The sequence below is a fragment of the Schistosoma haematobium genome, chromosome 1 (genome assembly GCF_000699445.3).
Source record: "Schistosoma haematobium chromosome 1, whole genome shotgun sequence".
Taxonomy (NCBI): Eukaryota; Metazoa; Platyhelminthes; class Trematoda; order Strigeidida; family Schistosomatidae; genus Schistosoma; species Schistosoma haematobium.
The window spans coordinates 8884735-8956823 of NC_067196.1; the positions used below are offsets into that span (position 1 = coordinate 8884735).

At 35.0% G+C, this 72089-nt stretch overlaps 1 protein-coding gene across 1 annotated transcript; it reads left to right on the top strand.

Annotated features, from left to right (window-relative positions):
* The first annotated feature begins 2180 nt into the window (after positions 1–2180).
* On the top strand, positions 2181–47655 carry MS3_00001896 (uncharacterized protein). The gene is made up of 19 exons (XM_051209399.1): positions 2181–2275; positions 11413–11550; positions 11595–11618; positions 11682–11887; positions 11938–12079; positions 12114–12294; positions 13905–14118; positions 15458–15943; positions 18848–19066; positions 25562–25967; positions 27755–27967; positions 30134–30342; positions 31188–31467; positions 33385–33617; positions 35338–35569; positions 36606–36928; positions 39723–39948; positions 43233–43382; positions 47162–47655. Exons 2-19 carry the CDS (start codon positions 11517–11519, stop codon positions 47350–47352), a joined length of 3969 nt encoding a protein of 1322 aa, XP_051073064.1. The 5' UTR covers positions 2181–2275; positions 11413–11516; the 3' UTR covers positions 47353–47655.
* Positions 47656–72089: the final 24434 nt, after the last annotated feature.

Below are 72089 nucleotides of genomic sequence, written 5' to 3' on the forward strand. Positions count from 1 at the left end.
AGTGCCTACATGGGATGGCAGCAACTGTCGGTATAACCCATTGGGACGCGGCAGCCTAACAGATTTCTGTTATGACTTTGTCCCCTGTCGACTATCATGTAACAAAGCAACCAACCAGGATACTAACTTGCATGACCTCGTTCTTGTGCTAAGCCAATGACACACCGACCAGCCCTAGCAGCCTTGCGTCAACTATGAATCTTTAGTGGTTCCCAAAATAGTAACTTCTCGTCCAGCACTACCCGTTGAGTCCAGAACACAATCTCAGCCTCCACTGCATGAATCGTATATTTCAGAAGTACATGGTTTATAAAGAAGCGCATCAGACCTCATTACACAATAAAATAAAAAACAATAGTTATAAAAGATCAAGCCAAAAGTGGCTGTGAGTGTGAAAGATTGTAACTAGTAGATTGGGAATAACTTGAGAATGGTAAATCGTACAACAGTAGTAGGTCAAATGAAAGCTTTTGATAAGATGAATATGAATATATATATAATATGATTACTTAATAGTTGTCAAATAGGAATATGTGTGATAAAAATCCATAAATAAACCCTAGCAATTACCATTTATTTATTCTTTTTTTGGATGTAAAATGTCTGGGTTGATAAGTAAATAGGAAATAGCTTTCCAATCATATTTATTGGTTCTATAACTCGTATCTCAACAGTGAGCCTATAGAAAGTATTAATAACAATAATCGCAGAGTAGACCTGGCCGAAATAGTTCGATAAACATTTCAGCTCTGACTGTATCTGCTTTATTTAATATGTCTGAATTCTCATGTAAGTGATGAAAAATTGTTGCAATAAGACAGTCTCTGACTGCCGCAATGTTAGCCCTTTAACAATTGGGACGGGGTGGAGCAAATACATACCGCATATCGTGTGCCCAAGACCTAAAGTACAGGGCAATGTGGTTATCGCTCGCTAATCATCACAGTGGTATCTAATGACAAGGTTCAGTAATGATATTAACGTCTGTTTAACGATACATTTTACGAGAGCGCAGTGTGACTTGGCTTCATAAACATCCAACATAGAACAGAGTATCGAATCAAGGACGAAGACATGAAGAAAAAGATTACCCAAAGTACCGGAAGTTATGCATAATATCTAACAAGGTAGAGACAGAGTGGGGAGTTTTGGTGCTCTTAGCCCCAGGATTAGTGTTTCACATCCCTTAATAATGCACTCTCAGCCCCTAGTTATCTCGAAGATATAAAACTGTGTACAAGGCTCTGATGTCGCAGGAAGGGTGAACGAGAAATACTGGCCTAATATTCGCCATCCAGAAAAACGAATATATGTTCCCATGCGCTCTTGTGAAGTAAACAAATAGCTATATTTTCTGCAATGATTTCCTTTTCCGAACAAAAACAGACTGAAAAACGTCCCCGGTTGACAGCAAACACAAGCAATAATGAAATTACACACTTTACGACTGAGAGTACTTAATTTTTTTCTTGCTTCCTTAGATGGCATGATCTTGGTCCCCTCGGGAGATAGATTTGGAAGGCTGGACAGTTAAATCAACATCTGTAAACAATTCCGTTCCAGACAGAAAAATGTGTGAATAACTCCATAAATTTCACTCAACTAACAGAAATCCTCGATTTTTATTCCCCTAGTTTACTTTTTTGTTATTATCATTATTTGTTATTTATAGGTTTACGTATATTCTGTTTTCAGTTCTTTTCAACCCCTGACTAGGCCGCATCTTTTTTATTTTTACTCAACCAGATAACATTTGGTGACATAACAATGGCTTCCTCACATAATCCCCTTGTCCTTCGACAAACGCTACCAACAACAATCATAGCAACTCGTCTTACACATTTCAGTCAGGTTCACTAGGAGATTTTTAGACAAGTGACCAGATCAAGAGCACTAGATGCATAAAAATATCCTGAGTTGTGATCTGGCGTCAGGATGCAGGAGCGAAGAAATCTATTATTTTATACCAATTGGTTAAAAATAACTTATACTTACGCACCTCATGTTATTTTATTAAACATTTTCCTTTTCACGCAAGTATTTGGCGATGATTCACTACTTCTCGATTCAAAAAATTGCTAAGTTGAATCGCTTTTCAATTCTATGTTCGATCATTTAAAACTACATACATCAGAAGAGTGTTAGAACGTGCTTGTTTTCAAGGTAGCAATAGGTTTTGTGTTTACTCCGCTAATTCAAATAAATCGTTTCCGTGAGATGAATAGTTATTTATGTTTACTCAGCATTTTATTGTCTGTACATCATATTCTTACACGTAAGTTGTTGTTCATGATACAAATAGTTTTCTTGGTCTTACTGATTTAACATCAAACCTGTAAAAGAAATTATTTTTCAGCAATGGGACACAAAACTACTTGTTAAGGAGAATTATTTTATTTGAGCGTTTTGGCTAGTAAAGGCAACAAAATTGTCACTTAGTTTATTTCGAATGGTGCATATTCAGAGTACTCTGAATAGTTTCAGTTTGGAAAGGACAGGAGGCTTGATGGCCTGTGTTAGTCTTGGCAGTGGTGGTCTCTCAGTTGATCCAACTTTCTTATGAAAAATTCGACGGATGGAGCCTCAATCACGTGCTGAGGTAATGAGTTCCACTCGTTGATGATTCGATGGGAAAGTCAGTAGTCAACTGACAAGTAATTTGTCCTGGGCTTGTGAACTTTTTTGGAGTGTCCTCGTAAATTCTCTGTTTTGGAAGACAAAAAAATGAGGGTATATCAGGTGCAAATTTATCACTAAGCAATTTGAAAACTGTAATCAAGTCGCCTCTAGTTCTACGATATGACAACGGGAATAGGTTTGGCTTGGCCAGTCGAACATCACACGAGAGCTTCGCTATTCCGGGAATCAGCTTAGTTGTTGTTCTTTGAACCTTTTCCAAAAGCCCACTGTCTTTTTTTAAACAGAGGCTAGCCACGTGTATATAATGCTCAAGTTTAGGACGTACGAACACTGTATACAAAGTCAAAAAACGTTTTAGCGTCGACATGACTAAAAGCCCTACGTATTGACCATAAGGTTCTAAAACCTTTGGCGGCTATTGCACGGCAGTGTGCATTAGTCTTTAAGTCTTGGCTAACGATGACTCGTAAGTCATTATGTGTCTGGACGACAGGTAGCTCAGTGTTATTCATCGTGTATGTATCTGTACCTTGATGACCGATAGGCATCACAACACACTTGGAAGTATTTGTCGGTAACTGCCAGGTTTGAGACCATTCAGATAATTTATTCAGGTCATTTTGGATTTCTAAGCTATCATCTTTACATCGTATCGTTCTCCACACCTTGACATCATCAGCATATAGCAAGACCGATAATGATATTAGGCGAGGAAGGTCATTTACATACGAGAGGAATAGCACTGGCCCCAAAACTTTACCCTGGGGCACTCCACTAAGCACAGTTCCCCAGCTACATAACTTTGAGTTCATCCGTACTCTCTGTTGACGCCCAACTAAGAAGTCTTTTATCCACATCAATAAATTGCTTCCAATTCCGACATTTCTTAACTTATATAACAGCCGGTTGTGCGGAACTTTGTCAAAAGCTTTACTGAAATCAATGAAGGCTACGTCTACAGGTAGCTTTTGGTCCTTAAGTGCGCACCGGCTTTCATGAGCCACTAATAAGTTAGCGAGACAAGAGTAACCTATTCTGAAGCCGTGCTGCTTCTCCGAAAGGATCCTGTTTTTATCGAGATACTTAAACAGCTCCTTCCAAATAATCTTTTATAAGATTTTAACAACCACACTAGTTAGGCTAACGGGGCAGTAATTCTCAGGTTTGTGTTTTGTACCTGTTTTGAAGACAGGACTTACTATGACGTTCTTCCAGTCTTTTGGTAAACGACCCTGCGTTACGGATAGATTAAAGCATATGCTTAAAGGGTTCGCAACAAAGCCAGATAATTCCTTCATTAGCCTAGGATGCAATTCATCAGGCCCCGTGGATTTACCTATGTCAAGCTTGTTTAGCAGACCAAAGACATCGAGTTCTTTAATGGTCACGCTATCCAGTGTATGTGTGGGGGGATTTGTATGGACTGACGGGAAGGGTGCTTCTGTGGTATATACATTGCTAAAGTAGTTCGAGAACACTTGAGCCTTACCAAAATCGTCCTCCACTAATGATGCGGTAGTACTGTCTCCCCATATTGCAGAAATATTTCCTCTTTTTTTCCTTTGGTTTACGTAGGAATACAAGCGTTTAGGACATTCTATGGATTCCTTAACAATTTTTTCTCCGCACAACTTTCTAGACTTACGGAGGGTCGAGGCACAGGTATTCCGAGCTTTTCGATACTGAGATTTTGTCTCATCAGTCCCCAGTAACCTGAATCTAACCCACACTTTTCTTCTCTTACGGAGAAAGATGCGGACCTCCCTACTGAACCATGGTGGAGAGTTTCTCGACCCCCTTGGTGTAGTCCAAGAGATGTGGGGTGCGATAACTTTTAAGTATAAATTTCGAAATGCATCCGAAGCCGTTTCAATTGAGGACTCTGGGTCTGTTGTCCAATCTACTAACGATGCTGAGTGCATCACACCTGGTATATTTTCTTTTCAGATGTTAGGTCTGGATTGAGCTAATGCGTGCTCGTGATTGACAGCTATATGGAAATCGAAAGTAAAAACTGCGTGATCACTTTTACCTAGTGGTGGCATGTAATGGAGGTTCGCAACGCCATCCTCATAGTGAGTCAATATAAGATCTAGGAAGGATGATTCAGTGTCCGGATCGTACCTAGTCGCTTCTTTCACATGTTGCACTATGGCACATGTGATAACCGCATCAACTAGTTCCTGCTCGAAAGAATTTTCTGGCGATTCAGTTCGCAGATTTTCCCAGTCTACCATTGGTGCATTAAAGTCCCCTAGGATTAGACATCGACCACTTTGTGACCAAGTATTGAGACTGTTTAGCAGGATCTCATTTACCTCACAGCTTGGAGTGCGATAGACCAAACCAATCAGCAGCTCTTATCCCTTACATTTCAAGTGGTAACTAACTAATTCACACGTCCCACTCTCATGAGATACACTGTCGATAATGGCAAACGGGATAGCATTCCTAATAAATAGAACTACTCCCCCTCCTTTACGTTTTTTTATTCTGTCGGCTCTTACTAACGTAAAACCCTCGAAATCAAGTTCTATACTATCTATAGACTGTGTCAGCCAGGTTTCTGTGACTGCGGTTATGTATGGCTTTGTAGAGCCAATCTGTACACCTAGTTCCGATCGCTTATTGAGTAAGCTTTGGGCTTTAGTGTAACAGATCCAAAGTCTATTTAAGTGGCTTCGTGCTTCACCCAGAGTGACTTCGGCATCATTCTCTGTCAAAACCTTACAACCCGAAAATTTACAACTATTACGTCTTTTTCTCCAGCGTCTAACCTAAGTTGTAGTTCTTTTTCGGCCTCCCATCTTTTTTACACGGTCTGCCAACGGCAAGTCCTTACGGATAAAAACTCCTGAACCCTTTAATTTATGTCCATTCTGTAAAATTAAGTCGCGTTCATTCGAAGATTTGAATACTACTTTAAGTAGTCGTGATTGATTAGGCATCAAGTTTGCTAGACTACCTAGTCTGTACACCTTTAGCAAGGTGACTCCGGAGATATTTTGAGGCATGAGTTGATTAAGTAGCTGTTTTTTCAGAACAATGTCATGCTCGAAACGAGTTTTTGGTTCAAAGTTTTCACTCTCCTTGATTCTATGAAAAATAACTGATCTGTCACTGTGATCAGCCTTCCACTTCTCGACTACAGGATTCCCTTTTGTATCGTTATGCTGTTTCTTCCTTACAACCTGTACCCATTCGTCAACTATTTCGGTGTCATAGTGACCACTTTTAGGTAAGGTTATATCTGGCTAGCTTTAGTACTAAATATATTCGCTGTATGAATGTAAGAGCTTCTAATAGGGAAATTAATACCCTTCAGTGGTAGGAATATATCAGCACTCAAGAATCACAATGATAGCAATCTCGATTTGATTCATATATTATCAGGCTGAAACTACCGTTTTTACCAGACATTTCATTTCTGCTTGAATCCACTACTAAAAACCAAACTTTAGTTAGATTTGTGTTGTGTTAGTTAACTTTACGATCCATGATCGAGGAAAAATTAACCCAGTAAAAAATGGAACGCAAATGTTCTTACGTACATTTCAGTAATTGAATTCACTGGCATATACAGTAGTAATAAACAATGAAAGTATAAGTAGACTGAGTAGACTGGGATAACAGTAGTATTAGATTGATAGTAGAATTAGATCTCTTTGTAATTAAATCGGATTTATATTAACATTGGCACTTAGAGTCACCAGCAATTGTATTAGAATAGAAATAACATTAGCAATAGACTGTTCAGCAACTGTATTTCAGTGAAACAAATGCAAGACTGACCTAATGTGCACTGCATTGTAATGAATTAAAACTGTCCAGAGTGTCCTTTAGTCGGTCTGTCCTAAGTATTTAATAATAAAGCACAATCAGCATATAGACATACAACCAATTAAAGCAATTTTAGAAGGATTCACATATAAGGAATTCGAATTGATCGCACAACTGAACACAAGGTAACCAACAGAAATGAACTGATGCATCTGACAGTCGTATGATCAGTTAGGTATAGTATCCCAACATGTCTGTATGAAATACCACACTTTTGTACAACATCCTGAACACAGCTGTCTCAATATTTTAAAGCTATGCATACCAACTGTTTCACCGGGGAAATTTTGGTTTCATTTTCATTATAGTATGTTATCTTTTTGTTCGCGGTCTATAATTATACCTAAGTTTTTCGGTTCTAGAAATTATGATAATAACGTCAGATTTACAAAATAGAGGTGACGTTTTCTGAAACGCCTATTCACCATTTTACTGAATGATACATGATTTATATGCAGAGAGTTTTGAATGAAACTTAAGGTCACCCATTTTTCTCTCACTTCTGTCACAGGGTACTTATGGAGATAACCAGCCTTACCTCAATAATCTCCTGACATAGTTAGTGTGATATGATCAGGATCTTTTGGTCATATATCTTTTGTTCATTAATCAAGAACACATAATCTTTTAAGTGAATAGCACTATCCTTGAAGTCCTACAAGATTCGGTACTGTTTTTAACTAATTTAGCAAACGTGACAACCTTAAAACATGCACTTCAAGGCAAGTTTCCAAAAAGAGGCTTTTGAGTAGATAATTTAATGGACTTTAAATTCTGGGCGTTAAATTATATTGACCGTACATCTTGTTTGAATATTCTTGGATAATGTACTTACGCCTGAAGTTTTTCCAATAAGGTCTTTGGTCCCTATTGAAATGATTCTGTCGTACTTTCCATGGCTTTGTTTCTACAACTAGCTATTTAGCCTGTATATAAAATTTGTCATATTCTTAATCACTGATCTGTTCACAGTTGTCTTCCAATCCTCATTTCAACTGCCTAATTGTTTGTACAAAGGGATGTGTTCGTTGAGCATTATCATGACTTGTTAAAAACTAATTTGGATCTAGTACGCCTTTTTAGATGCTTAATATGAGTTGGCATTTTGACATGCTCTAACATATTGTTAACAAAAACGACAACTGTCAGGGCCATAAGAGGGATAAAACCTTCAGTGATTTGATAGCATCAGTAAAACCCTTTTTATCTAAAGTCGGCTCTACCATATGAGATTCACGGTGTTTGTCTTGGAGCAAATGCAGACTAATTGAGGTTGTCATATTGGATGGAAATTTGAAATCCCCATCAAAATGGTTACTAGCTATGACTTTTAAGAATCCCACCTGATCATGTAGTGAAAATAGTAGTTTAAAAATAATCATTGTTAGAAGTGAAAGGATTTTAAGTTGATCGATTAGGACTATGCGATTACTATATCATATTCTGTTAAACCTTGGTACCTGTCTGATAATTCTCCAATTTATTTAGCAGAGCAAATTTGATTGATGGCTTATGAATTTAATCTAATTTTTACAAGGTTCTTGTAAATAATTTGTGAAGGTTTGGCAGACAAGTTTCAAAACCAAACTTGAATATAGCCTTACTATTAAGATTGCACCATGAGAGGTGTATTTTCCACATTTATTCATCTCGCCTATTCACTGTGTTAGATTCTGTTAGTTGATGTGTAGGTAGCTAAACCTTACAAAATAATAGCCCATCGCTAAAAGCAAGTGATTTTAGTTCTGGAAACTATTCATATGAAATCACTGCTCCTACAACACTTGTTCAACGAAAAAGATTACTTGAATTGAAAACCAACCAAGTTAGTGGAAGAGTTATCACTGCTCAAATCAAAAGAAGCTATACCTAGACTACCTATTTTATCTTCCACTGATAAATTTGAAGACATTATTAAGTGAACTAAACAACGTGACTTTTTAATATGAGAAACACCAGATAACTTCTATTGACAGCCACTTTTGTCTTGCTTGTTACCTAGAAATTTTATAGCAGATTAAACCCAAACATTTAATCTAAGTTATTATTCCCCTTAGAATACTTCTAATATTATTTTAGCTAGAACTGTACGAATTCGAGTGAACAAGGATAATTTCTTTTTTCCGTGACGTTTCACGAAATTTATGCTTGCTTTAGCCAGTGGAATGTACCTTAACGGGGGTTTAATTTGAATGTAGTAGTTTTTGCTTAAGAACTAACTGACGTTAACCCGTGCTGTAAACTATGAAATTCAACGATCACTACAAACCCCTTATACCAATCATAACCATGTACTCACTAGTAAGTAATTTCAGGAGACTAATTCTAGGAGTTCTAGTGAGATGTAGTGACTGGTGGAGATCAGCTATTTCGGGTGTAAGGCAGTTACCCAATAGAAGCATCGTAGCGTGATTGCATAATAATACGAATTGCCTGCAGTTATCCATGTAAACCATTTTATGCCAACATATTACTCTAAAGGTTAATGAATGATCACATGAAACATCTTGGATTCGATCTTCTTTGGGATCCTTGATGTACATAGCTAAAGAGCCTCATACTACGGCAAAGTAGTTACCCAATATATCTTGGTTTTTGGCATTTATTTAGTTAAGATCAGTTTACGATGTTTTGCTATAAAATTCAACAATCTCCACAAACGCTCCATACCAAACAGAATTAAATTTTTGCAAAAACCTTAAAAGACTTATTTTCCTTGAGAATTTACTGGCCAAACAATCAACATTGTTCAAGTAAAGCATATAACTCATACTAAATTGACATTCTTTCAAACAGTATAGAATCAAAAATCTTTTTTCTTTAAACAAGTAACAATTTTAATTTATATTACATCTTCATCGTTACATACAGTCTCCACAAATCCCCATTCTGATAATAATCATCTGCTCACTAATGAGTGACTTCAAGAGGCATTTCCTGGAGTTCTAGTGAGAAGCCGTCACCAGTGGAGTTCAACCAGGTCTGTTGTGAGATATCAACTCACTGAAGACAGTGGTGTACGGTGGCGCAACTTCGTGGATTGGTTGAAGTTCGAAATTAACACTGTTGGATAACGTTCGGCTCATTGGTCTAATGGTTAAGTGCTTGCGCTCGAGACCGATAGGCCCTGTGTTCGAATCTCGCGGGGGGCGGGGTCGTGGATGCGCCCTGCTGAGGAGTCTCATGCTGAGACGTAACGGTCGACCAGTGCTTCCAGGTTTTCTATGGTGGTCTTGCTTCAATTGACTCATGGTTTCAACTATTTAGAATTTCTAAAAATCTCCACTAAGCCCCTTCTGATAGTGTAGAATTAGTTGTACAATAATGACGGTTTTTTTTAACTAGTTGGTTTATGATAAGTTATTGACATAAGTTAAAAAACTGTTGTATCATTACATTAATGATTGATAACTTGTTAAGAGCTCAAGTCTGCAATATCAGTCAATCGTAAATAAATTGGTTTAGGCTATCATATATATTTTATCATTGCTAAATTACCACATTACTAATGAGTAACATAGTTTTCAAATGTGAATAAAGCCAGAACAACTAAGGCAGAATAACAGGAGTTGATCTCATCTCATGGCTGCTTCTCAGATGCATACAACTGTATTTGTGTAACATAATATTACATGGTAGACATTGGTGATTAAGAAAGTGAAAGTGAAACGGTTAACAGTATTATATATATGTATATGAATAAGCGCATGTCAATTCACTTGAAGATACGTATCGAAAAAATAAAGAGGATGGAGGAGTAATCATTTGGGAATCTAAAATCAGTAAGATAGATCGCGTAACTGTTATAGAAGGTTTGTAAAGCTTACATTTAGTTAAAGACATGGACTAGTGAAACGATAATTTTAAAGGCGATAACATAGCATTCAGACACGTCAAGATTGGTTAAAAAAGATACAAACAATAACCACAATATGGGTATTTTTAAACAGAGGTGGATAGTGGTTAGCGGTAGAATGCAGGAAGTGCGTCTCATATTATTTGGGACTCGTATGCTGGATATACATACCTACATCCCAGAGTTGATCTTCCGGGACTTGAACCCAATACCGTTTGCTTCAAACGTCATCGCGTTATCCACTTAGCAATTGAGTCTATATGACTACTCGTTTGTCCAATAGGGTGAATTATAATAATAGCAATAGTAGTAAAATTCGTAATAATGATGATAATAAGCATTAGAAACAATTTTAATCAAAATTATGAATTTACCATGGTAATGATAAACTGATATCTAACTCTTTCTGAACATATAAATTCCTTTTGAGTTTTTATACTGGGAACCATTTCGTCGAAATGTAAATGAGTTACATTTCGTCTGTCAGTAATTTGAAATCCTTTTCGAAGGTGCTTGATTTGCCCATTATCGATTAGATGTTGGGGTATCATATAGTGTTCAAGGCTATAGACAACGTTTAATCTCAACTTCTTTAGAACGTGATTAGAAATACAAACGGTTACTCTTCTTTATGTTCTTTCTATGTATTTGCTTTGTTACATACAAATGAATTAATCAATGCAACTGGACGTACTAAGAAAAGAGAAGTTCTTAATTTTTGTTTACTTCAAAATGTAGTTCTTTTCACACCATTGGATAAACAATCTTCAGTTCAATATTCATCCTCTTTGAAGTCAAGGTATAAGAAGCAAGTTTTCTTTTCGACTGAATCATACATGACGTATTCTTTTGTTCGAGTATTTGTATCGATTAATTTATTGGAGGTTGTAGAATTTTGCTTAGAAATCGTCTTAATGAATACAAGTTCTTGTTGTAAACTTTCACTGGCAAAGAGATTATGACTAAAATTAAAGTGATTTTGTACAAGACTTCTTTTAAACATTCAGTTTTTCTATGAACTTTATTAATTATCCTATTTTTTCCACTCTTTCCCCCCCAAAAAAAAATCTATATAGAAGAATGTGACTATTTTCCGTATGTTCCACTTGGAATGACAGATCGATATAATGGAATTACAGACAATCAAATTACAGCATCATCTTCATTTTCAGATCAAACAATGCCATATTATGGAAGACTTCATATATCGGATGGTAACATATTATTTATTTTTTTTTCATTATTTATTATTGTTTAGCTTATCTATTCAATCAAGACTTACGTAATTTATATTTTCATTACATTTCATTTATATAATGAAATTATATTAATATATATATAATAGAAGGTGCTGGTGCATGGATTGCATTAGATCAAGATGATAAACAATGGATTCAAATTGATTTATTAAAACGTAAAGTTATACAAAGTGTTGCTACACAAGGAAGACAAGGTGCTAGACAATGGATACAAGATTATTATATATATTATACTGATTCCAATGAACCAATTCATTGGTCTGTCATTAAAGATGATTTAGGTCAACCATTAGTAAATTGAATATAAATCAATAATCAATCATATTGATTTTTTATTATTAGTTATTTGATGGAAATATTGATGATAATACAGTAAAATTTAATAATTTCTCATATCCAATTGTTGCACGTTATATACGTTTAAATCCTCAAAGATGGAATAATTTAATATCCATGAGAATGGAATTATTTGGTTGTGATTATAGTAAGTTATATAAATGATATAAATTATTTATTAGGACCATTTGTGGCATATTTAGATGGTACAAGTTGGATTGATTTAAGATTAGATTTACCAGGACGTGCTACACAAACTTATATAGATGAAATAAGTTTTAGATTTCGTACAAAAGAAATTAATGGTTTAATATTATATGGTGATTCAAGTCAAGGTGATTATTTTTGTGTTGAACTTTATAGGTAAGTAATTTTTAATTGAACAGTTAATTGATTTTTTCATATTGAAATCATGAATCAGTTGTGGTTAAACCACCATGGAAAACCTGGAAGCACTGGACGTCCTAGTATGGGACTCCTCAGCAGTGCGCACCCCCGAGCCCGCACACCGCGAGATTCGAACCCATATCTTAGATTTCTTGAACATGTTCCAAAAAGTCTTAGAACAAGGGAAAGAAAGACTCTGAACAGTGCAATCACCAAACATCTTCTTGATACAGGACATCAGGTAAATACCTTACAGTCCTTTAGGGTGATTAGTAAGCAGCCAAACTCCAGTCTTCTGAAGTTTGCTGAAGCCATTGCCATCAGGCGTCAAAAACCTGACCTATGTACTCAAAAGGAGACGGTGGTTAATCTTTCCTTGCCCTGGTGACAAATATTCCTTCACTGCACCTTAGAAACTTTTTTTCCTTTTTTTCTTTCTTTGGCATTTATTGCATCATTGATGTTATTTTATTTTTTCAACTATCTTTTAAATGAATAATCTTTCAACTGAACTCTACTCACTATATTCCTATCAATGTTTATTCATTATGTAATCAATTGTTTCTAACCGCCTTCTGAACTGTTTTCACAATTAATGCTGTAGAATATTCTTTCATATTGGGTATATATTAACAATATTCAGTCTATTTATTTCATTTACACCCTTGCTATACTATTCGAATATGTCTTCAATATAACTTCCAAACAAACCCTCTCATGTAAGCAATTTAAACCCATTTTGTAATTATGATTTTTAAATATCACAGGTTGTAAGCAGCTGACGAGAACCTACGAAATAAAATGAATTCATGCTATTCTGCTAGAATCTTTGTTCTTGCTCTTTTCAAAACGTAATTTGACATTCTAGATATAAAAAAACACAAATATCGTTATAAAGTTAGGGCTTAAAATGAATTTTTAATAAATATTATACCTTGATATTTAGCAGTCATTGGGAAAACAAAGTGAAAAATGGTTGTAAATACCGGGTATGATAAACACAAAAACCCATTTCTGATACTAATCAGCATATCCTCACTAGTGACTGACTTCAAGATATATTTCCTGGAGTTCTAGTGAGAACCTATGACCGGTGGATTTCGACCTGGTCTATTGTGAGATAATAACTCAATACAGACAATGGTTGAAGATGACAGTTTCGTGGATTGCTTGAAATCAGACATTAACACTGTGCGGCGGGATCGTGGATGCGCGCTGTTGAAGAGTCCCACAATAAGACGAAACGGCCGGCCAGTGCTTCCAGGTTTTCCATGGTGATCTGGCTTCAATTGACTCATGATCTCAACGATTGAATTACTATAATATCCACAAAAATCCCTTTCTGATATTAAATATTATTTATTTACCATAATTGGATCGAATTTTGTTTTTTATTTTCAGTAGACTACTACCAGGTATTAGTTAGTAGTATGATTTCTTAAGGATATTTATTCAGAATTTTTGAAAATAGTAGTCGTTGTTTTTTAAGAAACTTAGTATTCACCTACATTAAAACAATGTTTACAGAAGAAATCGTATGTAATACTTTCTTCTATCTAATACTCATTCATATATTTTGTTTCCAGGGGAAGATTACGTGTTCGTGTAAACCTAGGCACAGTACCATTATCCGATGAACCTACAGACAATATTGTCGATGCAGGTAGTCTATTAGATGATGATCAATGGCATGATGTACAAATTATAAGAGAAGAGAAAAATTTAAATATATCCGTTGATAGAATTAAAGTATGGCGAAATATTTCAGCTATATTTGTACATATGAACATGAATCGAAATGTAAGTTTAAGTACAGTAAAAGTAAAATAGATTGATGTCTTTTTAACAAAACTTACTTATATCCATGAAATAATGCTAATTGTTCTTATTCTCTTACAATCTATATTAAGCCATGTATTGAAGTTATTAAGTCGAAAGACTTGACTTTATTATACAATTCCAAATGGTTCCATGTAATCACAAATGAGTAATGATTACATTTCCCTATTGATTATTGGAGTAACCTTGATTAACATCTCTAGAAAACAATGTGTATCCTGGGGAGGCGAAGGTAGCGTGAATGGTTATGCAAACTTCTTTTGGATGCAAAGGTTTGGTTTGTGAACATCAATTGCAATGACTTCAATAATGTGTAAAAGATGAACTTGTATACCATGCGGCAAATTTGATGGAATATGGTGGATAACCTTAAAAGCTTTATTCAGTTCAACTTGATTACTTGTGTCCATCAAGTGAGAAGAATAGAACTCTTAATCGCTTTTACGACGGATGGTGTTCTGTTATACGATGACGAACTATTAACAGAGTTAATGTTCGTGATGTTGTATGAAGTGAATGAAAACCTCATTATTAAATTGCTCAATTTATAGAACTCAACACTGTTTACACTTTGATTAAGGCAAGAAATAATGCTTTAATTCAGTAACAAACTTGAGCAAATAAAGGATGACAAGTGCGTAGTAATAGGTAGTTGGAATGACTCAGAAAGTGAAAACATGGGTGATGACGTTTAGTTTATTGAAGAAGGCAAGTAACCGTTAAAGTTTCTCAACATGTGCGACTGACTTACCAGACAACCTAGGTACATTATGTAACTTAGTATACAATGGACAGTCCTCTCACTATTTTTATTTTGGTTATTATTTGAACACATAAATATTGTTAAAAAGGGTCACCGAATACATATGTGCCACACAAATCACTTGATTTATGTATGGTCCGTGATACTACCCGGGTGGCCAAACCGAAACTGGTGGTTTTCTTAGGAGGCCACTCTCGGAGCCCTCGACCTAAGGGGTTTAATCCACAAAGCAGTGGAGCAACGTAAGGAGGTGAAGTCACATGGTAGCCGGTGACCAACAATAGGTTCATACGCCATTTATTTCTTTTAGGATCCTGGAGCCTATGTACACCATTAGTTTGGAGTCAGGGTTTTCCAACTCACCTAGGTGGACCTTCCGTCTCCAACAACCCGATTATAGCACTGAATATTCACTTTTCTTCCTCTCAATTTCATAAACAACAGTAATACCACGAGAAGGTAGTGAGTAGAACTTCCCTGAATAGATTAAACATAAAACTCTTCTTTTATTTTTTTTTAATAAAATTACAATTTTAGCTTTCAATTGGTGGTTTACCAGATTATTCAAATCGTCGTGGTTTAAGTGTTAGTCAAAATTTTATTGGATGTATAGAAGAGTTTATTTTTAATGGTGTACATATTATTAGAGATGCTCAAAGATCATTAATGAAAATACCTCAATTATTAATAAATAATGAATTAGAAGAATTACCATGGGAAGAATCACTTGGTTATCCAAAACGTAATTCATTTATATGGTGGGGTCCACCTATGACACAAGATAAATTAAATATTACTGGATTAGCTATTAGTGGATCTGGTCGATTTGGTATTGAATGTCCATCTGGTGTTATTGATAATACTGTATTAACATTTCCTGATGTTCAACAATATATTGTATTTTTAAAAATTGAACGTGATGGTGGAACAAATGTTTTACAATTTGAATTTGGTTTTCGTACTCTTAATAGAGGTGGAATTCTATTTTATCATACTGTTGATAAAGATAATAATTATATATCTGTAAGTTAAAGTAATTAGTCCTATTTGATACATTTTAATAGGGTAATAATAAGAAGATGAAGATTATTAGAACTATGTGATGATATATTAGATCAATACATTTCGAACAATCTGATCAAACACATATACTTGTTAAGAGACTGATAGGTCCTGGGTTCGAATCCCGTGGGGCGGGATCGTGGATGCTCACTGATGAGGAGCCCCCACAATAGAACGAAACGGCCATCAAGTGCTTACAGGTTTTCTATGGTGGTCTAGCATCAATTGACTCATGATCTCAACTATTGAAATTACTACAATCTCCACAAAATCCCTTCTGATATTAAAAATAAATAGTCAAATAGACTAGAAATGGAGGGTGAGAGTGTGATAAAGATAATAAACAAAATAATGTGAACACAATTTGAAACCTAATCACTATGGTTAATAAACCAATATTACCAGGGTAGGTTTAAGGTGAGAACAAACTGTTTCTGAATACACAAAAGGGATTTGAATTTTCGTATGGTTAAGGTTTCAATAAACCCTTTTGCACTTTTGTACAACACCACAAAAGCCGAGTTGAGATGAATCTTATGACCCATTTCAATTATGTGTATTGGCAATAGAGGATGATGGACGTTTATCCTCTACTCTTATTGGGTCATTTGATTCTACTTATTTCTATAACCATTTAGGTACATGTTCACATATCCTAATATTAGCTCATTATCCAGAATGATAAGGTTTCATATTATTTTCTTTATTATCCTTGTCACCCTCTTACCCTCCATTTCTAGTCTAGTTGACCATTTATTTTTATATATAAATGTTCTTAACAAGTACATTATGTGTGTGATCAGATAGTCCGAAATGTATTGCGTTAATATATCATCACATAATACTACCGATAATCTTCGTCTTCTTCTTATTACACTATCGAAATATCTGTAAGTGTTTAATCATGATAACTTTTAATTTGTATTAATGAACTTAATTCTTTGACATTGAATTATCCCATCTTTAAAAAAGACGCATTGAGATCTAATATCTAAGGAATCAATTAAATGTTATCATAGATACTCGTAAATGTTGAGTATCTTGTTTGTTATTATAGACAAACTAACTATTAATAAAGTTCGACGTTACCGAACATAAAACACAAATCGTCAATAACACTGGATGAATGACTGATTGATTAAAGTTGGAAAATTCAATTATTTGGTACCAATTCAATGATTTGAAGATTAATTGCTTGCAGCAAATCTTGAAAGTTTTGTGCTTGATTCTTTACGCAATCATGACCAGACATTACAGAGATATTCTTTATTAGGACAAAAAAGACTATCAAATCTTGTCTAGTTTTCAACAGTTCTCTGACTGAATTCATTTTATGGTGTAAACTATTTATTAATTGATGGTTAGAAAGTGTGTGTTTGCGTAATTGAATCTTATCATGGACCTACAATTGAAATCTCTAGAAAAGAAATCAACAAAAGACAATTAAGACAAACCTTGTTAAGTATGATTATACTCTTATCCATTTCATTAGAGAAAATGTCCATTAACTCTGTTTTTACTTTCTCAAACCTCAAATCATAGTGCTTGAAAGACGGATGAATAATTACAGTTATATAAACTTACAAGCCATGTAATTATATTAAGTAAAATACTAGAACATAACAGATTACAGACAGTAGATCTCAACAGATAGTGAGACTATATTTTATGGACTATCCATTCAGAAGCGTTTGAGGGATTTCGAGGTCATGGTGCCGATTTCAGTACCTAATGCTCACGTACAATCGGTTCGCAGCGGATTTTAGAGAAAACGTGATGATTGAGCGGCTACAACAAATGGGACTACTAAGAAGTTCCTTTATTTGTGATTGTGGTAACCAAATGACTTGTAAACCTTGTTCAGACTATCGTAATAATGTTGTCTTTCGATGTAATGTGTTGGAGGACAAAGTCTGATAGAGTAGGATTTTTTTTCACTCGATCCAGATTGAGACTAAGGCAAATTATGACAATTGTTGCGAACTGGTCGCATCCGGGTACTACAATATTTGCGGATGATTGGAGACCACACAGATGCCTACATAGACTTGGTTATATGCATCGTGTCGTTATCCACAAGCGGCACTTTGAGGACTCAACAACCGGAGCTATATGGTCGTAGCTAAAAGAGTTTTTGAGACCTTATTATGGTTCCAGAGGCCTACTATTATGGAGCCATATGGATGATTTCCTCTAACATATGCATTACGATTTTAGAACCTCTGAACCTCTTTCTAACCTTCACAGGTTTTTGAACCATGTAAAAGCAGTGTATCCACTTTAATTCTTTGGTTTTGTATAGTATTTACTTACTCTATACTAACTGTTTTCTTTTTAGCTAATATTTCTCAAGGCCACCTGCGATTCGTCCAAAGGTCGTCCATAAATTATAGTCTCGTCCTTGAAGTATACTCATAAGAAGTATATAAACTAATCCATCAAGTAAATGGTTACTCAAATCTTCATATTTTTCGGTGAGACCATAATTTATGGACGATATTTGAGCGAAGCTGAAATGACCTGGAGAATGGGACACCTAATGACTAAGGCTAAATGAGGGTTGTAAACTAGTTAGAATTATGATTTACTGTTGATGGTTAGTGTTAAAAATTAGATTTAGGGTTTTCATCACAATCTGACATCATCTATAATGCCGAAAAGTTATTTAGCCAAATGGATGAATGAATTTTGCGCCAAAATTCAAGACCTGTTATCCTAAACCTGGTTGGTTCGTCCATAAATTACATTCTCACCGTTCTCAATAAACTGATGTTATTTCAAGACTAAGCATTATTTTCATGTTTCATTCATACTATCAACTACTTAATACATACATTTCCCCCCAAATCATCTTTTATTTCATAGTTTGGCATGGAAGATGAAAGTGGACATTTAACATTAGAAATTGTATTACCTGGTGTGTACATCATTAAATATACTGTAAGAAATAAAGATTCCGCTGCAATCAATGGTACATTTGCTGATGGTTTATGGCATTCAGTTAAATTTAGTATGTCACAAAATTTGGTCACACTTATTATTGATAATATTGTATATACTACTGTACAAAATATGACTTTACCAGTAAGTACAATTATCAATAATCAATTTATTGTGCTTTTTATTCGATTATGGAATTTTGTTTGTTAGTTTAATGCCCTGGTACGGCCGAGGGTGGGGAGAGTCAGCTTGCCATCTTCAAATACTCTCGTATACCCACTGTCGGGGAATTCCTACTCACTGCCTTCTTGAGGCATTACTGTTATTTACGAAATTCAGAGGACGAAAAGCAAATGTCCAGAGCTTTAACCAGGTTGGTAGAGACGGAGGGTCCACATAGGGGAGTCGAAAAACCGTGATTCCAAACCAGTGGTGCACATGGACTGGCTCCAGGATCCTGAGGAAACAAATGGTGTATGAACCGATTATTGGTTACCAGCTACCATGTGACTGCATCTTCTGACGTTGCTCCACCGCCTTGTGGATGAGACCTTTAGGTCAAAGTTTCAGGGTGTAACCCCCCAAGAAAACCACTTGTTCCGGTTTGAGCATCCGGGCAATATCACAGCCCACACATAAATCAAGTGATTTGTGTGGCATATATGTATTCAGTGTCCCTTTGTGCCAGTACTTATGTGTTCAAATAATTAAAATACATAAATAAATAATGTAATTTAGGCATTTTTTGTGAAAAAAGTTCGTTCCTGTTAAATAGAAAATTTCTCTAAAGGAGTTTAGTAATATCCAATTTGAAATGACTTGGATGTTATCACATTCTTAGTAAGTTTGCCTGAAATTTGATCAGTCTTGGTTAGTAAACAAGTTTTCTATGCCAATTCCCTCGATATAGGTATTATGACACAAGTTAATATCGAATAGATGAAATGTAGCTACGAGTGGAATTCAGGACACGCCTATATACCAACCAAGTTCAACCAAATTTCAGTTAAAATATCAACAACGGGATAATCCAAGCCATTTTAAATAGGATTAAAACTCATACTCGTTGCACAAGTGGGTGACTATTTGAACTAAGAAGCTAAGTGGATAAGGCAATATCCTTTGAAGCGAATGGTACTAGGTTCGAGTCCTGGAGTCAAAATCAATTCAGATGCTGGTGCATCCAGCTGTTCTGAATAGGATGAAACGTGCGTCCTGATATGTCTTGTCGTTTGAATGCTACTTGTTATATCTGGTCGTCGCTGATTGTTGTGTCGGAAACTCTTATCACTTATACTTGGAATGAGGGACCTCTGCAATTCCTACAACGCGAAAGTATGAACACGAAGACTGGTATAAGTGAAGATTTATTAACCACCAAAACAACGATGACGACGAGGGTTGTCTAGTGCTAGCTAAATTCTATCTATTCTATAATAATATCAATTTGTCACAAGCCAGTATAATTGAATAGGCATCGTTCTTAAAAAATCAGCATGATACTTTATCAGTAAAACTATTATACTGATAAGCCGATCAGGAACAATCCAGAGGTTTCATTTATTTTTCTGTAAGTGTTTTAAAGCGCTCGAGTATTTATTAGTTCTAATATGAAGTAAAAGCTTCAAGATTATTTTTCACATCAAATCTTTATCGTTTTACCACAATGATCTCCCGACCGAAGCTGCTACCTTGACGCGGTGGTCGGCCTTCCCTATCGTGATGACCCAACCGAGCTATATTGGCTGAAACATATGTTCCTGTAGGTCCTACCATGCCAGGCAGGTCGATTGGTGAACGGTAAGACTAAAAGCAGCAACTCAAGGTCTGAGAGCGAAGTCGTACTGCTGACTGTAGAGAGGTGTGACAGCAGTAAGGTGTTTCCCTCGGACAACCAGCATGACAGCGATGCTGCCTTCCCACAAGGAGGGGTGGGGTTAGAAAAGGTCGACCCTAAAAATGTCACACCTCACCTTACCTCACGGATTTCCGTCTCCGGCGGTAAGGCCCTTTGAAGAACGGAGCTAACACGTCAAAAACCTTCCACAAAAAGGCCGTGCGCGACCGGCCGCAAGCAGTTGTCCCTTGGGCTCTGCGGTCACGCTCCCAGGTCGTCAAGACCAACACTAATCCAATTTCCTTTTCAGGTTCCTCAAGAAATACCCTTCCACGGTGTGGGCAGCCGGGAAGTGACATCAGCCCTCATACCCGTAACAGCACAAGAGACCAAGTTGGTCACATTCAAATCCTTCATACACCTCCTAATACCTCTCTTATCTCCATGACTAACCCTCCTCATGTCTCTTTATCACCTCTCACCGCTAGGGCAAACGATTTGAGTACGTGGAACGCTATTCCTGGTCTCCTGAAACCACGCTCTAAACTACACGTAGGAGCCTTTAACGTACGAACACTTTGCCAAATAGGACAGCAGGCTTCCTTAGCTAAAACTTTAGAATCTCGCGCCATCGATGTGTGCTGCGTCTCCGAAACGCGCATACAAGATCCAAGTAGCGTCATTCATTTGACCTCACCATGCCAAAATAAAGAACCGACTCGATTTACGCTTCGTGTATCTGGAAGCCCTGATTCTGCTTCCCGTGGCCTCGCCGGCGTAGGTATAGCATTGAGTCCTAGGGCAGAACTAGCTCTCTTAGAGTGGATCCCAGTAGACAGTCGTTTGTGCGCTGTCCGACTGAACGGAACAGTAAGAATCCGGAAAGATAGGGACATTCGTCGTTGCCTCTTCGTCGTCTCTGCCTATTCTCCCACTGACTGCAGCTCAGATGATGTAAAAGATGAGTTTTACAGAAAGCTTTCGGACCTTCTCCGAAAAGCTAGGCGCTCTGATGTAGTAATAGTGGCCGGTGACTTTAATGCTCAAGTAGGTAAACTAAGCGATAGGGAAAGACACCTAGGTGGATCTTATGGTGTCGTGGCTCAAAGAACAGATAATGGCGACCGTCTGTTGCAGTTATGCTCAGATAACCGCCTGTTCCTTGCAAATACTAACTTTAAGCATGAGGAAAAACATCTTTTAACATGGCGACCCCCTAATTCGTCCCAACGTTGGACCCAACTAGATCACATCGCTATCAGCCACCGATGGAGGGGCTCGATAGAAGACTGTCGCTCATTCTGGAGCACATGCCTAGATTCAGATCATGCTCTAGCGCGAGCGCGTATTTGCTTGCGTCTTACTGGACGTAGGAAAGACGCTGCAGGGAAACCTCTTAGGGGCCTACTGAATGATAGTCAAGCTAAGAGTATATTTCAGGAACACCTAGGAAAACAGTTAGGCAGCCATGTATGTGATGCCCACCCCGATGCAGCATGGAATGATATCCGAAAAGCTGTGGAAACAGCAGTGATATCTGCTAGTAAGGTAAACCAGAAGGTTAGGGAGCAACACTGGATCTCAGCAGCATCTATCGCACTGATAGATGCTCGGAAACTCATTCCACCTGGCTCTGAACATAATGAAGAGCGGAGTCAGCTTAAGCACAAGCTGACAAGAAGTCTATGCAATGATCGCGAACAGTGGTGGGTAGCGAAAGCAAGAGAGATGGAAAAGGCAGCGGCAATAGGTAATAGCAGACAATTGTTCAGACTCGTTAAGGAAACCGGAATTAGGAACCCGACCGTTAGCGAAACGATCTCAGAGAAAGATGGACATATTATTCATTCTCAATCCAGGAGATTGGATCGATGGGCAGAACACTTTAGGGATCAGTTCAACTGGCCTTCAGCCACACTTCGGTTTCCCACGATCTCCAGTCAACCTGAATGGCAAGTTAATGTAGGTCCTCCGTCTCTTTACGAAGTTGAAAAAGCCATAGGAAATCTGAAGCGAGGGAGAGCAGCAGGCCCTGACAGGGTTACTCCTGAGATTTTTAAGGATGGTGGTCCAGTATTAGCAATGAGATTAACCGAGGTCTTAGGTAGAATTTGGGAACTGGACACAATCCCATCTGACTGGTCTCAATCACTGATTGTGCCAGTCTATAAGAAAGGACAAAAGTCCTCTTGTGACAATCACAGAGGAATCAGTTTGACTAATATAGTGTCTAAAATATTAGCCTCAATAATACTTCGACGCCTAACCGAAGCTCGTGAAGAGCAGACTAGAGAAAATCAGGCTGGTTTTCGACCTGGACGTGGTTGTATAGATCAGATATTCACACTACGTCAGGTTCTAGAACACAGACACTCGTTCAGACGCCTCACAATCGTAGTATTTCTCGACCTTAAGGCGGCATTCGACTCTGTTGATCGTGAGGTTCTATGGCAGTGTTTGTCACTGAAAGGAGTACCAAAGAAGTACATTAACCTTATAAAGGCTCTCTACTCGAACACAACAGGTCGAATGAGAGCTTATGGCGAACTGTCATCAGAATTGATTACCTCAAGTGGTGTTCGTCAGGGCTGTCCACTCTCCCCATTCTTGTTCAACTTTGTGGTCGACGTACTTTTAGAGATAACACTCTCCTCATCTAAATTTTCAGGGGTTGAACTTCTACCGGGAGGTTCACTTGTTGACTTAGAATATGCTGATGACATAGTTTTATTTGGCGAAGACTCTGACAAAATGCAGAGTCTTCTGACCACTCTAAGCAACAATGCAAGCATGTTCGGGATGCGATTCTCTCCCTCGAAATGCAAAATGTTGCTTCAGGATTGGGTTACATCGACACCCGAACTAGTGATAGGGAGTGAAGTAGTTGAGTGTGTCGACCGCTTCACTTATCTTGGAAGTCTCATCAGCCCTTGTGGTCTGGTGTGTGACGAAATCTCAGCACGGATACAGAAGGCTCGACTAGCTTTTGCCAACTTGCGTCATTTATGGCGTAGGCGAGATATCCGTCTATCGACCAAAGGATGTGTTTACTGCGCAGCAGTTCGTCCCGTCCTACTATATATGGCAGTGAAACATGGCCGGTAAGAGTAGAGGATATCCGTAGGTTACTAGTATTCGATCATAGGTGTCTTCGAAACATTGCTCGTATATCATGGGGCCATCGAGTAAGTAACACAGTTGTTAGGAAACGGGTACTAGGTAAGGATGGCAAATCAATTGATGAAGTAGTGAAACTTCATCAGTTGAGATGGCTGGGACACATGTTACGTATGCCCAACTACCGACTACCTCGACGTGCTATGTTCAGTGGTATAGGAGTAGGTTGGAAGAAAGCTAGAGGCGGCCAAACCAAAACATGGCACAAGTCCATGAAGTCACTAACAAGTGGACTGAGCCATGTTGGTAGGTGTAGACTACCTGGTCGGGGACCACGAGATGATAGCAACCGATGGTTAGAGACTCTGAATGACACGGCTCAAAATCGTTTCCAATGGCGCAGGTGCATACACTCTTTGTGTTCTCCCAGATTCTAATCTTCTGAATTCTCCATGTCCCTTTTTTCCTCTTTCCAAATTTATTTCACTGGATTATACTCTTTAAATAACATCTCCAAACCCTAATCTTTCCGATTACTGCTTATACTCTTGCTACCTCTACCACTACGGGATTTGAATCGACAACTGCATCTCTGTGCTAAGGTGGTGTGGCAACTCGAACTGATGTACGTACGTACAAAGTTCTACGTTGTTACTGACTGACTGACTGACAATGATCTGGTGAACATGCAACAATCGAGATAAATATTAGATTATCAATACCATCCAATGGATATTATTCATTTTAAGTTGAAACTATTTAATTCAACTTCATTTGCACTATTCACAATATCACTGAACTTCCTTTCACTTATTCTCATCTTACACATCAAACAGTTAAACTTACTCTTGAGTTCTTCAGTTATCATTACTAAAACAAACTGTCTTAATATTTTGGTAAAAATTTATCTCGTCATTGACTGTGTATGAATTATTATCCAGTATGAACATCCTCAATAATTATTAAACCGACTATCTTACATAATAAGTTGATTTCATTCTAATGACAATTTCATATATTTTTGATTGAGATCATGAACCGATTGATGTTGGGTCATCATTGAAAACCTGGGAGCACTGGATGGCCATTTCGTCCTATTATAGGGCTCTTCAACAGTACGCATCCACGATCCCGCTCTCGAGATTAGAATCCAGAGCCTTAGGTTTCGCGCGTGAACGCTTAATCTCTAGACCACGGAGCCGGCATCCAACCATGTTAATGTCTAACCTCAACCAATCCACGAAATTGCGCGAACATCTTCCATTGTAATGAGGTAGATACCTGTCTCTACTTGACAAGGATTAGCTCCACTGATCACAGCTTCTCACTAGAACTCCAAGAATTCCCTCAACTACTAGTGAGTACATAGTAATTATCAGTATGGGGTTGTGAAGACTGTTAAGTTTTTGATTGCGATCACCAATATAGGATGATGATTGGAGGTAATGAATAGGAAACTGTATACCTAGTTTTTGAGCTATTTGACACTCGTTAGTAATGTATACCTGTAATCTTGAGGCGAATGATATTCCTTAGCCCATGTCACTCAGTTTCCCAGACAATGACAATTTAAGAACTTGGTTTCATAATAAATTTATCAAGTCATGATCAATTATGTATAGATTCTACGTGTATAAAATATTCAACCATTTTATAATTCTGATCATTTTACTGTTCTCGTTTAGTTATATTTCGATAAAGTTTCATATATTGGTGGAGGACGACCACAACGTTATTCATTTCAAGGTTGTCTACGTCAAATACGTATCAATGGAATTGATGTAGAATGGGATAAATTAGATCCAACTACACGACATCGTAGTATTATCAATGGTAGTTGTATGATACAAGATCGTTGTAATCCTAATCCATGTAAACATGAAGCACCATGTTCACAAACAGGTTCAACATTTTACTGTGACTGTACAAATACTGGTTATGCTGGAGCTGTATGTCATCAGAGTGAATATTTTACATCATGTTCAGAAGCTGGCTTATTTTATGCACTACAACAGTCCACAATAAATATTACTATTGATATGGATGGATCTGGTGTATTGGAGCCAATTGAAGTAACGTGTGATTTTACAGGTAAGATGTGATTGTTTTATATTACAAAATATACTAAATATATGCACTAAATATGCACGAGATGTCGGTTCATAGCTGCCTGTGGGGAATCTTCAGAAACATCGAACATTTCAAAATAACTTAGTCAATAGCATTCATTCATCTCTAAGGCCTCAGCAAACATGATGCTGGTCACTGAATGATACCAATGTAAATATTCGTCTTACAGTAAGTCAATCACAGCCCTAATGGTTTAGTGATAATATCACAAGCTGTAAAGCTGAGAGATCCTGTTTCAAATCTACCTGTAAGTCTTGTTGACCAGAACTAATTGTCATGAAAACCAGGTTCAGAGCTTTCAGGAGATTTTCTCATACCACCTAGAACACTAAATGTGTACGTCCTTGAAATTGTTACAGTTAATATTTTCTTTGCACAGATGATTTGTTCAGGTTGGGATAAATTATTATTACTATGCCGAAGTACACAGTTCCGAACTTCATTATTATTTACAAGGTTTTCTTGTCAGATCTAAACAATTCGTCGAAGACGAAAATAATCGAACACAAAAGGTTATCAGACAGCCTCGGCCGCAGAATACCATATAATTCCTGTAGAACTGTTTCCAGGTCAATAGATTGTAATCTTTTCATCAAGTGTTTGTTAAAATACTTCAAGGAGATAGTTTTACTAATTAATTGCATAAACTTTTGGACTAGAATTTTGTGTCGATTTCGGTCACAATTGTAGAAAGAATAGAATTTCCAACTTAAGGAAAATTCAAACAGCTCATACAATAAATATTAGACGGTGATTCATTACCATATCTTCTGCCCAAAAAAATGACCTCTTGAAAACTATCTAAGCAACAGTGTGAATGACGGAGGATGTAGATGGAGGACAACGAATTGTAAATTAATACATTACAGAATATATTAGTAAAATATAAGAACCATACATTGAATATTTCATTTGAAAATTTTCATCATTTGTTCTTCACATTCTGTATGATTCTTCCTATTTGCGGTTCTTTTCTAATTTCCTTTCTACTTTTTCAATTTGATCTTCTTAGCCTTCTGTTGCCAGGGTTTCCATTTCCGTTTGATGTCACATACTATTTATATCTGTCGACATAAGTAACATACAACATAATAGTAATTCAGGTAGAATAATTATAATTATATTATATCTTCATGGATTGGTTGAAGTTAGACAGCAGCCCTGAGTTCATATACCGCATGCGGGATCTTGGATGCACACTGCTGAGGAGTCCCATAATAGGATGAAACGGTCATTCAGTGCTTTCAGGTTTTCCATGGTGGTCTAGCTTTAATCAACTCATGAATTCAACTATTATAAGTATATTACTTAATAATCAATAATTTCAGAACTAATCATCTGTAATTTCTGACATTTTCATTTTTAATATGATACACTTGATGTACATATCTCCTTTCGACCCTTTAAAGACACAACTAAAAATTTTCTTTCTATAATCTCTTACTTATTTCAGTTTCTGAACATTTATTTAGACTCAATATTTTACTAAATACACGTAATACAAAACAGGAAATCTTTGAACAGAATACATTTTGATCTGATCACTGATGAGTAGTGGAGGTTATTCGACCAACTTGAAGTGAATCAAAGATACAATGGTATTTAGTCAGTTAGCCTCATGACTAATCAATATTTGATTGATTTAACAATTTTTTCAAGCATCCCATATAATCTTCCTCAAAAGATTTCTAAATAACGATGGGTATTATGTTATTCAATTTAATGATTTATCTATTTCAATATTACAGATCAAAATACTGTAATGACAATGTTACATCATGATGCTCCAGATGATGTTGTAGTAGACGGTTATCAAGCACCTGGTTCATATAGACGTAAATTAAATTATGGACGTGCTGATAGAGAGACACTTGGTGAGTTAGTTCGTCGATCAATTGAATGTGATCAGTCGCTTACTTATCAATGTTGGAATGCTAAACTTCTTCAACTTCCAGCTGGAGGTTAGTTTAAGTAAACTAAATTTTTTTTTATTACATCAGTATGAATGTAAACTATTTGTTTGGACGATAAAGAATTCTCTTGTTGAGTCAACTTTTTTTTATCCAATAGGAATAAAGTTGAATAATATTTGAATCATTGAGCTAAAAGAAAGATCATGTTTCGATTAGATGGTGGTTGGAGGTAGTCGACAGGAAACCCTGGACCCGGGTTTCGTGCTACCTGGCACTGGTCAGCAAGGTGTACCTGTAATCTTGAGGGAACTGGCGTTCCCTGGCGGATTCGATTCCGTTTCACTCAGCTTCACAGTCAGAGACGTTACGACTAGGCTATCCCGGCCGTGACCGACCTCCTGTAGGACTGACATGTAATCACAATTGATTGATCACTGGATGGTGACCAATGTTATGTGTGTCAAGTCCTTCTTAGTACAGACCGAATGCTATCGACCAAGTTGCAATGTGGCCAGTGGTGACTCGACATTGCGTGAACTATGTTGAAATTAGATGGTGATTGAAGGTTCCATCAAGATTACAGGCACACCTTGCTGACGAGTGTCGAGTAGCACGAAACCCGGGTCCAGTGTTTCCTGTTGACTACCTCCAACCATCCTCATTTAGCCTTAGTCATTAGATGAACATTCTCAAGGCCACGTTAACGTCACTCAAATATCGTCCATACATTATAGTCTCACTGAAAAATTTTCAAAGATGCTAGGTATCGCACTATATTTGAAGATTTAGGAAAGAATAGATAACCTCACACTTCTAATCATAGTATATATTCTGTATATCATTACAATTCGAAGAACTATATTCTCTGTGAATAGGTGAAAATTTCATATACATGGTGTTTGTCAGCTAACAGACTGCTTTGCCACAATTCATTTTCTGTATATAATTCACTCTCAAAAGTATTGATAAGATTAATTAAAATGAGTAAAGTTGTAGTTACTTAGAATACTTCGGATCCGCTGGCCAGACACTATTAGCAACAACCTACTATGGGAGAGAACAAACCAGATCCCAGTGGAGGAAGAAATCAAGGAGAAGCACTGGAAGTGGATAGGACACACATTGAGGAAAGCACCCAACTGCGTCACAAGACAATCCCTCATATGGAATCCTCATAGTCATAGGAGGAGAAGAGGAAGACCGAAGAACACATTACGCCGGGAAATGGAGATAAACATGAGAAAAATGAACAAGAATGGGATGGAACTAGAAAAGAAGGCCCAGGACAGAGTGGGTTGGAGAATGCTGGTCGGCGGCCTATGCTCCATTAGGAGTAACAGGCGTAAGTAAGTAAGTAAACTTGTGGTGTATGCTACTTATATTGACAGATATACGTAGTATGTAACACAAATCAAGAGTGGAATGCTTGTAAAAAGAGGATTGAGAAGATTGAGCTGAAACAAAAACAGAATCGGAAGAATCATGAAGAATGTAATTGAAAGATGTGTGTGAATAACAAATTGGTCTTCTTCATCTGAATGTTCGTTCACTACAAAGTAACTCATTGGAGAAATACATAGTTAAGTTTTTAAAAATAAAAGATTTCAGTAAGTAGTTCATAATGAACTCTGAATAATGATTACTTACTCAGTATGGTATACTTTATTAAGTTACAAGAATTTCAAAACTTTTTAGCTACCGGAAACATTTTCTTATTCATAAAAGATGTATTTTATTGATAAGTTAACAGAATATAACTGTTTAATCCGCGTCGGGTAGAGACAGGTATCTACCTCAGTACAATGGAAGGTGGTTGCCTAATTTCTTGTATTGGTTGAGGTTAGACGTTAAAACCGTTGGATACCGGCTCAGTGGTCCAGTAGGTTAAGCGTTTGCGTACGAAATTGAGGGCCCTGGGTTCGAATCTCGTGAGCGGGATCGTGGATGCGCACTGATGAAGTGTCCCACAATAGGACGAAACAGCCGTCCAGTGATTTCAGGCTTTCAATGGTGGTCTGACATCAATCGGTTCAAGATCTCAATCAATAACTTAATAATCTTCCTAACCCCATACTGATAATCATTGTTTAACTGTAATCGGTCACTTATTTCTAACATCACCAGTATATACATATACCTTTTGAACAACATGTTTATATATATATTGATACGCATTTTGTTGTTAAAACAAAATAAAACAACATTGTTTCTTAGGTGGAACAACTTATGAGAATCGTGCTTGGGGATGGTGGGTTAGTCAAGATGGTAGACCACAATTTTACTGGGGTGGTGGTGTCCCTGGCTTACAGAAATGTGCATGTGGTGTTGAAGGTACCTGTACAGGAGATTCACTGACATGCAATTGTGACAGTGACGGTTCAGCAACTCCACCATTAGTTGATACAGGATTATTACAATTCAAAGTAAGTAATTAATCTATTTAAAAAAAGTCGGTGAGACTATAATTTATGGACGAACCAATCAGATGTAAGATAACAAGTCTTGGATTTTGGCGCGAAATCCATTCATCCATGTGGCTTAATGGCCATAAATCATAATTCTAGTTCTTCACACAAGTTTATAACCTTCATTTAACCCCAATTAGTAGGTGTCAATTCTTAAGGTCACTTCAGAGTCGCTCAGAGGTCATCAGAAATTTATAGTCTCACCAAAAATCCAATGAATATATTGAAGTGGGAAATCAAATAAGTCAAGAGTATTAAAGTTGTATTCGAAAACTCTGAAGTTTTGCCTATCAATCTAATGATTAAATAATTATGATTTTGCCACAAGACCTAAAGTTTCAAGGTTATTTTATATTTTAATAGTTGAGATCATGAGTCAATTGGAACTAGACCACCATAGAAAACCTGGAAGCACTGGATCACCGTTTCGTTCTATTGTGGGACTGCTCAGCAGTCCGCATCCACGACACGTGTTTCATCCTTTTAGGGACTCGTAAGCTGGATGTACCTACATCTGAGTTGATAGTCGCCTTGAAACTCGAATCCATTACCGTTTGCTTTAATCGTTATTGCGTTATCCACTATGCTACCGAGTCCATATAGCTACTGACGTGTGCAACTGAATGAATTTTAATCCATGTATATAGGTTGTTTGGATCTTTCCAATATTGTTTGGTATTTTTGCTGAAAATACTTGTGATTTAATGGTTGTAATGAGGAAATCCGCACAGGGTGTAGAAACACCAAAAAAACACAACCGATCAATTACAATCCCAAACACCAATTCTATTCATTTTTTTCAGGATCATTTACCTGTAATGGAAGTTCGATTTGGTGATACTGGTGGAATTAATGATGATAAACGTGCAATTTATCGAGTCGGACCATTACGTTGTTATGGTGATATATTATTTGATAATACAGTAACATTTCGTAAATTGGATGCAAATCTTGAATTACCACCATTATATTCAGAATTTGCATTTGATATGTCATTTATATTTAGAACAACTATAACAGATGCTGTAATTATGCAAAATAATGGACGTGCATCAAAACAATTCTTTGAAGTTCGTATTCGAAGTAAGTATACATAGATACTGTTGGAGACAATAGATCCCCAAAACTCATATTTTGTAATTTTATCTTATCGATTAAATGTTAAATATTTGAATGACAGTCAATTGATGAACTAATCGATTAAATGTTTAAATAGCAGTCAATTGACGAACTTATCGATTAAATATTTGAATGGTAGTCGATTGATGAATTTATTGATTAATGTTTAAAAAATGTTGCCATGACAATATCGATTATAAATATTTGTATAAATACGCTTGATTTGTGTGCCTGATTGACCTAGTATCTGCTGGTTGCCTGTAGAATACACTTCTACGTCTTAGCAAGACTTCTTGATCGAGTTAGCCTATCGAGTCTCTGAATCCTTGATCATTCGTTCCGTTCCGAATAAGCCGAATCAGTAGTAGCATTCAAGCTTAACGAACATAACAGATACAATTAAATTTCTACCTTCATTGTTATATATTTCAATCTCTTTTATTCATTCACTTCATGAATTAATGACTAAAGTTTAGAAGATCGTTATATTGTCAATATTGAATCATAGTATAATCGAGGAAATACATTTTATTCTGTTTCAAAGTTTTCAATTGAATGCATATGGACCTCAACACTAATATTCCTCCCGATATCATCTACATCTTGAAATTTGAACAAGTGGTTCGTATCATAACTTGAAAGACTGATGAATAACACACTTCCTAATCTATGGGTACTGAGTTCAAGTTCCAGCGTAATCATTGTCAAAAATACAAGTATATCCAGTTGAAGATTCGTATAATCACTATTACTCATTATCCATGCTTTTTATTTATAACCTAATGATATGTAAAACATTTCTATCTACCCCCCCCCATAAGTTTAAATATCACACCAATACTGTTCAATTTAGGTGTCTATTTCTCAGATTTACTTATCTTAAGGTAGTTTAAACATCATTTTGTTTCAGTATTCCAAAATACATTTGAAACAGTGGAGAAGATTTGTAGCTCAAGTGGATGATTTTGGTGGAGTTTTGTTCTATGAGCTGGATGGTTTGTTTATGGAGCTTTCATCGTTCTTCTGAACGACATCACCAGCACAAACTTCAAGTAGAAGTTCACCAAAATACATTTAAACTTTACGTCAGATAATATCTTTGAACTATACAGTAAATACTTCATTTGCAAAATGTCAATCAATCATCTCGGACATCATTGTTATTTCGTTTCCACACGAATCATTCTCTGTTCTCGTTCTCTTTTGTTCGATCTTCTTAACCTTCTGCCACCAGGCATTTCACTTTCGATTGATGACACATACTACTTATATCTGTCAACATCAGTAGTACACACTGCAGTATGACTCTGTCGATGATTTCAAAGTCAAATTATAGGAGGTTGATATTTCTAATCATCGTAAAAATTGATCACAAAATCCTGGTTAACAATAAAGTTTTGTCATATACCTAACATCATAACATTTGACTACCAAGAGATTTTCTATTCAAATTTCATTATTGTTTGTGAGGATGACCCATGGGTGAACTTGAGATAGCTCTAAGAAGTTCGGAAAGAGCTGGAGATAATCCATCCAACCATCTTTTGGAAGAATATTCCAGAATCTCTACGTGTAACTTCCCTACTGGACAAGTGCTAATAACCCCCCTGTATGCCGATTGGAGGACTATAATGAGGATTTTGTTTTTACTAAAAACTATAAATACCTAAACGTTTTGTACCATATTTGATAATGTTTTGGAATAACATTACTTCTCACTCGTCTTCTGTCTTCACATTTGCGACTTGGGCGGTTCTAGCGTTCGAGTGCTCAAGTTGTACGCGGTGTATCAAGAAACTATGCTCTAGATATAACATTATTATTAAAGTATTTTATCAAATTTTTAATGCTTTATTTCCTTTTAAATCAATCATATTTTAGATGGAAATTCATTACGTGTTGCTTTTAATGTTGGCAATGGAATACAATTAACAGAAGTATCAACAGCACATTGGCTTAATGATAATCGTTGGCATGTTGTACGTTTTGAACGTAATCGTAAAGAAACACGTCTAATCGTAGATACACAAGAGCCAGCTGTTATTATTGAATCATCAGAACGTTCATTTAGTGGTTTTGATTTTGATCAACCTTTGTATGTTGGTACAACTCAAGTACGTTTATTAGTATGGGGTTGTGGGGATTGTTGAGTTTAGGTTGATATCATGAAAGGATGAATATTAGACCACCATTGAAAACCTGGAAGCACTGAATGGACGTTTCGTCCTAATATGGGACTCCTCAGCAATGCACATCTACGATCTCACACTCGGGACTGGAACCCAATACCTTCGGTCTTACTCGCGAATACTTAACATCTAGACCACTGAGTCGACATCCAACGGTGTTAATGTCTAACTTCAACCAATCCGCGATATTGCTCGACCGTCCACCGTCGTCTTCAGTGAATAACTGCTTCACAACGGACACGGTCGTACTCCACTGGATGCGCACTTCCGAGGAGTCTCGTACTAGGACGAAACGGCCGTCCAATGCTTCCAGGTTTTCAGTGGTGGTTTAACATTCATTCATCCATTCATGATATCAATTGAAACTCAAATATGTTTACTGATTATAGAAGAATAAACTGTTTATTAGTATATTAATTACAGTGAAACTTGTTGTAAAACAGTAATTTATTCATAAAAATTGAACATTTTTCGTAAAAACAATGAAATTATTAAACTTAATTAGAATCAAGGTAGTGGGTTTGTGTAGAACGCTTGATTGGAAGTCAGTTCTCATCATGAACTGACATCACCTGGAGATCTATTTAAAATTTCATACCAATAAAGAACTATTTCGTTCTAGTCTTAAGACTCCTTATTTGCATTCAACTACATTTTCAGAACTGCTGGGTACTACATCCAGAACAATACTGCGAAACTAATAATCACTTGCATCGAGATGCATTCTTGAAGTTCTGTTTTAAAAAAATCATGACAGGTAATTACTCATGTTGAGAGTGAGACAGTTAACTACTTATGTTAATAAATAATCTTTCTAAAGTATCTGATTTTAAGTCTAAATCACTTGGATTTCAACTTAGTTGTATTAGTCGTAAATCTCATGAATCCTGAGTCTCATCTTTTACGGGTCATAAATGTAGATGAAACGAGAATTTCTTACAAGCCGATTTTGTATTATTCACCAGTAAGTTTACCTTTCCCTGATAAAAAATGAGCGTAGCTTCAATAATACATGTGGCTATTTGTACAGTTTATTGAATATTTGTGCAGTTAAAAGCCCTTCAACATGAAATATATAGCATATATTATACAGTATTTGGTTCTGAGTGACTTCCGAGGAAATTCTTATTGAAAAGCCCAATTATCTAGTCAGAAAGCTTTTACCTATGAAAATTGTTAACATATCTTGTTAAAGCAACAACATTGTCCGATTAACCATTATCACTTCCAGTCAATCTATTTCACCAAGAACCATATACTTCAAGTAATTCAACTAAGCAAAATGGATTTATTTTAGGCACACTATTCATGGTTTCAGTCATAAACAACCAAATAAACTTCAAATGATTAAGTGAAGTGTGTCTGTCTGAGTTGCTAACTTCAAACTAACTATATTGCTCAACTCCTTACGTTCAAAGCTTGGATTTATTATTTATTCAGTGTGATTTTTCAAAGTTTAAACATCCCCTCACTATGAAGACACACATCTCTTTCTCACAGTTACATACGGTTTGGAATATTAAGCGGTTAGTTAGCATTCTGGTTACACTATAGTACTTTTTCAAGTATCATTCATAATTGTAACAAATTATGTAAGCATTCACATACTTTATCATTTTTTTGAATTTATTTTTATATATAAAAGGCTTTTACTGATGGTTATGTTGGTTGCTTATCAAATTTATTAATTAATGGTGTTGTACAAGATATGCGGGGTTTAGTTGAACGTGGTGTATACACTTATGGATTAAGTGCTGGATGTAAACCAAAATGTGCTTCAAATCCCTGTTTGAATAGGGGTGAATGTGTTGAATATTATTCACATTATTTTTGTGAATGTGGTTTGACTCCATACCGTGGATTTATATGTGGACGACGTAAGCTCAAATCCAATAGTATAATTGCTTTGTTATTTTGTCTGCATTATATTACGTTACTTAAAAATATTTAAGTAGTTGGTGTTTTATACAAAACTTTTCAAGCAAAATTAAACAATCAGACTTCTCTCATCGATTTAAAGACCAGCTTAGACCAAATAGAAATTAAATATAAAGACTGATTTTTTCAAGAATCAAGTGTTCCTGCTTCCCAATGAAGTCAAATCCGATGCATAACATTTCTGGTAGAATTTGATACGTATTAAATCTTACAAGAAGGGAATAGTTGATCTGCTAAAGTTTCTGGAGATAATCAGCTCATAACATTATTAATCACTTACACAGCCTCTCCAAATAAGCTGTCTTTGACATCTCGAGTTATCGATTTAAGTATTTAACACTGATAACCTATTATATGTTCTTAAGCATAATATCTCTCAATAGTTCAACTCGAGTTATCCAAGAAACAATTCTCGTAAGATTTTTAAATTAAGTCATTCAACCTGACACAAGCGCATCTGAAACTATCATGTAAGGTAGGTGATTTTTTCTCAAAGATACCCAGTATTTTCTGATAAGTACCTGCTTATTTAATAATGTATTGTAAGTTGGAACTAAAATAAGCTCCATAAGTTTCACATTCTCCCAGTTATAATGGACTTGACTAGTTATATGCCATGGGTGGTGAAAATCGTTGTTATCAGTCCTCTGTGTTAATGACTCAATATTTCAAGGAGTATAGCAATAAATAATGCGTAATCATTCGACGGGGAATCTGAGAAAATCTTTTGATTGTTTCTTTCCTGTCCTTAGGAACTGAACAAAGTGTAAGCTAAATCATTCTGTGCGCCTTTGATACAAAGCTTTCACGCTTCCTAAAGACTATGTACCATAAAATTTATTTGTATCGAAATTAACTAATTATCAATGACTTAAGTAATAATGTCATCCGATTCATATTTTTTCAATCGTACTTCACTTACTTAAAATGTATTAAGTAGTATAACTTATATATGTGTGTATTTACAACGTTTAGAAATTGGCGGTACATTTAACAGTGGTCCAATGGTGAAAATTTTCTTGGACAGACCAAAAGATCGTTTAGGAACGGTAGAAGAATATATCCAAGTTGGTTTCAAAACAAAATCAAAACGTGGTATACTAATGGAAATGAGAGGAGAAGGAGAAAGCAATTATATTATCGTGAAAGTAAATAATAATGGTGGAATTACAATAGAATTCGATATTGGCTTTAAACGATACGAGGTGACAACAAACTATGATGTAGACTTAACAAATGATCAACATCATATGGTATACGCATGGAGGACGGATTTAGGCACTAAATGGCATTTGAAGGTATTTCTTATCTATCATTACATAATAACAATAATAGTAATAATAATCGTTTCTTCAGTAATATATATTCAGTGTGAAATTGTTATAACTGCACTGGATGATACTTGAGGCAGAAGAACATTGAGATCTTAACATTGCAGAGAAAAAGACGAAAAGTGGATAACAGATCAAGGTTTTACTTATCTTACAAAAAACTCGATAACATCCTTTATTACATTTAAATTACGAACTAGTGAAAAAAAACGGAAAATCTGGACGGACGTTTCGTCTTAGTGTGGGACTTCTCAGTAGTCAGTAATTCAGTCTATACAACGTACAACCTTGTATGTATGTACATCGGTTTGAGTTCATATACACTATTGGCACAACGAGATGAATTTGTCAAGACAAATTACAGAATTATAGAGGTAGTAAAAGTATGAGTGATAATAGATAAGTTTAGGCGCCGAATGTACAATTCAAAAAAATATACACTAGTGAAGTGAAAGATCATAAGAAATTCAATAGCTGTGAATCTGGAGAAGGGAGAAAAATGATGGATGCACCTGTGCTATTGCACACGATTTTGAGCCATATCATTCAAAGCCTATAATCAATGGTTGTGAAAATCAAACGGATTCCTACTAGGCAGCCCACATCTGTTAAATAGCTCAGTTAAATTGCGAAGAACTTCATATACTGGTGCCATGTTTTGGTTAAGCCCAGCTTACCCTTACACCAAACAAAATTGCCCAGCGAAGTATGTGGTGTTTAAGAAATTCTTTACATCCGTCCAATAGTTATCATATTTCCTGGTGCACCAAAAGTTTTGTACAAGATCATTTATAATGACCCATTTGAACAAAGGACACATACCAAATATTTGTATGTTTTGTATGGATGTAGATTTTTACAAAGCTTTATATGGCCTATAATTCCTGAAACCGATCGGATCAAGCGACACTCTTATTCTGCATAGACTATTAACTAACTAATGCTTCCTTAGAAAAAATGAGTGTTAGTTTTAGTGTTCTTTTCCACGGTTCACTTCATATTTACATAATCATAATAAAGCAATGTATGGTAGTATCTTTTATAGCTATTTTTAACGAAGGATTGTTCAACCTTAAAGAGGTTGAATATTGTATCTGATAATTTAATGTGTATGTGAAAAACCGATTGTATGAGGTGATTATTTTTATTTAGATTCATTTGGTGTTGTGTTACTTGTATCTTCCCATTGTTATTTAGGACTGCAATTGATCAGTCTCATGTTGGTATATGTGCATCCAGTACGGGTTGCCTCGATATAGCCTTAAGTTACAAGCTTTTTAAGCAAAGATGGATAGTGGCTAACAGTGGAATTTAGGACTCAGTAGCTTAGTGGATAACGCGATGGTGTTTGAAGCGAATGGTACTGGGTTTTAGTCCTGGAGTTGAACATAAACTATGAGATGCAGATACATCCAGCTGACGATTCTCAAATAGGATGAAACGCGCATCCTGGATTCCACTGCTAGCCACTATCCATCTTTGCTTAAAATATTTTTATTTAGGTTTTAAAATTCAGTACTATAGTCTACAGCACAGAAATACGTGTAACGACAACTTGTTTTCTGTTGCTGGTCAGCAGTTATTCATTATCTGAAGTCAATGAATTCCGATTAGGTTCGATAGCTGTAATTAGATCATTTAAATAATAAATAGGTTTGTTGTAAACGTTTAAATATTATAAGGAGAGAAGCTTAATCAGAAAATGGATTGATTTATAAAAGTGATTAAATGAAAATGATAAAAATCCCAGTTAGACTAATAAATAGTTGAGTATTATCCCCTTGTCAAAAAAATAGTAGTGAAAATTTAATTTATTTTTGTATTGTTTGTTTGAACCTTCCCATTGATGTTTAAGATTGCAATTGGTTAGTCTCTTATTGGTAAATGGGGGGATCGCCTCGATATTGTCTCAAATCACAAACATTACAAACAGAGATGGATGATGGTTAACAGTGGGATTCAGGACTTGTCAGATGGATGTACTTGTATCCCAGAACTGGTGTTCGTTCAGGGATTCAAACCCTGTACCGTTCGCTTCAAACACCATCGTGTTATCCACTTTGCTACTGAATCCCGATAGCCACTAACTTGGCGTTGGTTTTTTTTTAGTTTTCTCATTGATATTTAGGACTGCAATCGGTCAGTTTCATATTGGTATATGTCCCCCAATATTGTATCAAGTCGCAAGCATTGGTGAAAACCAACTGTTTATTTAGCTGTTAGCTTAAATAAAAGCTGTGTTAACAATCCTTATAATATTTTGTTATTAGTCATTTACGTCTTTGGTTAGACATTATAGAGTTTGACCCTTGAGAAACACAACTTTGAACTTAGCGAATGTATTAAGATAAATGGAGTCCGTACTCCTTATAGCAGTTTAATTTTAGTAAAAATCAACTTCTTATTATCTATTAATATTCAACAAAGGACTATTTGTATGAGAAAGCTTAATGCCTACAAACGAACCCATTTCCTAATAGATCTTGACTTTAATCACTAGGTAATTTAATTCGTTACATTAAATAATGGATTATCCTATATCTACAACTAGCTTGGTACTCATAAATAATTGATAAGAGGTTTGTATAAATTGTGATGAGAGTAAGTTTTCTGAGGAAGTAAACTTTCCATCTGTTGATGAGATGACTACACTCAAGTTGGAATTTATTTATGCCACTCATATATGAATCAATAAAGATTGATTTGGAGTAATTTACTAACTAGATTTGTTTTCTCTTTGTTTTCTTTTATTCTTTTAAAGGTCGATGATTATAATGAAGTGGTAGAAGATTTCAGTAATCTTTTATCACCGACAGCTGATGTTCGATTAGATGATCCATATGTATTATATATGGGTCGAAATGATACAATGCAACCAGCTGATGGTTTTGATGGATGTATTTATGCTGCACAATGGAACAATATATTCCCATTACATTTAATCTATGAAGAACCAAGAAATGCATCGGTTGTAATGTTACCAGCAGGTATTTAATTGATTTACGTTTTAGTATACAAGTTTTCAACTTCATTTTATCTCTACTATTTAAACTACTGAATAATCAAAAGTAGCATATAAACAACATCATGAATATTAGGGTCATATGACGAAATAATGAAAAAAATATTATTACGTATCAAGTCTCAACAAAGTGTATGATTGAACTTCATTTCATCTATAATCAATATGTGTGACATCATTATGGATCAATTTTTCTTCTTACTAAGAATACATATAATGCACATGAAGTGCAGGTTGGGTTACTTTGAGCATTAAATTAAAAAGAAAAAAAACATTTCTATTGATTTAATAATTGAATTCATGAATCAACTGAAGCTAAACCACCATGGAAAGCCTGGAAGGACTGGACGGCCGTTTTATCCTAGCATGAGACTCCTCAGCAGTGCGCATCCACGAACCCACCTCACGAGATTTGAACCCAGGACCTATCAGTCTCGGGCACGTACGCTTAACCACTAGACCGCTGTGCCAGCATGCTATCGTACTATTGTTCTTGAATTTCTTGCAGTTTCTTCAACTTCTTTTTAATCTATGACATATTAACTAGATTTACTTGTACTACAATATAGTTCACATTGAAATTTAAATCAAAGAATTTTTGTTTCAAATGTCAAAATGTTATCCTCTAAGATGTAGTAACTTGTTTATTGAACAAATCTTGATTAGGAAGAGATATGCGTCTTGAATTCTACTACTAGCCACTATTTAATTTTTCTATAATCTTGAGATTATGTAATAATATTGATCTAGAGGGCTTAGAATGTATGTATCACGATTAGAAACAGATCAAATGCAGTGTTTAACATCCTTCAGGATCTTGGATCCCATGTGCACTAGTGGTTTGGAATGACGGTTTTCCAACTCCCCTAAGTGGATCCTCCATATCCACCAACCCAGTTAAAGTGGCAAACATTCGCTTTCCGTCCTCTCAATTTCGTAAATAACAGTAATGCCACAAGAAAGCAATGAACAGGACTTCCCTGTCAGTGGCTGTATGAACGTGGCTATGTGAGAGCATTCCGAAATGGAGAACTGACTCTTCTCACCCTCGGCCGTACCAGGGCATTTGGGGGCTATATATATATATATATATATATATATATATATATATATATATATATATATATATATATATATTCTTGCTATGTTTGAAGCGATTACGAGTTCATCTAGTCTCAGAACGGAACAAAGACTCTGTGACCAAAGACCATTAGTCCAAGTTCAAAAGAGGGAAATATATTCCACAAGCAGACAGAAGTACGAATAACAACAACAAGCACAGTGTAAGCGTGTATATATACAGCAAAAAATATCGTTGGGATGCGTTAAAAAATATCATACTAAAAGATACAACAAACCAATAAGCGTTCTAGATCCTCCAAAGTGGGAAATATGATATGAAAGTAAAAATGAGCGCTCTTGGCGCGAAAACAAGAAATCCAAATTTTTAAAATAAAATTAAAAAAATATGGTATTTACCATGTGAGTTTTGGGGGATATAACATCCTCAACAATTCTAACTCATTTAAATGTATAGAATTTTCACATACTTTATGATTTGAAAATTCCACTATAAGGACTTAATTAGTGTCTGATAATATCTATTCTAATTAGAAATATAATTATAATCTTTAAATGGGTTTCGTCACAGATTGACCTCAATTGGAGTATTGGTAAAAACCAAATATCACGTCTCAGATATTCTGTAATGTTATCATAGTTCATAACAATATGCATCTACTATCTGCTTAGGGGTTTTAACTAGAACTGTCAGATCTGATAACAGTTGCATTACCCATAGATTATTGAGTTAGAAACAAATGGTTAATAATTCCAATTATAGATATTTTGTGACTAGATGGCGGTTGGAGGCAGTCAACAGGAAAACCTGGACCCGGGTTTCGTGCTACTTGGCACTCGTCAGCAAGGTGTACCTGTAATCTTGAGGGAGCTAGTGCTCCCTGGCGGATTCGATCCTGTGTCTGTGGTGGCCACATTGCAACATGGTCTATAGCATTCGATTTGCACTAAATAAGGACTTGACACGCATGACATTGATCATCACCCAGTGATCAATCAATTGAGATATTTTGTGACATAGTTCAACGATGATTTAATCTATCATTTCAACATGATTAAGGTACTACATTCAGTTAATCATCTTATAAATTTACAATGAGAATTGTATTTCTTGTTGTACTTATTTTGTAGTTTATTCTCCTGTTCTTTTCTTTTTCCTTCCTTAATTTCGAATAGTTCTAATACTTCAAATTACAGATCATGTAATCCATACATGAATAGTTTTCATGCTTCGATCTTTATACAACTTGATAATAATTATCTAGTTAAGGGTATAATGCTTTGAATACTTCATTGTAAAGTCACTTTGTAAATTAAGATTTTTCTTTTCTAATCATAAAGATCACTGAATCTAATCGTTTTGGTCACTCATTATTTTAACCAATAGACCACAGGTCATCAGTATAGGGGTTGTGGAGATGAAGTTTTTGACTGAGGTCATGAATCGATTGGTGGTAGACCACCGTTGGAAACCTGAAAGCAATGGACGGCGGTTTCGTCGTGTTGTGGGACTCCTCAGCAGTGCGCATCTACTATCCCGCTCGCGGGATTCGAACCCAGGGCCTTCAGTCTCGAATGCGAACGCTTAACCTACTCGACCACTGAGCCGGCATCAGTGATGTTCATGATCTCAATCAAAAAAATCAATATTAAATAATAATGAATAATGCCCCCAAATGTCCTGGTACGGCCGAGAGTGGAGAGAGTCCGCTCTCCCTCTCCAAATGCTCTCACATGGTCACGCATATATAACCCCTGCCAGGGAAGTCTTACTCACTGCCTTCCTGTGGCGGGGGTGTTGTTTACAAAAATGAGAGGACGAAAAGCGAATGTCCGACGCTTTAACCGGATTCCAAACCAATGGTGCACATGGGCTCCAGTATCCTGCGGGAACAAATGGCGTGTGAACCAACCGTTGGTCACCGGCTACCATGGGACTGCATCTCCTGACGATGCTCCACTGCCTTGTGGATCAGGCCTTCATGTCGAAGGCTCCGAGTGTAGCCCCCTAAGAAAACCACCTGTTTCGGTTTGGGCACCCGGGCAGCATCACAGCCCTCACACATATCGAATGAGATTTGTGTGGCGCATATGTATTTGGTGCCTCCTTGTACCAATATCTATGTGTTAACATAAATAATAAATGCTTATTATTCCTAATAATTTTAGATTCTGTTCGTGAAGATTTATGCGGTTTCATTGAAATATTACCAGAAGAAGAACCTGTTGAAATACGTCCATCACCAGCTATTCCAACAAATATTACATTCCCAGAAATAACAGATGATGCAGAACGAGAGAAACGAATTATTGCTGGAGGTAATTTATTTTATTGTATATATTCAATTCAAATATCATATGATTAATATTTCTTGCGTGATTTCTGACGGTTAATCATAATCAATATGAAACTTGGGATAGATGTACATTAGTTCAAGTTGCCATATCACATTAACCCAACAACATGAAACTTACAAGATAAATAGAGAAGGAATCTAAATGGTTTATTAGCAATAGTAATGAAGAAAACTAAAAATTGATTAGAAAGGATAAGAAAAAAAGGATATGTATGAAGATTAAGAGGTCACCATCGTGACTAACATTTCCAACCACTGATAACAGTTTCCATAAGGACCTCAACTAGGTTAATAGTTAAAGCTGGCTTGTTTTTAATGATTTTAGTTATCATTCTTAGAGTTTGTACATTAGCTGTTGGATTATATAATTAGTTTATTAATTATTTATACAACTCACTGGTTAATAACAAGTTTGTACAGGTAAGGTAGTAGTGATTCAGATTTTCTAAACTCTCTATCAAGCTGATTGAAGTGTAACCAAATTTAAGCCTGTTTTACAATGATACAAGGATAACTTTTTATATATATATATATATAGAATGACTTGTATTGTATCATATAATCTTTATTCATAACCATCATTCGCATGAAGTATTTCTGATTATTTAATCAATAAAAGGTTAATTTGTATCAGAAGGGGTTTTGTGGAGATTGTAGTAATTTTAAACAGTTGAGATCATGAGTCAATTGAAGCTAGACCACCATGGAAAACCTGGAAGCACTGGACGGCCGTTTCGTCCTGTTGTTGGGACTCCGCGGCAGTGCTCATCCACGACCCCACCGTCCAGTGCTTCCAGGTTTTTCATGGTAGTCTAGCTTCAATTGACTCATGATGTCAACTGTTTAAAAAGGTTAATTATAATCAGTTCATGTTCTTAGTTATGTCAGAATCAATTCATCAAAGTTAGAAATTGATCATTTCTATACTCATTGAAATGTCATATCATACACATAGTTCCCTTTATCATGTTGGAAAGAGCAAGATCAATGATTCTAGCAGAATAGCACGAATCCATTCTTATTTCGTAGGTTCTCGTCAGCTGTTTACAACCTGTGATATTTAAAATTAAAAGTACATAATGGGTTTAAATTACATACATGAGAGGGTTTCGTTGGAAGTTATATGGAAGACACATCAGTATAGTATAGCAAGGGTGTAAATAAATTTAATAGACTGGATATTGTAAATATATACCTTATGTGAAAGAACATTCTACAACATTGATTGTGACAACAGTTCAAAGGGCTAGAAACAAGTGACTACATAATGAGTAAACATTGATAGGAATATAGTGAGTAGAGCTCAGTTGATAAAACAAGATTAATAATTTGGAAGATAGTTGAACTATAACTCAATGATGTAATAAATGCAGAAATGAGTTCAAAGAGAAAGAAAAAAAATTTAAAATGCAGCGATGGAATATTTATCACCAAGGCAAGGAAAGATTAACAACCGTCTCCTTTTGAACACATAGGTTAGGTTTTTGACGCTTGATGACAGCGGCTTCAACAAACTTCAGAAGACTGGAGTTTGACTGCTTACTAATCATCTTGTAGGATTGCAATGTATCTATCTACCCGATGCCTTGTATCAAGGAGATGTTTGGTGATTGCACTATTTAGAGTCTTTCTTTCTCTTGTTCTGAGAATTTTTGGAGCATGTTCAGAAAACCTGAGATATGCTCTCCTTTCTGTTCGACTGATATAAATACAGTCGGCGGTAACATTGAAGGGGTGCTTGTCGAACATAGAATCTAGGATCTTGCGGAATAATTCTGTATATAATAATCAGTAACTCAATAAATGTATACAATTTCTGAGCCTGGTCATCCTCAACTACTTGTCAATCTATTCTTATACTACCCTGACTTGGGACTGTCTTTAACGTTTATTATGTTCACTGTGTTGTATCCAGTAACCCTGTCCTGTTTTGTATTTATTCATCTGACGATTCTTGAAAAATTAGAGTGTAGCTCTTATGGAATATTACATTTCATTTCCTAATGTTGAAGGTATTTGTGTTTTTAATTCAAGTTATTGGGTTTCGTTATCCTGGCATATGTTCATAAAAGATGGTTTCGGATAATTCTAGACATATAAAATAAAGCGTTTATAAAATTTTACTGTAATTTGTAGCACTCACTCACTTAATAAACGGAGAAATAATTAAGAATGCTTGATGCAACATATTTAGTGAACATTAGAAAAGTGAAGAACAACCTCAGCATTATCGTGTATAACATAGCCTAGGCAGTATAAGTACAGTTTATGTAAAAAAAACCTTGTACAATGGTGATTAAATGTAGTCGACAGGGAACCTTGAATCAAGGTTTAGCGCTATTAGCCATTCGTCCATAAGATTTGCCTATAATTTTCAGAGAGCTGATGCACCATATCGAATGTGATCCCATGTCATTCAGCTTCACAGTCAAAGATGTTATCACTGAGCTACCCGTGCTGCAACTAACCTTCTGTAGAACTTAGATATATTTACAATTGACTGGTCACTAGGTAGTGACCAATGTCATGTATATCAAGTCCTTCTTGGTGCTAATCGAATTCTATCGATCAAGTAGTAGTGTGATCACTAGCCCAGGTGAATCGACATCGCGTGGGTTATGTTGATATATAAAAACTTATCTATCAATTTTCTGTATATTGGAAATGCTTGATCTCCAGAAATCATTTTGTAAACGTCTTATTTTTGTAATTTTATTCTAGAAATTTGAATTTCACTTGGAAAGGCCTTAAATGTCATCGGTTCGTTTCCCATTCTAATTACACTATTTTGTGATGTTATCCAAGAGCATTTTTATATTGTATATATATACTTAAGTTGTGTACCTGTTGTTCGTGCTTCTGGCTGCTTGTAGGACATACCTTTCTCTCGGTTAAATCTAATCTTCTCCCTCTAATTCACAGGACTGGGACACAGTGAAATAGGTTAGTTTGTCCAGTTGTTATGTTGCTGACTTCATTCCGTTCGTCGGTTCTAATTGATGTCGTAATCTCTTCAAAAAGGAGCAAAAGATATCGAATTGAAGATGTCTCCAAGTACATTTGAAAATGCTATAAAGCTTTGACACTTCGCATAAACCGAAAGTTCAATTCATAACATTTAGAATATGAATTGTTTCAGTCTTATGTATTAACTAGATTCTAATAAATAAAGAAAACCTTTTATACCACTCTACTTTTTGATTGGAATACAAATAAACGTATCTGGTGATTGATATACTACACTAAACTAGCCATATCCAAAATATTAATTAAAATGTTAATTATTTTGAAGAATATTAATTTTTAATATGAGGTTATGAAGATTGTTAAGTTTTTGATTGAGATCATGAATCGATTGATATTAGGCTATCATTGAAAAACTGTTAACACTGAACAGTTGTTTCATCCTCGAACAGGACTCTTCAGCAGTGCACATTAACGCCGTTGAGTGCCAGCTCAATGGTCTAGAGTTTGAGCCTTCGCGTATGAGGCCAGATGTCCTGGGTTCGAATCCCGCGTGCGAGATCGTGAATACGCACTGCCGAGGAGTCCTATACTAGGATGATACGGCCATCCAATGTCTCCAGGTTTTCAATGGTGATCTAACATCAATCCATTCATGATATTAATCGAAATATTTTTTCTTTTTTTAATTGACAAAATTATTAAATATTTCATCTTCTCTATCTCTAAATTTCCTAATTTTAAAACACAACTCTTTTCTATTTTGTTTTATTTTAGTGGTATCCGGTGTCATCTTAATATTATCAGTCATTATTTTAGTGTTATTCTGTCGTCATTTCACTTTTGAACAAGGTGATTATAGAACAAGAGAAGCGAAAGGTGCATCACGTATGAAAACTGCTGATATGGCTATACAATATGGCCGTACTGGTCAACCAGAAGTTCAAGGGAAAGAATGGTGGATTTGAAGGAGATATATATATTTTTATAATAGACTTGTAGATAAACTCCTTGATACACCTATGACTGAAATTTGTAAACCCCCCCCCTAATTAATAAAATAGTAGGGAATATTTTATAGACCTTTTTTCATTAAATCTATGTTTACTTATCAACTAAATGATTTTGTATACAAATCAATAATCAAACCTTTTCCTTTTATTAAAAAACGAAACTTGCTCATGGTAACTAAGCAATGGAAATTTTCCCAATCGATAGTAGTAATAATCTAATATTTTTTGTATATGACTGGGATTCGAATCCAAAACATGTGGGGTTTTCTTTCCTATTTGAAAATTTTCATCATCTAGATGTGTCTGCATCCCAGTGTTGATGTTTGTATCAGAACTTGAACCCAGTACTCTTGACTTTACATATTCAATGGGTTTTTCACTGAGATACTGAGCCCAGATAATCTCTCAATTTGTTCAACAGGTATGAAGCTACTAAAAATCTGCTTAGGGTGTATAAATGTCAACAGATATTGATAAATTTTTAGTCTTGAATATCAACAGCGGAAAATCGTTAAACTAATAGCGGTAATGACTGAATGTTTGGATTGTTATTGAAATTTCCAGGCAATCAATCAAAAAAACTTAATAATCTCCACAACCCCTATACTAGTAATCAACATGTGCTCACTAGTGACTAGCTTCGTGAGGGAATTCTCAGAGTTCTAGTGAGAAGCCGTGACCAGTGGAGCTAATCCTTGTCGGGTAGAGACAGGTATCTACCTCAGTACAACGGAAGTTGGTCGCGCAATTTCATGGATTGGTTGATGTTAGAAACTATCACCATTGGATGCCGGCTCAGTGGTCTAGTTGGTTAAGCGTTCGCGCGCGAGACCGAAGGCCCTGGGTTCGAATCCCGCTCGCGGGATCGTGGATGCGCACTGCTGAGGAGTCCCGCAATAGGACGAAACGGCCGTCCAGTGCTTCCAGGTTTTCAATTGTGGTGGTCTAACATCAATCGCTTCATGATCTCAATCAAAAAAACTTAATAATCTCCACAACCCCTATACTAGCAATTATTTTGTGTTAATTAATCAGTGCGTAGTAAACAATATTATATCACATAATTTTCAGTCCTAGTTGCAGATCTTGGTTAACTAAATTTATCAGGTGATCAATAGTAGGCTAAATGATTCGGCAGTATGATGAGGTTGTTTCATGTTAAATATTTTTAAGCAAGCAATAGTTGAACTGGTTCTTCTTCGAAGATTTTAACACAATTCCTCCCTCTGGAATTGTTTGGAGAAAATAATGTGGTACAAATATCTTTAGTAACACCCAAGACATCTGGTACAACATAGTCTTGTTTTATGAATAACTAATGCAGTGTATATTGAAATGTACAAAATTATTTTGTAAATCCCTATTTAAGGGAAAAATGTACAATGGAATGTCAATTAATATTGTAGTCAGTATAGTATTGACACCAATTAATGAATATAAATCATACACATTTGAATTGATTCACATATATCGGTTGCACAAGGCATGTTCTTTCAAAATAGATATCCAAACACTACTCAGTATGATTATCGAAAGAGGAATGCAAATAGATCAATGGTTCTGTTGTTGAACATCTGGTCAATTTTGATCGTATGTTTCATTCAGATTCTTAATTCAAAGTTAATTGAAATGTTAGACGAACGTGGTTGAAGAAAATCTGGATAAGATATTTGAATAGCGAAGGCCTAGTTTTTGTGTTCAGAAGAAATATATCTAATCTTTGACTTTGCCATAATCCAAACATATTCCCTTCTATTTAATAAGTTATTTTTAGATCTATTCGCTTCTTCTTTATGTTCTTTAAATGGACAATTACATTTCACATCTGCCTATTTACCATCACTATTCTTATTATACTTGATATAATAAGAAATCTTATTTGATACTTGAAATTTTTGACTAGCTTTTGGCGCTTCAGTTTGTGATGCGGTAATTTTGTATTCTTTTAATAGTTGAATTCATGAGTCAACTTAAGTTAGTCCACCATTGAAAACCTGGGAGCACTGGATGGCCGTTTCGTTCTATTGTACGACTTCTCAGCAGTTTGCATTCACAATCCCACATGCAGAACTTGAACCCGAAACCTTCGGTCTCGCGTGCGAATGCGAGGGTAGAGTCTCAAACCACAAAACTAGTGACGGAAGGTTCAATACGTCAGAGGGATAGATTTCCCTCAGCATTACCGGTACTCCCTGCTGACATATTATTTAAAAGTCAGTAGAAGATCAAGTACCACTATATAACTGTTCAATCCCATTTTCTGACTCTTCAGCATATTGAGCCTACGACGGCAAACTCGATGGAATGCTAAACATCTAAGTCTAAATACACTATTTGATCACTGAGTAAACATATAATAGGTTAAACATCTGAACTTTAGTCGATTCACAGAACAGCATGATGATCATTTAATGTAAACATTGAATAAATGCTTCAATCGTGAATTGAACAACTTCATGAAGAAGAATCAATATTCAAACTGACCAATCAACTATCATAGTTCATTTCAAATTGAATCTAATCGATGAAACTATTTCACATGACATTTTCTAGTGCATACAGCAACACTTTCTATTAAGGTACTTTACCACTATAAGTAGAAATATTCTCTTTTTACTGATATCATATACAGATACATGTCTATATGCTAATATCTATGTCTGTATACATATCTTCAAGCACATATACGTATTTATTGTTTTGATAACAGTGGAATACAATGATAAGTATAGAATTGGACATTAAGACAAATATCATTCATTCTTTTATGATAGATTTTTTCCTATAATAGTAATAATCTTAACGCCTATGAAAATAGAAGTTGAGAAGGAAGATTTGTAAATAGCAGGCATGTTCAATGCTTGATTGTATACGAAAATTTATTTATATTGATAATATAATAATCAGAAGGGGTTTTGTGGAGATTGTAGTAATTTCAATAGTTGATATCATGAGTCAATTGAAGTTAGACCATCATGGAAAACCTGTTAGCACTGGACGACCGTCTCGTCCTATTGTGGGACTCCTCAGCAGTGTTCAACGTTTGATACCCTTGAAATTAATAAGTGTTTTTGTTCAGCTAAACAAGTTACCCACTGAAAACAATTGAAAATGATAGCGCAATTCGGTGGATTGCTTGAAGTTAGGCATTAACACCGTTGGATGACGGCTCAGGGATTTAGAGGCTGAGCGTTCGCACGAGAGACTGAAGGTCTTAAATTCGAGTCCTTTTGGTGTGGGATCGTGGATAAGCACTACTGAGGAGTTTGATACTAATACGAAACGGTCATTCAGTGATCCCAGGTTTTCAATGATGGTCTAACATAGATCGATTCATATTCTCAACTAAAAACACTCAACAATATCTACAATTCCATACTGATAAACAGTAGTGATTGATTTAATCTCAAGACTCTGACTCTAAAGTAAATTCCAAGTTAAATTATATTCTTGTAAATTCTGTCGATCAATATGGCAAATCGTTTCATAAATTCCTCACACAACAGTAAGTAAGTTAGTGTGTACGACGGCTTCAATTAGGTACACTATAGTGATAAACTAATGGGTCAAATCAAAAAGTGTCCTGAAAAACAAGTAAATGTGATGTACACTGAAAAAATCTCAATACTATTGGAAAATATTGCAGCAATGTAGGAAAATCAGCTTACAAATTACACTATACTCATTAAACTGATGTCATAGTAATTTTAATAGTAGGATCAAAACATCAGTTCTTTACTAACTTCATGATATTTACTAAGAGTATAAATATAAGATTTTAGAGATTCCTTGATTTCAGCTAGAACTATTGTTATGTACTAACATTCAACTAGGCTTGTGCTCACCCAAAAAACCGTACACAATATAAAAACCTGAGAACTCCTGTTCTCATGGTAACTCGATTGATACGATGATTAACATCTGGTATTGTCAGTGATATCTGTCTTACCTCTTATACGGCTTCTTAAGAGAACTTGAAAAATTCTTCTCGAATTAATTCATTTAACCTTCAAACCAGCTGAAATTCTTCTCTTTACATAGTGTAAACTTGAAATGTCTAATACCTGTTGAGTTCCGTCAACAGAAAGTTATCGCCACATTATAAAACACAAACCCATGTCATTTACCATAGTTATCAAAGATTTCACAGCATAATTGTCTACTCCATGATCAAAGTATTAATAAATCAATTATTGAGCAAACAAATAACTTGTTCCGAATGCAAATAAGTCTAATCATTTTAGGAATATAATGTAGGCACTGAGCTAAATGGCCTAAGACTCCTGATTTAAGTTTCGTTGTAAAAAAAATATTCATCCAATGATACTTTTCTAGATCACAATTTTTGGCATGTACTAGTTTAAAGCAATACGACATGAGCTGATGTATTCAGTCTACAGGATCCATTATAGAAGTGCAATTGAAATAATGTAGTAGTATTGGTTATTATGTAATCAAAGATTCAAAGAAGAGGATTACACCTAAACCAGACGAGTTCTTACATGTATATATGCATTAATATGTAATATAACAATATAATGTGTATTATTTTAAGGATTGACTTATTAAACTTTATAAAGACTGTAACTTGAATGAACCTGAATAATGTACTAAAGAGATTACTAAGTTTATAGCATGAATCCACAAAGAAATAAGCATCTTTCATTTTCTATTAAAAGCGTGATGTCTAGATAATGTTTCAACAAATTTATAGGTTTACTTAAAGTAAACTGATTGAAGTTCATTGAGATCAAACTTGATTATATCAATAAACTGACTAAAACATAATATGAAAGAAAAAACCTTATTCTCTGTCAGCATAGATTAGGTCAAATAAAGTCTATCAATTTTTAGAGACGGCCCTTGATGAACTCAAGGAAACTCTGAATGAGCCTAAGATATTCCATCCAGTCATCTTTTGAAAGAACACTCCACAGAATCTCGACATGTAGCTTCTCGATTGGACAAATGCTAAAAACCATTGCATGTAGATTGGATGACTGTGGTGATGTGCTAGGTTTGAAGCTATCACGAGTTCACTTAACCTGCGAACGAGAACAAGACTCCGTGACCAAAGACCAGTAAGCTAGCCATTGATGCGTCCCAGCCCCGCTAACTAGAGGGAGAGGTCCAAGCTTGGAATGGGAAGTATATACTGCAAACAACCAGAAACGAACGATAACAACAAACACAATTCAAAACGTATATATATAGTGCAAAACCGTCCTTGGGGAGAGTTACCAAATAGCATACTAAAAGATGTAACGGACCAATAGCATTTAAGATATTTCCCAATGGGAAATGCGACATGAAGGTGACAAGAGCGCCTTTGGCGCGAAAACAAAGCAATTCAAATTTTCTAAATAAAATTACAAAATTATGTCCTTTCCCAAGTGAGTTCTGAGGACCTAACGTCCCCAACATGATGACTTCGTTTTTACTAAAAATCTATAAATACCTGAGTGTTTTGTACCATATTTAATACTTCTTGGAATGAGATTCCTTCATACTCATATTCTGTCTTCTAACTTGCGACTTGGAGAGTTCTGGCGTTCGAGTTCGCAAGTCGTACGCTGTATAGCAAGAAATATGAATTCTAGATATAACACAACTAATCTTCCTTCCACATTTTATTGCAGTGATCGTGTAGAAAGTGACACAATTATTGCCGATAGCTTAAAACTATCGTCATTTTACATCATGGATTTAATGAAGTTTGCCTTGTGAACCACTTTTATGAAAGTATTTTGTTTACCTAATCTGGAAGGTTTATTTGTGAAACGATTGTTATTTTCCAAGACTGCATCATCAGCACATACTTTAAAAAGAAGTAAGCTATTCGAGTTTCTTCACTATTGATCAATAGCTTGCTTTGTTGATCTGAAATTCAACTGAATTTCTTTCATATAGAAATTTGTTCAACCTATGAACTAATCACAAAGGGATAAGCAACTATAAGATAAGAGGTCAAGTCAATGAAGAAGATAATCGAAATAAACTGGCAGTCAGTTAAAGAGAAATTGTCACAGTTCACTTTTTTTTAAATTATGTATTGATGATCTTGCCTAAAACGACAAAATTCTTCATTATCTCAGTGTAAATCAATGGACGCCGCCTGAATGATCTGAATAAATCGTGTTTGATTCATGACTGGAAAATCCTGTGTTTGATCTTTTGTGATATCCTGATAAGTCTTAGACTAAAATGAAACAGTTGCTTATGTGGTAACTGATCATTCACAATTCTCCAAGTAATTACCATACCCTAATGCATACCATTGTTATATCTGCCAATGTCGCCTTCCCAACACAAAAATCAATTATAATTTAACGTTTACAAATAATACAATGTATATATGTAGATTAACTTAGAAACAGTACTAATTAACAGAATCGAACAAATTTAACTCATCAATGTTATTAAAAATGAGTAGTAAATTTGACATGGAAAATTTGGTTATCACAAAAGTTTGTGACATCATTCCGTACTGGTCGGTATCTAATTTCAAGGCAAGGACTTTCAGAATATTTGAATTTTCCGTATATTCATTCACGATCCTGTACGCAGAACTCGAACCCGGGACCTCCGGTCTCTCGCGCGGACGATCAACCTCTAAACCACTGAGCCAGAACCCAACGGTATTAGTGTCGAACCTAAATGAATCCCATACGAGGACGAAACGGTCACCCAGTACTTCCAGGTTTTTAATAGTGATCTAACATTAGTCAGTTCATGATTTCAATGAAATTCAATAATCTCCTCAACCCTCATCATCAGTTAACTTTTACCAATTGTGATTAATTGATATATGCCTCTTTATCTTCGTATAAATCATTGATATTTTACTGAAGTTCACAGCAACATATTGTATGACATTTGCTATATAATTGGCCAATTTATTGTCTTACGAATGACCTAATGATCATATTCAATCATAAATACTCAGTATTCTGCGAGTGTTCTGCGAGTTCCTGAACAAGAAGCTCCTCTAATGTAGATTAATACTTTGTCGTTTTGACTACATTTTCATCAAATGGTATTATATTTCAAATAACTATCATGTTTGAATTTTAAGGTCTATTTGTCCCATTTCATATAGTGTGTTGATAAACCACTAAACACACTCAACAATACAGTTAAATGACAAATACAATCAAATATAGTTCTCTTTAAATACTCAATAATGATATGAAATCCACTTCTTAAGCTTTGTAACTTGTATACACATTAAAAATTGCATGTTTTTAATCAAACAGACTAATTATATACTTTTTTGTCATAAATACATGAGGGCGTATTTTAACCTGTATTTTTGTTACATGCCTTTCATACGAATGTATTAAATGAAAGTATTGATGGCCTCCAAAATGATCTCACATGGCCACTTGCATACAACCACTGCCAGGGAAGTCCTATTCACAGCCTTCTCGCAGCAGCGGTGTTTTTTTACAAAATCGAGAGGACGAAAAGCAAATGTCCGACGCTTCAACCGGATTGGTGGATATGGACGATTCACCTAGGGGAGTTGGAAAACCATGATTCCAAACCAACGGTGCACATGGTTCAAAAATCTTTAGGAAATAAATGGTGTACGAACCTTTTGTTGGTTATCGGCTACTATGGGACTGCATCTCCTAACATTATTCCACTGCCTTGTGGACTAGACCTTTAGGTCAAGGACTCGGAGTGTAGCCCTCTAAGAAAAACATCTGCCTCGGTTTGGTCACCCAGGCGGTATCCTAACCATCACACAAATCGAATGACTTATGTGGCGCATATCTATTTGTGGCCTCCTTTTACCAATGTTTATGTGTTTAAATAAATAATAAAAGTATTGACGGATGTATAGTTTCTATTTGTTTCCTTTGACATAGAACATAGAACATGTTGTTTTAAGAAAAAAATATTGACAATACAAATAACAATTATAGTGTATGATTGTTATCATACTTCATTTCTTATTAATTAGCTTGATAGTTCACTACACTTTTGGAATTTCTAACAGTCAAGCAAAACTAATTAATAGTTAAATATTCCAGTAATACTTCGATTACGACTACCAGTGGAAGTCATGAAACACGCCTAGTCTTTTTGAAGACTCTTCAGTTGGATATATTTCAACCCAATGTTATAGTTCACATTGAGTTTTAATTCCAATGTCTGTCACTTCAAATGTTTGCACATTGTTCACTAAGCGAGTGATTCCAGAAAGCTGCTAACTAATTCAACTGGTAGGAAATTATTGCAATAAGGGTTTGTCTATTCTCAATGTCTTTATTTGTATACTGTTCAGTTTTCTAACCTAAGCAGTTGAACTGTAGAGCCTTCAGTGTCGTCCTATACAATATCATCTAATTCTATTTTGTGTAGAAGTAGGGCTTAATGATATTGCTGATGGTGATGTTAGTTCCCCAGAACTCACTTAATAAATAGCTTATTTTTGTAATTTTATTTTAAAAAATTGAATTTCTTGTTTTCGCGCTAATAGCACACATTTTTACCTTCATGTCATATTTCTCACTTGGAAGTATTTTAAACGCTATTGGTTTGTTGTATCTTTTAGTATGTTATTTCGTAACGCATCTCAACGATATTTTTTGCTGTATATATACACTTACGTTGTGCCTCTTGTTGTTATTCGTACTTCTGTCTGCTTGTAGAATATACTTCCTCGTTTCGAACTTGGACTTTTCTCTCTAGTTAGCGGGGCTAGGACACATCAGAATAGCTAGCTTATTGATCTTTGTCCACAGATTCTTAGGTGAACTCGTAATCTCTTCAAGCATAGTTATTGTCTAGGGTGAAAAAAGAAAGCTTTGCAATTAAAACATCCAGTTCAAACAATCCAAGTGAATCATAATAAATATGTGTAATTCTAGTCAACACTATAAGCATGAAAACTGGATGAGAATAAGAAGAGTATAGCTAACAGCAAATATCAAATTGAATTCACTTAGTTATTTACTGATTTATCAGATTACATATTCAAATAATAATAACAATGATGATAATAATAATAGTAATAGTGATGGTAATAGTAATAATACTAATGGTTATAATGATAATAGTATTAGCAATAATAATGATAATGTTTATAATATTAGTGGTGATAATATTAGTAATAGTAATAATAATAGTAATATAGTAATAATAGCAATATTAATAATAATAGTAATAGTGATAATAATATTAATAGTAGTAATAATAATAATGGCAATATTAATAATAGTAATAGTAATATAATAATAATGGTTATAATAATAGTAATAAGTGATCATGATAAATCTGTGAAATTTTCTAAGAAAAAGAAGTCTACTACATGAAAATTATTATTCTTATTAAAGATGCTTCTTTTTTAAAGATTTCAATAGTACTTCATTTAAGTGTACACACTTGAATGTTGAACAAGTTTAAGCATGATTGTAATACATTCAAACAATACTATTAATAATAATAATAATAATAATAATAGTTTTAATGAATATCAATCCTTAGGCGGTAACATTCATTCATATAATGTTCACTTTGAAATAATTTATTTTATTATAATTGAAAAAATATATATATTTCTATCAGCAACAATCTATGACATAGGATATAAGGATATCAGAAGGGGTTTTGTGGAGATTGTAGTAATTTCAACAGTTAAGATCATGAGTCAGTTGAGGCTAGACCACCATGGGAAACGTGGGTGCACTGGACGGCCATTTCCTCCTACTGTGGGACTCCTCAGCAGTGAGCATCCACGATCCCGCCCCGCGGGATTCCAACCCAGTACCTATCAGTCTCGCGTGCAAGCTCTTAACTACTAGACCGCTGAGCCGGCCGGCATCCAACAGTGTTAATATTCAACTTTAACTAATCCACGAAATTGAGTGACACATCCACCATTGTCTTCAGTGAGTTACTATCTCACAACTGCCATGGTTGAACTCCACTGGTCACTGCTTCTCAGTAGAACTCCAGCATATATCTCTTGAAGCCAGTCACTAGTGAGCATATGTCAATTAGTATCAGAAGGGGTTTTGTGGAGATTGTAGTAATTTCAAAAGTTGAAGTCATGAGTCAATTAAAGCTGGACCATCATGGAAAATCTTGAAGCACTGCACGGCCGTTTCGTCCTATTGTGGGACTCCTCAGGAGTGCGCATCCACGATATGTTTGTACGTCTATATAATCAAGTATACTTGTAATATTTCATAATAACTGTTGCTTATAAGTGTATTTAAGTAGTATAATTCAATATAAGTGTATATTAATCACACTGATGACAGAACGTGCTTATTCACGGAGCTTTTAAATGATCTACATATTTAAAAATAGATCTGTGATAACTGAAAAGCATTTATAAGATAATCTCATGATATGTTGAAATTAAATAATTGGTCACTTCTCTTTTTAAGAACATCCAGTAGTATGGAACTTTCATTTGATAACATGATAGATAGGACAAAGCAAAATCCAGTAAAATTTCTACCAATCTTCTTTATCTAGTTTCAGAATACAATGAATTACAACACAATTTTATGAAAAATTATCAAACAGAAAAAGAATATGGTTAACTGCCGGATTAAAAAAAGTTTCGTCCCATTCTGAACTCGTCAACTGGGCATAAATACACACCCCAGCGTTGATATTCACATTCGGACTCGAACTCATTACCTTCCACTTCAAACACCTAATAAATGATTCGTTTAGCTATCAAGTTCAAACAGCCATAAACCTGTTCAACGGGTATAATTTTTCATATGGCCTTTAGAAATTGTTTTAATTATTGTATTATTGATAGTTTTAACTGAATTTCAATCAACCTTTGTTAATATATAGTCACAGTGATTAAATTGAATAATTTTGTAAGAATTACACAAAATTACTTATGAAAACTTTAAAACAGTCTCTTGCTTGTAATTAATAGCATAACTAGTAATTTATATTAATATTAATGTTGTTCTATCGCACACGCAACAACAAATACAGGAGATGACCAGTGTAGCAGCAGCCTAAGCAGTAGTAGGTCTCAATATATACAAAGGGAAAAGCAGGATTCTCCGATACAACACAACATGCAACAATCGATTCAAAATTCAAAGAAAAGATTTGGAAGATGTAAAAACCTCTACATATCTGGGCAGCATCATTGATGAACACGGTGGATCTGATTCAGATGTGAAGACGCGGATCGGCAAAACAGGAGCAGGATATCTACAACTGAAGAACATCTGGAACTCAAAACAACTCTCTGTCAACCAACACCAAAGTCAGAATTTTTCAAACAAATGTTATGACAGTTCTACTGTATGGAGCGGAAACTTGGAGAACTACGAAAGCCATCATCCAGAAAATACAAGTGTTTATTAACAGTCTTCTACTCAAAATACTTCGTATCCGTTGGCCAGACCACTACCAGCAACGACCTACCGTGGGAGAGAACGAACCGGATTTCAATGGAGGAAGAAATCAGGAAGAAGCATTGGAAGTGGATAGGACACACTGAAGAAGTCACAAGACAAGTCCTCACTTAGAATCCTCAAGACCAAAGGAGGAAAAGAAGAAGACCAATGGACACATTACGTCGAGAAATGTAAACAGACATGAGAAGAGTGAATAACAGTTGCATAGAACTAGAAAGAAAAGCGGTGGACAGAGTGGGTTGGACAATGCTAGTCGGTGGCCTATGCTCAATTCGGGGGGGGGGTAACGGGCGTAATTAAATAAGTAATGAATATCATAGACTGACTAATCACAACATTATCTCTAAATTATAATTATATTATTATTATTAGATCTACTGTCAATACAAGTAGTGCTGATTAATAATCAAAAGATTATATATATATATAATACAATATGTTTATATGAACACTTCAAACAAGACAAACAATAGTTTCTATTATAAATGACCAATTTAATTGTCAACAATTAGAAATGTTGTTGTTGTCGTTGTTTTTTTCTGTCTTATTTTATTTCAGTGATTCATTGTTAATCTTTTACGCCTTCTTATAATAACAATCAATCGTTTGTTGCTGTTGTTGTTATTTGTTTTCTTCTTTTGCTTGCTTGTTTCGTTTCGTTTGTTTTCTTTTTCTGTTCCATACTTATCTATGTTTGTCTGTCTCTCTGTGTGTGTGTGTTTATATATATATACACATAAATCTTTTTATAGGATTGTTTATTTCTTAGATAAAACAAAAATCAAGGCGTAGTTTTGCTTAATATTGACATTGTTCATTTAATTAAACTATCTGGTTGGTGATTAAAATTTAAAAATTGAATGATTTTTTTTTAATTTGTTACCATTTAAGTACAAAAAAAAATTACCAGTATAAGGGGTTGTGGAGATTGTTAAGTTTTTGATTGAGATCATGAACCGATTGATGTTAGACCACCAGCGAAAACTTGGAAGCACTGGACGGCTGGTTCGTCCTATTGTGAGACTCCTCAGCAGTGCGCATTCACGTGGATACAAAAAAAATAGTTGTGTCACAGTTATCATTAGATATACCATTTTTCTTCCATTTTACTCAGCTATTCTCCATCCTATTGGGCAGTTGATTGAACGTCTGTATCTTACATTTGTTAGTAGAACATGCTAATAAAGACATTCATGGAGAGAAAAAAACAGTTGAACAAAATTCTCCCATTTTCGAACAACGGGAAAAGTATTAAGATCATATGATTTTGAGATGGTGGAAAAGATTTGTAGATCAGATAGACTTTTACCTGAAGTTTGTTCTAATGATATCGCTCAGAAGAACAATGAAAGCTCTATGACTAAGCCATCCAACTCAGAGAACAAAACTTCATCAAAGTTATCCACTTGAGCTACAAATCTTCACCCCTATCTCAAAAATTTGTGTCATCTAAACTCTAAAGTTTAATCATAAAAGTTTTATTACATTTTGTATAGAAAGTTATCTATGAATTTGATTGTTTTGATTAGAAGTTTAAGCTTAGATCAGAATTTGGATTTTGTGTAGCTTATGAGATGACTTAAAATGACTCAATGGGAATATGGCAAATTAGTTTTAATCCTTAGTTTAAGTGATCCAAATAACTTAACAATGTTCATGTATGAGGATTAGTCAAAGATCACAAGAATTTGATCTGAGATATGTTTGTATAATTCAGTGTTTGTAAGAAAGTTTGATGAATTAAATGCTCTAAGATGGTTGATTGCAATTGTTAGATAGAACCAATCAATATTAATCAAGCTAAATTCAATCCATTAATAAGAGAGGATAGATTTCACAACCTAGAACATGTTTTGACACAAAATATTTTCCATTTTGGAATCCATTCACATTTGTGAACGTTAGTATGTTCAAAATGAGATCACAGCAAACAGAAGCAATCAATAGTCAGGATTATGTTTTAAAACAAGTAAACTTACTACTTATGATAACGTATTGAATAGAAACTATGAGCAGTTGGATACAACCGATTGATGAAATAACATTATTAATACTGACTTTAGAATATATAAAGTCTAGTGTCTTTGACTAAAGTAAGAATAATTAATGCAGTCGAATAACATGAATTCATTATATTTCATGGTTTCTCATTAACTCCTTACAAGCTAAACATAATGGTATTAATTTATTTTGTATTGTATGTTTGAATCTTCCCATTGATGTTTAGGACTGAAATTGATCAGTTTCGGAGTGAATATGAACTCTGGGATGCAGGTACATCCAGCTAACAAGTTACAAATAGGATGAAACGCGTGTCCTGGATTCCACTGCTAGCCACCATCCATCTTTGTTTAGAATAATAGAAATGAGGATTAATCTATTAGTACCATGAGAAGGATTGTATGACAAATATTGATGAATGAAATTACCACGACAAATCAAAATTATTCTTACTTTAGTCAAATTTATAAATGGGAAAAATTGTATACAATTAGTTCCTATCATTGTCTCAATCGCAAAAATCTTGTACATATGCATCCCCCCTCCTATTATACTATTTGTATTCATATGATACTTTGTTTAAAATGTTTGCCAGATTGTAACTGTATACCATTTTCATGACTGGAATATTATTCGTTAACTGTACAATGTACTTTACTGGATAGTGTCTTAAAGAAGTTACAGAGAGCTTGTCTCTGTATTTCATTAACACTCATGTAAGTGTTGACCGAAACGACTGATTTTAATGTATCTAATTTATAATGAATATCCCTCTTGCACAATAAACTCTTCAACCAAATAGACTTATTCAAGAAGTCGTATTGTACAATCAGTTTGTCCGGTGAAAATAATCCCCCATGATATTGTTTAGTGATTTTAAGAATTATTATTGATTATACACTACTGAAGTAGATCCTGAATAAAATAAAGCAGTTTGACTAACTGATATCGCTTTTCAGATGATAACTTCAACAGTATTCATCCATCAATCATATTACTGTCAGACAAGAAAAAATGAAATGATAATACCTCATCTCTAAATGTTTGTTTTGTGAATGGATCAAATGGATTGATGAAATGGAGTATATAATATAGTTGTCTTTATATTTGATGAATTCCTAGGTATGATAAAGATTGGAAGGTAATCTTGACTTTCTATGTTGAACTTACCTGATTTGAGAGTATCATGGAAAATGAACTAGATACTACTAATAACTTAGTTAGTAGGGATGAATATATAACAAAAATTGTAATGAAGGATGTGAAAGTAACAGGAGTGATACAATTCGAAGGTCATGCCATCAGCATGACACGCAAGAAAACGATACAAAGAGTGCTTACCCCAGTCTAATAAGGCTCTTTTCTCGATAACTGGAAGACAAATCTCTACTTTTGGCCTCATTTGCGTGCATTCTATCATCCAAATTCTAGACACTAAATAACATGAATAAATCGTACAGACGGTTAGAAGACTGTTTTCATATCTGTTCACCATATACAGAGCGAAAACATGTTAAAAGCATTGTATTTATTTCTAAACCGTCGATTCAATAGATCATACAGTTTTATTGTACTTTCGAAGTCATTGTCTTACGACGGACAAACATTAATAGTAGTAATTTAGTAGTTCAATTCATGAGTCAATTAAAGCCAGACTATCATGGCAAACCTGGGAAAACTGGATGGCCATTTCATCCTAGTATGGGACTCCTGAGCAGTGAGCACCCACGACCACGACTCGAGAGATTCGAACCCAGGACCTATCAGTCTCGCGCTCGAGAGCTTAACTTCTAGACCATTGAGCCGGCATCAAACGGTGTAAATTTCTAACGCCAATCAATCCACGAAGTCGCACCACCGTCCATCATGATGGTCTATCTTCAACCGATCCATGAATTCAACTATTATATTACTACAATATCCACAAAACCCCTCTCTGATTAATGGTAGTAATAGAAGTAGTATAATAGGTAATATAAAAAGTTATAGATACTAACAATAAAATGGACATCAATAATTGACCGTCCCTGGTTTAAAATAACATTTAAGTTACAATCAGTGCATCGTATAAATTGTCTTCAAAAATGAACCAATTTTAATATAGTTCTCCTCCTAAAAACGAACATCGTTTCATTATATATCACCTTTTGAACGTTATGAATCTTTTTTGTCTACTACTCATTTCAATATACTTTGATTTAGAACAAACTTAATAGCAGCCTTTATATCCATATTGATTGAATGAATAGTTTGATTGAAAGAATAACTTTTAGAGTTGAGTTTTTCATAGAACATTGTCTTATGTGTAGTATGGTACAATTAATCAAGAACCATTCAACATTGAAATCATTTTAATTTAGCTAGTTTAAGAATAAATTAAGAGATAAAAAAACACTTCGGAAAATATGTTAGTCTTGTTCGATTTATTTATTTACCCGAACACATAAATATTGGTACAAAAGGGCACCGAACACATATGCGCCACACAAGTCACTTGATTTGTGTGTGAGCTGTGATACTATCCGGATGCCCAGACCGAAGCTGGTGGTTTTCTTCGAAGGCTACACCCGGAGCCTTCGACCTAAAGGTTTGATCCACAAGGCCGTAGAGCAACGTTAGGAGATGAAGTCCCATGGTAGCCGTTGGTCAATAATTAGTTCATACACCATTTATTTCCTTAGGATCCTGGGCTCATGTACACCATTGATTTGGAATCAGGGTTTACTAACTCTCCTAGGTGGATCCTCCATATCCACTAACTCGATTAAAGCATCAGACATTCGCCTTTCGTCCTCTCAATTTTGTAAACAACAGTAATGTCACAAGAAAGCAGTGAATAGGTCTTGAAATTCAGTTGAGCAATATATCGTAATTAAGGCGATTTCAAAATAATGTCAATGAACTAAACAATGATTGATTTCTCCTTGATGGAACTTTCTATATTCTAGTAAATAGTCAGTAACTCGTAGAATTTAGCTATACCAAAAAGTGCTTGACACTGAAAGATTAGTATGTTTTTCTGTGGGTTTCGTCATCGATTGGTGGATATAGGTAACAGTAGATGATTAGCCCGATCTCCACCACCTGGGTTACCGCTCACGTTAGTTCATGAGTCATTCGTCTCATTATTCAGGAGGCACGATGCGAACGAGTGAGTCTATACTGGCTACAATAGATTGTCTGAGAAACCAATATATTTCACAATTTGTTCTTTATGAAGTATAAATATGTAAATATTAGAAAGATATTTCAAACTTGATTAAAATAAAGCATAATGTTAGTCTATGGAATCGATATAAGTCATTTTTCACATTAAGCATATAATCAAACACATTAAAGATATTAGAAAGGGGTTTTGTGGATATTATAGTAATTTACTAGTTAAAATAATCAGTCAATTAAGGCTGGATCATCCTAGAAAACCTGGAAGCACTTAACAAACCGTTTCGTCCTATTGTGGGACTCCTCGGCAGATTAAAAATACAATTTAACACAAAGTATAAATAAAAATGATGAGATTATAATTTATAGACGAACTAATCAAGTATAAGATAGCAGGTCTTGAATTTTTCCTCACGACATTCATTTATCCATTTGACTAAATAGAATTTTGACGTTATATCTAATGTCAGTTCGTGATAAAAAATCCTGAATCGAATTCTTCACACTAGTTTATAACTTGTATTTGGTCCTAGTTATCTGGTGGATACTCTCAAGGTCACTTCAGTGTCCCTCAAAGGTCATCCATAAATTATAATCTCATCATAAAAATCATATTACCGCCTTAAATCAATGAGAAAAAAAAAGAAATGATGATGATAATGACGATGATCAATAATCGATCGTATGATGTCCATCAACACCTCTTGTAAATTAAATATTATCATACTAACTGATAATATTTAATAAATATAATTAACAAGAAATGCGAATGGACAATCAATGAATCGATTGTTCACAAATCATTGATTTATCATGAACACTGAAAAAACAATCATAATAATAATGATAGTATAATTAATCGGTATTGAATAGCTCACTTGGAATAGTTTTACCAACGATCATGTTTTATTCATAATCAGAATACTGAAAACCATGAGAAGAAAAAGAAAGAAAGAAGGAGATGGTACATGGATGTTACCAACTTTAAAGATGGAATTTGAATTGAAATTTCTGTTCCTTTTCAACAAAGATCATGTACATAATGCTTAATTTAATAAATAAAAAAAGACAAATCGTTCTCTACTAATGTATAACAATAATTCATGGCATTATATTGAGTTTTTAAATGTAATGATTAGAGATAAAAACTAGAAAAAAAAACACTTCACCTCTAAATGATCCTGTAATTTGATTGGTTGAATAGGGTGTAATTATTGTAATAGTGAAATTGTATTTTGATTGTATGCGCATATGTAGATATAAGCAAAACCGGCTGCACCTTATGAATAGTAATGTTAGTATTATATATATATATATATATATATATATATATATATATATATATATATATATATATATATATGGATTAGGTACACAATATACTTAATTTAAAAAAGGCGTGCACAGAAATACTCGTGTATACAAACATATTGATAGATAGGTTGATTAGTAGGTAGGTAGGCGGGTAGGTAAGTAAGTAAGTAGGTAGATGGGTATACACAGTATTAATTAATCTTTCTACATGAGAAATTGACGCTTTAATGAGTAAATGTATATAGTTAAATAAACTAATCACTATGTCTTATTCTTATTCTTCTTCTTTAGAATGATTAACCTGAATTGTAAAATAGACACCAAATTTGATTAAAGAAAAGATCTTTCGATTTCAAGATAAGTGTTTTTTTGAAAAAAAAAGTAGTTGATCGATGAAAGAGTAAAGATATTTATGCAACTACTATCTAATCAAGATGTAGTTAAAACAAGAATACAACTTTACATAAACTGATAAACGTTATATACATGTTAGATGGTTAAAAGTAGTCGTCAGGAAAAACTGACCAATAAGGCAAACCTAAAATCTTAAGGAAACTGATGCTCCTTATGGATTGGAAGCCAGATTACCAGATTTCGCTGTCTCAGACGTTAGCAGTGAACTATTCGGGCTGTGGTCACTTAACATAGTGGATAAGATGTTGAGTTATCTATGCTGGTGACCACACTGCAACTTGATAAATAGAATTCCATTAGGACTTAAAATACTTGACAAGCATGATAGCGGCGACTACTTAGTAATCGAATAAATGTATAGGCGTGTTCACATCTATCATTCCTTGTTCATCCTGTACACAATTCCTACATGATTCTTCATTCTATTTAATTCAAAACTACACAGAGTTCCTAAGATAAATTTTTATTTATCTACAAAGTTTAGAGGGCAAGACTATAATTTATGGACGAACTAATCAGATTTGGGATAACAGGTCTCAGATTTTGGCTCGAAATTCATTCATCCATTTGGCCGAATAGCGTTTTGGTATTTTAACTGATATCAGTTCGTGATGAAAAACAGTAAATCTGATGCGGCCTTTAATATCAACAACGTAAAAATATAAACCCTAAGAAATAAAATGAAAAGATTATAAAACTCTCCTTGGTTTTTAGAAGAGCCATCACGTTTTCCATTTAGCTACTGAGTTAAGTTAGACACTGGCTTGTCCAATGTATGTGAATTAGTTCTAAACTAATGAATAAGAGTACTCTCAAATAATTAATCTTAAGGTTTTGGCTGTCTGAATTTAATCGTCCCTATAACCACATATAATTAACATATTCCCAAAGTTCACGGGTATTCAGATCATCCTGGTCTTATTGAGCTGCACTCGCAATCCATGTGAGTAGTTTTCAGGTACTGATATTCAGTCAATAGTATGTGTATAAGTAATTCAGAGCAGAACATAGACCCTCCAGATCTAGAGGTGGACACTTAATCTTCAGACCACTGAGTCAGCATTCAATAATTTATATTTCTTGCTTCTATCAGTTTGTTATGTGAACTGAAACTCCAATAACATCGAAAAATTCCTTATGCCAATAATAATCACGTGCTTAATAATGGCGAATTTTGAAAGATAATTCTGACAGTTAGGATAAGAATCCGTCAGCTATGGAGTTCAGCCATGTCGAATATAAGACACTAACCACTGAAAGGCGATTGCACAGTATTGTGGTTATCTGAACTCAATAGCTGAGTTAATAATGTGTTGGAGTTTGAAGCTTGAAAAACACTGCTATGCAGGTATATCCAGATTGAATTTCGGTATTACTAATCATTTCAAGAAATTAACGGTTATTTATATCCTACTTAATCATTTGGATAATTCAGTTTTTCTCCATAAAGACTGAATACTTAGATATTTGTGTAATCCACGCTACACGCTTCACTCTACATTTAATAGTTATATCGGACTATTAAAAACCATAATAAATGAAGTGAAAATGAATTCCGTGTCTAGTAGCCTAAAAGTCAATTTCAGTTCACAGATAACTGACTGATTTACTATTGTTGTTTGGCCTCTCTCGTGCAATGACTTCGCCTTTCATTAAAAACGATCCACCTGCTCGTTCTATGATAATTCCCAACATCCACTTTTATATGTCCTATTTGAATCAGATACTTGTCAGAATATTTCATGGTAACAATAAAACTTTAGAGTTAGATTTAAACTAACTAAAAAAATCCAACTTCCACTTATCATTTACATGTTTGAAAGATTTACATCTATAGTCTGCTATTCTATAAACTGATTACAAAGACACATTAAGCAGATAAAAAGGGGTATTATTACAACTTGAATTCAGGTATTTCTTTAAGAAATATATAATCTTCTAAATAGGATTGATGATTTACTACTGGTTGACTCATTTGACTCATTTTGATAGCCCATAAAAAGGATTCTGTTGATTTACTCCCAAAATGCAACTAAATGTATGTGCATAGAATATGACGATCCTCAAACCAGAATCTAAGTTGTATAAGAAACATATCCTCTAGCAAAAGACTCCTCAACAGTTGAATTGAATTTGGAACAATTATGCCAATAAATCGATATTATTATGTAATCCAGATATAGATCATTATTCACCAGGCAACAAGATATCATAAATCAATGAAGTTTATATATGTAAATTCAAAAAAATTGTAACTTATTAATCAAAGGGATCATTTCCGGTTGCAAACAAAAATGTTAACCCTTTATGAATGCCTCATTGTTTAATTAAATTTCCTTAGAACATTGTTTGTCAACTATTAATAATGTATCAGGAGGAGTTTTGTGAAGATTGTAGTAATTTCAATAGTTGAAATCATGAGTCAATTGAAGCTAGACCATTATAGAAAACATGGAAGCATTCGACAGCCATTTCATCCTATTGTGGGACTCCTCACCAGTGACCAGTGGAGTTCAACCGGATCAGTTGTGAGATAGTAACTCACTGAAGACAGTGGTGTATGTGTCGCTCAATTTCTTGGATTGGTTGAAGTTGAATATTAACACTGTTGAATGCCGGCCGGCTCAGTGGTCTAGTGGTTAAGCGCTTGCGCACGAGGCTGATAGGTCCTGTGGTTCGAATCCCGCCAGGCGTGGTCGTGGATGTGCACTGCTGAGGAGTCGCACGATATGATCAAATGGCCGTCCAATGCTTCCAGGTTTTCTATGATGGTCTAACTTCCATTGATTCATGATCTAAACTATTAAAATCATAAATAATGTATCAATTTTTTAACTATTCAATCTGCTAAATTACATATTACTATGATCATATCAGTATTGAATAAACACAACTTAGATTGTATACAAGTTTCTACATGCATACCTATCTGTTTAGTTATTACGAATACAAGATTTTGCATATATATGTTAGATAGATAGATAGATATTGTGTATACTTGTAGAAGTATTATTCTTTAATAGGATTGTATCATTTTCTAATTCCATTTCTTCTTATTAAAATCATGGATTGATTACATTCAACTGAATGATACAAATACCTTTCTCCTAATTATTCTTATAAATATTTTACCATGTTTATTTGTGTGTTCTACGTGTTTATGCTTTAATGTTGATAAATACTAAGATGACTACTGAATAGATCTTAACTAAAAGTCCTTACTAATTGACTGATTCATAATAAATAAATGAAATTGGAAAACTCACATATCATTATTGTTATCACTATAACATTGTTGGTTGTAACACTCAAGATCATAATATAAAATATGATTTTATAAACAAACTAATGAAGGATATTTACATTGTATACATAGTATGACATGTTATAACATGTTCTATCAAACATAATTGTTCTTTTTTTGTATATTGATTAGATGAAGAATGGAAAAATATCGATAATAATAACAACTGATACCAATACCAATATAGGGGTTGTGGAAACTATTAAGTTTTTGACTGAGAGCATGAACCGATTGATGTTAGACCACCGTTGAAAACCTGAAAACACTGGAAGAAAGTTTCTTTCTGTTAGGAGATTTCTCAGAAGTTCTCATCCACGACACTGAAACCTGGAATCGAACTCTAGACCTTTAACCTCGTGCATGAACGATGAATCTTTAAAGCGCTGAGCGGGGACCCAATGGTTTACAACTCTAACTTCAAGCAATTCGAGATATCGCTCGACCATATTCCACTGTCTTCGGTGAACATTGAAATTTTGGCCTGACAGTTGAACACTCTTCATGTAGAAGAGTTAAAACATAGCATAATGTAATCCCGGAAGTCACGAGGCCAATGACATTTTCTGATAACCAGATCAACGATCAAAATAGGTGCATGGAGTGTCTAACCAATATGGGAGACAAAAGGGGTCATTCGAACTGCAGTGGAAATAAGGCGAGACAATCTGGCCGTATTTGAAACTAGTTAAACTTATTGGACACCATCTCGACTGAAAAGACGTTAGAAGAGTTAATAGTATATTCCGTTCATGAAGAAGAAAATTTCACACACACCAGGAGTTTTGCTGAAGTTGCCCAAAGAAGCACACAGAACACTAATTGGGTGTAAACTCACGCTTCAGAGATTATCCAAGCATCCTTCAAAATAAAGAAGAAAAGGATTACAATGAATCTCAGCCAGTGGTACGCACCCACTAACGACAGAAACGAAGATGATAAAGACCAGTTTCATAGAAGGCCGTCGTCCATCCTAGAAAAGTGCCCAGAAAAAAGACCTGACCAATCTGATTGATGATCCGAAATTTTGGGCCAGGATAAAAAACATCTAGTATGATGTCATAGAATAGTATGAAGTGGTAGAAAGGAAAAAGAATGGCTAGAGACTAACAGATCCATATGATTTCAACAACATGGTTATATGGGACACCATATTCCCCCACAAACTCATATACAAAGTTAGATGGGCTTGCCGGAACATGCTACAGGAAACCAGATCGATCACGCCTGCATTGCTAAAAAAAATTCAGAAGGTCCATGGATGACGTAAGAACAAAGCGAGGAATTGATATAGCTTCAGATGACCATCTGGTAGTGGCCAAGCTAAAACTGAAGCTAAACAAACATCGGATAACTAAATGAGTAGAAATATAATATTCTAGTACAACCTTTCTTTGAGATGTTAATAAGTTCGGCAAGTCCAAGTTAGCTCTCAGTAATAAGTTCTAAGACTTTTAAGATATACTAGAAGAAAATACCATGTAGAATAATTGGAATGTGATCAATGAAACGATAACATACCAGCAGGTACTGGATAATAAAAAGCACCAGAACAAAATAAGTCCCTTTTATTAAGCTGAAAGGAAAAGAGGCAAGCAAAGAGCAAGCGGTGCCTGGAATCTGAGTCAGACTTCAAGAACATGAACAAAACTTGACAATAACTGGAAAAGAGAACTTAGGACAGAGACGGTTGGAGATCTTTGGTTGGAGAAGTATACTCCACAAATAGTAACAGGCTTAAGTAAGTTATTAGGCATATATTGATCCATACTACATATGATAACTAGATTTATGGTATTAATTTACATAATACTGTAAGAACATTATAATTTATATCATTCAGTCATCTGTTACTTATGAGTAGTTCATTTTGAGACAGAAAATAAATAATATCAGTTAGCTGTTAAATTATCATTTTAAATTATTTTAAATAGATGTATGTATGTATTTGAAGTGTTCAATTCTCAATAAAACATGTTGATGGATATCAACTGTTACACCAGAATTAACGGTCTAATAGAAAGAATAATATATCATCAAAAGTTTGTAGTAAATTCACTTAGTGTTGTTTTACTTGTATCTTCCCATCGTTATTTAGGACTACAATTGATCAGTCTCATGTTAGTATATGTACATCCTGTGTGGATTGCCTAGATATAATCTTAAGTCACAAGTTATTTAATCAAAGATGGATAGTGGCTAGCAGTGAGATTCAGGACTCAGTAGCTAAGTGGAGAACGTGGTGGCGTTTGAAGCGAATGGTACTGGGTTCGAGTCCCGGAGTGAACATCAATTCCGGGATGCAGGTACATCCAGTTGACGAATCCCAAATAGGACGAAACGCACATCCTGGGTTTCACTGCCAGCCACTATTTATATTTGCTTATAAATTCTGTAGTGTTCTTTTTGAAATTCTGTGACGATCTGAACAAATAATTTACAAAGATTTGCAAGTTATCTTTTATAGAAAAACCTTATATCGATGGAAATTAAATAATTTCAATAATATGGTGTAATTTCGAAGACGATATTTATATAGCCGTTACTTATATTTAATCCCATAACCTTTCGTCATAAAATGACGACAGTTAGAGAACTATAGAAAAGCATTTAACATTCGATAACAGTTTCGTCCGATATTTAGATTCCTCAGTAGTGTTAAGGAAAGACTAATACAAAGATCGAGTCAATAAATTTTAGATCTCACCGCTGAGTTATCAAATAAGTATTCGATTACCTGTGTCGCTAACTCCTGGGTTCAAGTCTCGCGAGGCGGGATCGTGGATGAGCGCTGCTAAAGAGTCCCACAAAAAGACGAAACGGCCGTCCAATATTTCTAGGTTTTCCGTGGTGGTCTAGCTTCAACTGACTCATGATCTCAACTATTAAAATTACTATAACATACACAAAAAGACTTCTTCTGGTATCTCTATATGTTGTGAATATGTGGTTGTTATATCCCGACGAGAATAATGATTGGTAATTGTTGGGATCTATTTATTGACTAATACTATACATACATTTTTACTATAAAATTTTTAAGTGAATAAACTATATGTATTCATATTCCTTTTATTATAAGCTTCATT

Bases quoted from the DNA above. Each gene is read 5' to 3' on its own strand.
- MS3_00001896 (XM_051209399.1), top strand. From the start codon at position 11,517: ATGCCATATTATGGAAGACTTCATATATCGGATG. The intron at 11,619-11,681 runs GTAATTTATATT...TATATATAATAG, and splicing joins TCTATTCAATCAAGACTTAC to AAGGTGCTGGTGCATGGATT. The intron at 12,295-13,904 runs GTAAGTAATTTT...TTTTGTTTCCAG, and splicing joins TTTTGTGTTGAACTTTATAG to GGGAAGATTACGTGTTCGTG.